The sequence below is a fragment of the Sorex fumeus genome, unplaced genomic scaffold, assembly GCF_029834395.1.
Source record: "Sorex fumeus unplaced genomic scaffold, SorFum_2.1 ptg000199l, whole genome shotgun sequence".
In the NCBI taxonomy this organism is placed as follows: domain Eukaryota; kingdom Metazoa; phylum Chordata; class Mammalia; order Eulipotyphla; family Soricidae; genus Sorex; species Sorex fumeus.
Window position 1 is genome coordinate 1,632,322 of NW_026606256.1, and position 52,013 is coordinate 1,684,334.

The 52,013-nt window shown below is 57.5% G+C and overlaps 1 protein-coding gene across 3 annotated transcripts; it reads right to left on the minus strand.

Moving 5' to 3' along the window:
• Window positions 1-1,455: 1,455 nt before the first annotated feature.
• On the minus strand, window positions 1,456-27,298 carry MLXIPL (MLX interacting protein like). Of its 3 annotated transcripts, none has more exons than XM_056108256.1 (17): window positions 26,974-27,298; window positions 23,962-24,068; window positions 14,131-14,213; window positions 13,902-13,991; window positions 13,598-13,642; window positions 13,023-13,221; window positions 12,852-12,932; window positions 8,172-8,341; window positions 5,820-6,360; window positions 5,654-5,721; window positions 5,426-5,573; window positions 5,163-5,281; window positions 4,580-4,699; window positions 4,370-4,497; window positions 2,606-2,729; window positions 2,004-2,133; window positions 1,456-1,700 (listed from the first exon to the last, which is right to left on the minus strand). In XM_056108256.1, the coding sequence occupies exons 1-17, from the start codon at window positions 27,270-27,272 to the stop codon at window positions 1,582-1,584; spliced, it is 2,571 nt and encodes an 856-aa protein (XP_055964231.1). In that variant the 5' UTR covers window positions 27,273-27,298; the 3' UTR covers window positions 1,456-1,581. The 3 variants fall into 3 exon arrangements, 2 of the variants coding, with proteins under 2 accessions (XP_055964231.1, XP_055964230.1); XM_056108255.1 differs by having other exon boundaries at window positions 5,163-5,287; XR_008791429.1 differs by lacking the exon at window positions 1,456-1,700 and having other exon boundaries at window positions 2,122-2,133; window positions 4,366-4,497; window positions 5,163-5,287.
• Window positions 27,299-52,013: the final 24,715 nt, after the last annotated feature.

A 52,013-nucleotide genomic window follows, 5' to 3' on the forward strand; every position in this document is an offset into this window, starting at 1 on the left:
CTTGGAGAACCATATGGGGTGCTGGGGATTAAACCTGGGTCAGCTGCATAGGAGGTCAGTGCCCCCCCTGCTGTCCTATTGCTCTGACCTTAACATCTTTCTAGATGAGTCCATAAGTAAGACCCTGTCATGCGTACTGGTCCTGGCTCTGCCTTTCTCCAATCAGGTCAGCGCCTCTGAATCTTTCCTGGCCAAAGGGCAAGCAGGATTTCCAGGGTGCTGTCCTTTTCCCAGGGATGGGAGCGAGCACTGGACCCAAGCAGTCTCTCCCTCCTCCCCAGAGGCATGGCTACCCTGATCCTCCCCGCTGAATATTTCCCACCTTTGAGGGTTTTTTTTGTTGTTGTTTTTGGAGGGGTTTGTGTCTACACCCAGGAGTGCTCAGGGCCTACTCCTGGTTCTGTGCTCAAGGATCACTCCTGGTGGGGCTCAGGGGTAAATATGGGGCCGGGGATGAAGCCCAGTTTGTTGATTTTAGTTGAATCTACCATAGATTCCTGCATCACCTGTTCTTGTCTTAACTATAGCAGTATCTCACCTTTTATCTGTTTGGCGGGGGCACACTCAGCTGTGTTGAGGGCTCACTCCTGGTGGGGGCCCTGCAACTGAACCCATGCCAGCGGCATGCAGAGTAAGCAGGATTATCTCTCCAGGACGCCAGCCGTGCTCAGAGAGCCCAGCGGCCATTCCCTGCCATGGCACTGGCACTGCAGATCTGGTGGCTCAATGGTGTGGACCAGGCTGCTGCCAGGGTTCCGACCCAGCTGATCTGCTGCATCTCAGCTCAGAACCTCCCAGCGATTCTGATCAGAGACCGAACTAGGGGTCTCTCGCCTCCCACTGCCAACAGCTTGCTGGGTTTTTGTTTTTATTGGTCAAGAATTCTTTACAAAATACACACGCATGCACGCACGCACGCACACACACGCACACGCATGCACACACACACATCCACGCACAAGAGAAGATGGGGTTCTGACCTTCCACCGTGATGCCAGCCAGCAACCCCGCACCCCTTCAAAGTTAGCACAGAAACACCAAGGGAGGGAATCACCTCTTTGGTTTGTTTTTGTTTTGTTTTGTTTTGGGGCCACACCTGGGGGTGCTCAGGGGCTACTCCCAGCTTGGAGCTTGGGTGTGCTGGGTTCTGGGGATCAAACCTGGGTCTGACATGTGCAAAAAACACACAGTGCATTGCGGTCTCTGCCCCCAGGAAGGAACCTCCTTAGCCCCTTCTCTGTTCAGAAACTGGCTGGCACCCCACCTCTGGGGAGGAGGGGTGACGGGGAAGGAAGGAGGACCGTCTTCTTCTTCCCCCTTCCTTCAAGAAGTTTCCCTGAGTTGCTAGCCAGAGGCTGCCCCCTTCCCCCAGGCCTCAGATCAACATCCGGCAGAAGCTGTTCCTCCCCATTTGGCAGACAGCAAAATGGAGGCCCATGGGGGCAGGAGTATTGAGTTCTGGCAGCTGCGACTGCTGGGGAAGGCTGGTCCAGAGCTCAACCCACAGGAGAGGGCACCGCCAGGGCCTGGGCCAGAGGGTGGTACGCAGAGGCTGTCCCTGAGGCCCGCAGCCGGGTCCGTCTATAGAGGCTTGTTCGGGGAGCCCTGGGTGACAGCACGCTTGGCCTGCTCCGAGATGCAGCCGGGGTCCGTGAGGATGCTCGTGGACGTGCTCAGCTGGCGGAGGGAGTTCAGCACGGCTGGGGGGAGAGAGGCGGGAGTGTCTCTGGGCTCTAGCTCTCTCCTGGGGGGGACCTGGCAAGACTGTCACCCCCTAGTGCCTAATCTGAAAGTGTCCTGGTGCCCAGAGCACCCGGGGGTCACGGGGAGTGGACAGATGACTTGGCTCTGTTGGGAGCGGGCTCTCCCGAGAGGCTACTCCGGTGAGACCCCCACTAGCCAGGCCCAAGGCTTCAGGCTCCATGGGTTTGGGGGTCACCAGGGCAACCTCAGAGGTGTGGTGGGGGAAGCCAGGTGTCTGAGCAGGGGAGACCCATGCATACTTGGCCGGAGGACAGGAAGAGAGCAGTACTGGTCGAGCCAGGCCAGCGCGGTCTGGTGGAGGCTGTGCAGGCTGGCCGTGGACACCATCCCGTTAAAGGACTCGAACAGAGGCCGGATGAGAATACTGAACTGCGGCCCAGTCAAGGAGCAGGATTGGAGGGGGGGGAACCCCAGAGCCCTGAGGCCAGGGGAAGGGCCTGGCCAGGTGGAACCTCGGACCTCCCCACCCTGCTCTGGCCACCCTCCCTTCCAGCCAGGAGTGTCCACCTCACTGGCTGTCCCATCTTGGCCACTCTGATGCCCCACACCTCCTCCTGGACAGCAGCTGTCTCCATACCTTGGCGGCCTGTCCCAGTGAGACAAACATGGCACTATCTAAGGGAACCAGAGACTGTCCCCTCTAAGGGTGCCTGTCCCTCAAACTAGCCACTCCCTGTAATGGGGACTGGGGGAAGGAAGGAAGTTGGGGCCTCAGAACAAGAAGCCCCTTCCTCAGTTTTCCTTCACTCCCAGTCCCCCCACCCCCACCCCCACCCCCGGGGACAGCTCTTCGTCCTGGCTAGCGGGAGCCACTGCGGGACCACCAGAGCCGGGAGGATACGACCCAGAACTTCCAGTTGTGCAGTGTGCGGGTCCGGACGTAGTCGTCAAACATGTCCCGCATCTGGTCGAAGCGCTGGTGTGTGATGGGCACCCCCGTTGCGGGCAGCTGCTGCTGGCATAAACTAGGGCGCAGGGCTCAGGTCAGGTCCTTGGCCCAGAGCTCACAGCACCCCCCACCTGTTTACTTATTTGGGGGGTTGGGAGCCCCATCTGGTAGTGCTCATTGATTATTCCTTGGTCTGTGCTCAGGGATCACCCCTGGTGGTACTTTGAGGGGGGTCTATGAGGGGCCAGGGATTGAAAGGGGGTCGGTCACAAGCAGGACAAATGCCTTACCCCCTGGACTATTTCTCCAGCCCTTTGTCCTTCCTATTTTTTGGGGGGGGTGTCAGAAGCTACTCCTGGGTGCCTGGAAGCACGTTAAGTATTTGAGTGTGAGCCTCTCCAGCTAGTTCCCCAGCACTGCCTTTTATTTTTTAATTTTTTAAATTTATTTAAAAAATTTATTTAAAAATGACAATCTATCGGGGGGCTGGAGCGATAGCACAGTGTGTAGGGCGTTTTCCTTGCACTCGCCCTATTGGGTTTGATTCCCAGCATCCCATATGGTCCCCTGAGCACGGACAGGAGTAGTTCCTCAGTACAGAGCCAGGAGTAACTCCTGTGCATCGTCCGGTGTGACCCAAAAAGCCAAAAAAAAAAAAAAAGTCAATTCATCAAGTTCTAACATTTTGTACTGACAAACCATATGGGATTTCGGGGATCGAACCTGGATCAGCCCCACGCAAGGCAAGCGTCCTCCCTGCTGTTCGACAGCGCAGGACACCTGACTTTTATTTGTCTTTTTTATTGTTTTGTTTTCTTTTGGTGTGTGCGTGTGGAGTGGGAGGTGGTCACACCTAGTGGTGCTCAGAACTTCCTCCTTGACCCAATTCAGGGATCACTCCTGATGGGGCCTGGAGGGTCATGTGGGGTGCTGGGCACTGAACTTAAGTCAGCCACGTGCAAAGTAGGTGCCCTACCCCCCACACTGCTCCTCCAACTCTGCTACCTTACTCATTTATTTGTTTGTGTTTTGTTTGGGGACCACACCTAGCAGTGCTCCCGGGTTACAGGTTACTCCTGGCTGCACTCAGGAACTAATCCTACTGGTGCTCTAGGGATGCCTGTAGTTTAACCTGGGTCGGCAGTGTGCAAGGCAAGTGCCCTCCCCACTGTCCTATGGCTCTGGTCCCCTCATCTTACTTTTATAGGGCACTTTCCAGAGGGATTCTTTTTGGCGGGCAGAGCTCAGAGCTGGGGTACAGATCCCGGGGCTCCTACCCCTACAGGTGAAGCACCCCCCTCCAGGTGCTTTGATCTTCTTTAACATTTAAAAAAATTGGGGGGGGGGGCGCTGGAGCAATAGCACAGCGGGTAGGGCATTTGCCTTGCACTCGGCCAACCCGGTTCGATTCCCAGCATCCCATATGGTGCCCTGAGCACTGCCAGAGGTAATTCCTGAGTAACCCCTGTGCATCGCCGGGGTGACCCACAAAGCAAAAAAAAAAAAAAAAATTTTTTTTTTTTGCTTTTGGGCCATACCCTGGGATGTTCAGGACTTACTCCTGGCTCTGTGCTCAGGGATCTCTCCAGGCGGGCTGTGGGGGGTAGCCCCGGGATGCCGGAGATGGAACCTGGGTCTGGCGTCCTCCCCGCCCGACTACGGCTCCGGTCCCCCGCTCCGTGCTCTGGGGGGCCCGGCCGCCCCCGGCCCACCTACTTAATGGCCGCGTTGAGCTCCTCGATCTGGTCGCGCAGCTGCTGGGCCTCCTCCTGCAGGGCGGCGCGCTCCTGCTGCAGCATGGCGATGTACTCGGCGGTCTTCTGCAGCGTGGTGGCCTTGCTCACCTGCGGGCACGCGGGGCTCAGGGGCCGCCCCCGGCCGGGCGGCCGGGCGTGCCGGCTCCCCGCCGCGGGCTCTGTCGCTCACCTTGAGGCTGGGCTGCGCGCTCAGCGTGCTCACCAGCCCGTGCAGCGTGTCGAAGCCCAGCTTGATGTTGAAGCGGCGCTTCTGCTCGGCCGAGATGTGCGTGATGCGGCGGCTCTCGGTCTGCGGGCGCGGGCGGCGGGCGCGTGAGCGCGGGGCCACGGGGGGCGCGGGCAGCAGGACCCCGGGGGCGCGGGCGGCGCGCGGGGCTCGGGCAGCAGGACCCCGGGGACTCGGGCAACATTACCCCGGGGGGCGCAAGGGGCGCGGGCGGCGCGCGCGGGCAGCAGGACCCCAGGGGTGCGGGCAACAGAAACCCGGGGGCGCGAGGGGCGCGGGCAGCAGGACCCCGGGGCCGCGAGGGGTCGCGGGCAGCAGGACCCCGGGGCCGCGGGCTGCGAGGGGGGGAGCGGGGGTCACGGGCAGCAGGACCCCGGGGGGTGGGCGACGCGCGGGGCGCGCGGGGCGCTGGCAGCAAGACCCCGGGAGCACGAGGGGCTCGGGCAGCAGGACCCCGGCGGCGCGGACGGCGCGGGGGCGGGGCGCGGGCAGAGGGGCCGCTGGGGGGCGAGAGGAGGGCGCCCACCTTGTGGCTGTCGGGCCGGCCCCGGCTCGGGACCGGGTGCGGGGGCGAGAGGCGCGCGCCCAAGGGCGCCGCGGGACCGGGCAGCGCGTTGAGCTCCGCAGACGGCCGCCGCTCGCCTCCTGCGGCTGGAACAGACAGACCCACGGACAGAAGGACACGAGGGAGACGATCCCGTTGCCCGGTTCCTGCCGCCTGGGCCCCCAACGTGGCCCCCGGCCCCCCCACGCCGCACCTCCCGCCCGACTCCCGGGTCCCGTCTTTACCGCTGGGCGCCGGCGGCGACAGCCGTTCAGCTTTGGGGACAACGAGGGGCCGGGGTGGGGCCCGCGGGACCGGGCCCGGAGGGGGTCGGGGCGGCGCGGGCGCCAGGGTGGATGGGAAGAAGGCGCAGGGGGCGTCAGGCACTGCTTTCTGCGGGGCGTGCGGAGGGGCCGTGAGTCGGGAGCAGCCCCGGGGGGCACCCCAGCTCCCTACTGTAGCCACCACCTTACCGGGGACTCTGGGGGCTGGAGAAGGGCGCCGGACGCCGGGGGAGGTTCGAGGGCTTGCTCGGCCTTGGCTGTGCACAGACAGAACAGTGAGGGACCCCCGGGACCCCGCCTCACCTCCCCTTCCAGTCAGGGGCGCCGTGTCCACCCGCCGTCTGTCCAGACTCACCTGCTGTCAGCAGCTGCGTGAGGCACGGGTTGGTGCTGCCCGCGGTGGGGCTGGCCGTGGCAGGGGCCAAGGTGGGGGGACTGGGCTTCCGCCCCCGAGGATTCTGGGCGGGGGGCTTGCCTCTGGGTCTCACGCCCTGGGGCACCGCGAAATGAGGCCCAAATGGAGGTTCGGGATAGCCCGAGGAGAGACGGTCCAGCGGGAAACGGGCTGGGGTGGGGCCAGGGCCCGGTGGCAGCGGCTGGGTGGGGGCGAAGGTTGTGGGGGCCGGCAGTGGGGAGAAGTCCGGGGTGGGGGGCACTGCTGGGTAGGGGAACCTGGGCGAGAAAACCGGCTCTTCAGGCAGCAAAGCAGGGGGTGGGGGCGGGGCTGGGGGCCTGAAGCGGGTGGGGGCGCAGGGCTCCAGGCAGGGCCCCTTGTCGGGGGCCGGGTAGTGGAGGAGTGGGACAGGTGGGTGCTTGGACTTGGGGTCTTCCCGAAGGAGAAACTCGGAGCTGAGGAAAGCGCCGGAGTCCAGGGGGACAGGGCAGCTGCTCTGAGCCTGGGTGGGGGGACAAAATGGGGAGAAAGCTGGCCTTATTGGTCCCTCAGAAAACCTGGTCTTGAGTTGAGGAAGAAGCCCTGTCCCAGGGCAGCTCAGCTGTGAGACTCTAAATGGGGGGACAGCCTGTTCAGGCACGGGCCAGATATGCTTCCTACCCTCCATGCAGTCCTCCAACCAACCATCTTCACCCACCCACCCATCATCTGTTCATCTGTCACCCACCATCCATTTATCTGTTCATCAACCCAGCCTCCCGCCATCTATCCATTGATCCATCCACCCATCCACTCTTCCATCTTCCCACCCATCCATCCAACACTCATCCACCCACCATTGAACCATTCATCCATCCACTCATACACCCATCCATCCATCCACCCATCCACTCATGCACCCATCCATACATCCACCCAACCACTCATGCACCCATTCATCCATCCATCCACTCATCGATCCATCCATCCATCCACTCACTCATGCACCCTATCCATCCATCCACTCATTGATCCATCCATCCATCCACTCACTCATGCACCCCATCCATCCATCGACTCACCCATCCATCCATCCATCCATCCACTCATGCATCCCATCCATCCATCGACTCGCCCATCCATCCATCCACTCATGCACCCCATCCATCCATCCACTCACCCATCCATCCATCCACTCACTCATCCATCCATCCATCCACTCATGCACCCCATCCATCCATCGACTCACCCACCCACCCATCCATCCATCCATCCATCCATCCACTCATGCACCCCATCCATCCATTGACTCACCCATCCATCCATCCACTCATGCACCCCATCCATCCATCCATCCATCCATCCATCCATCCATCCACTCACCCATCCATCCATCCATCCATCCATCCATCCACTCATCCATCCATCTATCCATCCATCCATCCACTCACTGATCCATCCATCCATCTATCCATCCACTCATGCACCCATCCATCCACTCACCTAGTCATCCATCCATCCAGCTACCCATACAGCCATCCATCCCCCACTCATTCACCCATCTACCAACCTATCATCTTTCCATCCACCCATCCACCCACAAATCCAGCTTCTAACTCCTCCATCCATCATTGCCCGTTCACTGACTGCGGTGTTCTCTCCCTTATGACCTAGTTCACATGCCCAGCTCCACCGGCCTTCCAGGTCTTCACCCTCAACCATCCGCACCTTCAACTCCACTTCATTCACCCACTGGCAAATTCATAACCCACCGCCAATCCATCCGTTAGCTACTCACCCACCTCTCACACCAGGCTCTGTCTACAGCCCACCCCTCCAGCCACCAAAAGTCCCCGGCTCTACCTGCCATCAGCCTGTGTCCATGTCTGCCTCCACCTACCACACACATCCCTCCTTGCTCGCACACATGTCCATCCACCCATCCCCTCGTCCCTCCCTTGCTCAGTTTTGGGCCATCACTGCCTGGGCTGTCCAACTAGAGAAACTGCCGTGGCCAGGAGCCAGGGGTGTCAGGAGCCGAAGCCGGCATCGGAGCCTGGGAGCAGACGAGGGCTCGGAGGAGCACTGGACCTGGGAGCTGGTCCTGGAGTCCTATCATCCTATCATCAAATGCAGGCTCCAACTTCCTCAAAACACACCCAGAGCCCATCCACTCAGGACAGCAAGGTCTTCTGGACCACCCCCCTCCCCAGAAACTCTGCACCCAAATGAGCGACCCAGCCCTGGGGGTGCCTTGCTGGCTGCGTCCCATCCAGTTCTGTGCCCTGGGCTCTTTCTCCCTGAGCACTTGAGCAGGGAGGGCAGTGAGCTCACCTGCAGACCGTGGTGCCCTGAGAGGTAGGCCATGGCCGGGGGGGCGGGGGGCACCTCAGCACCCAGGAGTCCGCTGCCATAGTGGGGCTCGGCCATGGGGCTGAAGCTGGGGGGCTCCGGGAAGTTCGACGGCGTGGGCGTGGGTGGGGGGCGATAGTTGGTGAAGAAATCTGTGATTCAGACATGTGGGGGGTGCAATTAGGGTGAGGAAGAGGGGGGTTCCCCAGGAATTGTGAAACCAGCAGAGTCTGTCTCACGTAGGAGACGCCGCCAGACTCCCGGCGTAGGTGGGAGATCTGGGGGTGCCTCTCCCAGGAGCCCACACTGGACACCTCCTTCTGGGTCCCTAGGTCTGCCTGGACACTTACTTTCTGCTCTGCTGGGGTCACAGAAGGGATGACTGAGGAGGTCAGCGGGGAAGGGTGGGGTGAAGGGGAAGGGGAGGGGTGGGAGGCGCCCCGGGTGAGTCAGGGTGTTGGGACACAGTGGGTCTGTGATGGGCTCTGGGGCTGATAGCAGGGACCAGGGGGCAGTGCCGGGGAGGACGCGGGTGCTGGACGCTGGCGAGGGCTGGCGCGGGCAGCCAGATTGGGGTGCGGTTGTGTAAGACCTGGGCTATTCTGGTTTTGGGAAGCGGCTGCCTGTGGCCTGACCACATCCCGGGCTTGGGTGCCACCCGCCACCCGCTCCCTTCCGGGCACCTTTCTCTGACCCTGGTGGCCCTGTGACCTTGGCCTGGACCTCGACGGGCAGCCCCACCCCCCACTCCTTCACAGGCACGCCCTGCCCTGCCCTGAGGGTCAGGCCTCTCTCTAAAAGTGGTCACGTTGGAAGGCACTCGGAGTGGCACGGAGGAGCTGCCTTGAGCCCAGCTGGGGTCAGACCTGGAGCACAGCTGGAAGGTGTGCGTGGAGGACGTGGACCCAACCCCATGCCGTATCACCCGCACCCCAGAACCCCGCGTCTAAGTAAGCACAGCACTGTCGGACGGAGCTCCGGCCCAGCCCCGTGAAAACACCAGAGAGCAAAGCTTCCACCCGGTGCGGGGTGGCACCTGCCTTGTCTGTGGGTGACCCCAGTTGTAGCATCGCGACAACATATAACCCCCCTTCCTGGGGCGTCACCTGCAGCCTCAGTCTCTAAGTCTGTCTGTTGGTCCGTGTCTCTAGTGTCTGGAGCTGTCTACATGGGAGGACCTGGACAGGCACATGCCTGACACAGGCCCACATCTGCGTGTACACGTGTAGGCGTGTGTGTGTGCCTCTATGTCCGCATGTGCCTATGTGTGTCTATAAGTGCGTCTATGTGTGTCTGGAGACCTGTGTATTTGTCTCTGTGTGGAGCTGTGAGTCAGTGTGTGTCTGTGTGTATCTATGTGTGAGTGTGTGGCTCTGTAGGTGCACATCTCTGCCTATATGTCTGTGAGTCTCTGTATCTGTGTGTCTGGGTGTGGTTCTGTGTCTGTGTCTGTACATCCATGTGTGCGTGTGTGTCTGTGTGCGAGTATGTGGTTCTGTGTGTGCATGAGTCTGTCCTGCGCCCCCTTCTAGAGAGGCTGATGGCAGAGAGTGTGGTCAGGCCCTACAGTGCCCCCTCTCTCCTCCTCCCCCACTGCCCACCCCCGGGCTCAGCTGGCTCGGCTGGCCCCTGTTCGCAGGCTGGTCTGTACCCCTGCCCTGCCTGAGTCCAGAGTCCCTTGGAGACTCGGTCCCCGCTGGCCAAGCCCCCATACCCTCCTCCTATCTCTCCACCCAGCACCCCCACCAGCTCCCTCCCTGGGCTTCCTCTCAAGAGAGGGGCTCTGGAGACCTCAAGCCACAACCCTGGGGTCCCCCCAGCCTCCCCAGCACACCAGCCCCTCCTGGGACCCACAGCCCCAGCTAGAGACAGCCATGGCCCCGGCTCCCAGCAGCCCCTGATGAAGAGAAGCAGTTGCCAGCTCCTTGCCAGCTCCTGCTGGAGACAGGTGGAGGCTAGGGATTCCTACCTGTAGCAGGGGCCTTCGTGCCCACCCGGGACTGCTGCTCGCCCAGGCTACTCTGCTCCCAGGGCAGTGCCATCAGCGCTGTGACCCCACAGCCCCCGGGACTCAGCAGGGTGGGGGAGGTTCCTCATTCTCGAGGCCCCGCCCTAGCTCTTGACTGACAGGCTCACCACCCTGTGGGGAAGCGGTGGAGGGAGACCCTCATTGACTCCAGGGCCTGAAGCCCAGGGTCTGCCTGGCTCCCAGCTCGGCTCCTCCGGGGCCCTAAAAGCACGAGGAGCTGTTCTCCTAAATCTGCAGGGTGCAAGTGAGGGAGCGAGCGAGAGGGGCGAGGGAGGAAGTCCAGGGAGAAAACGTCCCTCCGAGTGTCCGGCACGGAGCCTGGCCCTCCAGGGCAGGGCAGACACAGGGACACCACGTGACTTTCTGAGGGGCCAGGGCCTGCAACCCGGGCCTAACACCGGCCAGGAGGAGCTCTGCCGCTGAGCTGCCCCCGAGCCCCAAGCACAACTTTCTAGAATGAAGCCCCGGCCTTCTCAGGGAGCCCAGGGCAGAGGGCCACGGTGAACGGAAGCCAGAGCCCCAGGGATAAGTGGCCAGTCAGGGATTGTGCCCCGAGGTCCACCCTGCCACTCCTTCTGCCAGTGTGTGCTTTTTTTTTTTTTTTTTTTGCTTTGGGGTCACACCCAGCGATGCACAGTGGTTACTCCTGGCTCTGCACTCAGGAATTACTCCTGGCAATGCTTGGGGGACCATTTGGGATGCTGGGAATCGAACCTGAGTCAGTCGCATGCAAGGCAAACACCCTACCTGCTGTGCTATCGCTCCAGTCCCTGGAAACACTCTTCAGACAATTATTTTTTCTTTTTTGGGTTTTGTTTTGTTTTGTTTTGTTTGGGGAGGGCCACACCTGGTGATGCTCAAGGTGGACTTCTGGCTCTGAGCTAAGGGATCACTCCTGGTGGGCTCTGTAGACTTTATGGGGTGTCAGGGATTGAACCCAGGTTGGGCGTGTGCAAGGCCAGCACCCTCCCCACCAGACTATGGCTCCAGGCCCCACTTCATTTTATTCTGTTTGGCTGGAAAGGTCAGGGAATCTCGCTGTGCCGTGATCAGCTCAGGTCTTGTGAGAGCTAGCTCTCTGACCCCTAGCTGACCATTTCAACAATCAACTAAAAGGTTCTGGAAGGAGAACAGAGGGGCTCCAAGAGCCTGCCTTGCAAAACATGTGGTCACAGGTTCAAATCCCTGGGCCCCACATACACACCGCACCTGGCAGACAGCTCAGCTGTCCAGGGTCTTCAGTGCTGAAAGCCACTTCCAATCCCCCAGAGCCACGAGTCGCACAAGGACAACGTGGGGTGGCCCGGGCGTGAGACTCCGAGAAGCATGTGTGTGAGCACTGCAGCGGGGACCCCTGGGAACTGCTGGCCCCTCGCCAGGATTGTCTGAGTACTGTGGCCAGGCGTGGCGCAGCCCTGGTCGCTGCCAACACACCAGTGATGAAGGGAAGTGATGGAGGGAAGGAGAGAGAAGAATTAAACGTGAAAATGTTTACCGTTTGAAAATGAAATATGGGGGCAAGAGCGATCGCACAGCGGGTAGGGCGTTTGCCTTGCATGCGGACGACTTAGGTTCGATCCCCAGCATCCCATATGGTCCCCCGAGCACCACCAGGAGTAATTCCTGAGTACATGAGCCCGGGGCAACCCCTGTGCATCGCCGGGTGGGACCCCAAAAGTAAATAAATAAATAAATAAATAAATAAATCACTGTTACTGTCCTCCCGTTGTTCATCAATTTGCACGTCTCCATTTTGAGACTTTTTGTTACTGTGTTTGGCATATTGAATACGACATGGGTAGCTTGCCAGGCTTTGCCGTGCGGAGAGATACTCTTAGTAGCTTGCCAGGCTCTCCGAGAGGGGCAGAGGAATCGAACCCAGCTCGGCCAGGCTGGCCGCGCACAAGGCAAACGCCCTACCGCTGTGCTATCGCTCCAGCCCAAATAAATAAATAAATAAATAAATAATATGGAGGCAAGAACGATCTCACAGTGGGGAGGGCATTTGCCTTGCACGCGGCGGACCTGGGTTCAATTCCCAGCATCCCACATGGTCCTCCAAGCACCGCCAGGAGTAATTCCTGAGTGTATGAGCCAGGAGTAACCCCTGTGCATGGCTGGGTGTGAGCCAAAAAGTAAAAAAAAATAAATAAAAATAAAAATTAAATATGGGGGCAAGAACTATCGCACAGTGGGGAGGGTGTTTGCCTTGCATGCGGCCAACCTAAGTTCAATCCCTGGCATCCCATAGGCTCCCTCAAGCACTGCCAGGAATGATTCCTGAGTGCAGAGCCAAGAGTAACCCCTGAGTTATCACTGGGTGTGCCCCCCCCAAGAAAAACCCTCAAATAAAATAAAGATGAAGTATGTGTAAAATGAAAGTCACTCAAGTCCCTGTCCCCAAGGGACGTCCACGGCCTCCCCGAGGGTGCCAGCGTCTGCAGCAGTTGTACCCCTAGTTCCTGTCCCTGCCCTGTGCCCCCGGGCCCTGTCCCTGCTCAGCCCTGTGCTCACCCAAAGCCAGACCATGCCAGAGACCAGGTAGGAGCCACCCCTGCCCTCTGAGGGGGCCCCCCGGGGCTCACCCCTGGCCCTGTGCCCCACCCGGTGGGCAGGCGGGGATGCAGCCTCACCTGAGATGTCCATGAAGTCGTCGAGGCTGGGCTGCAGTGGCGTCAGGTCAGGCTGGATCATGTCAGCGTTGCCCACGTAGGCTGGAGGGCAGTGGGGACACCGGGAGCAGTTGAGGGAGGAGGAGTAGTGGGCAGGGGCTGCCCGAAGCCCTCTCTCCCACAGACCCTCACCGTCCTCGGGGGGCAGCTGCAGGGCTGCAGGGCTGGGCTGGGTCATGGTGAAGAGGGTGTCGGAGATGTCGGACAGGAGGCAGTCGAGGTCCAGCAGCTGCCGCCCGCTGGACTCCTCCTCGGGGCCCCCCAGCAGCACGGGCACCACGCTGGAGAAGAGGTGCTCCCATCGCTCCGGCGGGGGCCAGCCCCCCTCCACCTGTGTGTGGAGCCCTCAGCAAACGCCAGCAATGCGCACCCCACCGCGGGACCCAGGCCCCTCCCGGGAACACGGAGAGGCCAGCGCCCCTGCTGCCTCTCAGGTGGACCCCAGTTGCTGCCCGGAGTTTGGACCATCCCCTCCACCCACTCCCCTCACGCCGGCAGAGGGTGGAGGTCTGCAAACCGGGCGTCCACCCTCCCTGCCCCCAGTCTCCCAGGACTGGCCCGGTCTGCCCAACAGTCGGCGTTCTCACCGCTGTGGGTTCCAAGGAGGGGGGCTCGGTCAGGCAGAGGCGGGGGGGGGGTCACACTGCCCCCTCCCAGGCACACCCCGGGAGGGGTTGCCAATTCTCCCACGTCCAGGGTCCACCTACCTGCTTCGGGGACAGGAGATCCCCTTCTCTGCTGGACTTACGGAGCTGCAGGAAGACACAGAGGAGGCCACTGGGCCCCTTACTACGCCCCCCCCCCCATCGCCCCCAGCCCAGGCTCCCCAAGACCCGCGGGATCCTGGCAGGTCGGGGGCCGCGAGGAGCCCCAGTGACCACCAGGTGGCGCTGTCGGCCCGGGTCTCAGTGGGGCGGGGTCTGGAGTGGTCGCCCCCCACCCACAACCCAGGGCGGCCGTCGTGGGGTCGGGGAGGGGGAGCGGAGGGGCCTCCCCGGGGCCCCCACTGACCCGCTTCTTGTAGTAGATGCGCCACTTGTGGTACTCGCGCATCACCACCTCGATGCGCCGCTTCCAGTAATTGCCCTCCAGGACCACGGCCTGCCGGGAGGGGCGGGGGGCGAGAGGGCTCAGGGCCGACCCCAGCCCCCGGGCTCAGGGCCTGGCCTTTCCTGCGCACCCCCCCCCCCCCGCGCCCCTTCCCGCGCCTCCAGCACGGCCCGTGCAGGGACGCCGCTACCTCGGGCTTCCGGTGCTCATCAGCCTCCGGTCCTTGCAGGGGCGTCACGAAGCCACACACGGGGCTCTTCCTCCTCTCCACATCTAGAGGCAGGACAGGGGCAGCTGAGCTGCGCTTTCATTCGGACACAGGACCTCCTCGGGAAATCCTGCCGGCATTCCGTGCCCCCTTCTCCAGGAAGCCTTCCGGTCCACTTTGGTGCTTCCCAATGATCTTTTTCTTTTCTTTTTTTTTTTTGCCCCCCCCCCCCCACACACAGAAGTGCTCAGGACCACTCCTGGTGAGCTTGGGGGACCATATGGGATGTGGAGAATAGAATCCTGGTTGTCGTGTGCAAACCAGGGGAATGGGGCGGGGGGGTTGAACTGCACCCTGCAGTGCTCCAAGGAACATGAACTGGGGTCCAGCACACTCAGGGTGAGCGCCTCAAACCCTGGATCTGGTCAGCCTTAGGTGTCCCTCCTCTGGGTCACCCTGGGAAAGCCCTGTTGGCCCCCGGAACCTTGCAGGTGTGCCCACTGTCTGCTGGGTGGCCCGCCGCAGTTCCTTGGCACTGCCTGGTCTCTCCCAGGGACCCAGCGCTCGCCCTGGTTAGACCACACCCTGGACCCTCAGCTCTCCCTCCCCTGTGCCCTGACAAACCAGTCTCATGCCCTTCACTGCCCTGCTTCCCCTTAAACCCTGGAGGGGTAGGAGGGAGACCTGGGTTCACCCCTACTTCGCATGCCCCTACGCATCAGTTCTCCAGGATGCTCTCGGGACAGCCCCCAGGGACCTGGGGTTGGGGGGCTTATGGGGTGAGCCTGTTCTGGACAGATCCCGGCCAGGGTGCTCCCAGCCAGGCAGGGGAGGAGAAGGCACCCACTGAACCCAAGCTAATGCTGGGACCCTCTGTCCCCTGGGTGCCATGTCTTCAACGGATTCAGACTGCCGGGCCAGGGTAGGATGCGGGTGGGGGGTAGGAGCCTGCGAGGGGTGAGAGGTGAGGGGGCTCACCCCTTCCTGGTCAGCCTTCCCACCTGGGGCTCACGGAAGTGGGGAATATGGTGGGGGGGGGTTCTGCCCCCCGACTGCTTCCCCTGGCGCTGTGGTCACGATACCAGCCCAGCAGCTGCTAGCAAGGTGCCCTCCTTGTGCCCCTCCTTGTGCCCCTGGCTCAGGACTCACACCTGGCGGGGCTCAAGGGACCCTATGGCATGCCATTGGTTGAACCCGGGTCAACCACATGCAAGGCAAACGCCCTCCCTGCTATACTACCTCTCTGCCCCCTAGGCTTCCTCCCGGCTCTGTGCTCAGGGGTCACTCCTGATGGGGCTTGGGGGACCATATGGGGTGCCGGGATTGAACTCAGGTGGGCTTGTCCAAGGCCAGCGTCCTCCCCGCTGTCCTGACGGTCCTGTTCAATTGCTCCCGTGACCAGTGCCAGATTCCCCGACACCTGGGCAGAGGCCCCGGGCTCTGTCCACTGCACAGAAGGGCAGGTCTCAGCCCAGGCGACTGCTGAGGAATTTCCCCAGGCCGCACAGTGGGGCCACCTAGACCTTGCCCCAGACCCCCCTCTGCCCGCCTGAGAACCTGGGGTCCTTCCAGCTGCTTGCTCAAGAGTTTTTTCCTGCCTGGGCAGGAACCTGGGGGGCTCAGAAATGTCCTCTGCAGGGACACGGGGTTGTCTCCCTGTTGGCTTCTGGGGAGAAGGGGCCTGACTGGGCACCGGCAGGCAGCCAGCAGAGCACGTGCGGCGAGCATGGGACACGGGTGGAGAACCACACGCCCCCAGCCCGCCCCGTCACCTTCTCTGCTCCGTGGCCCTGAACAGCTGCCACTCACCAGCTGGACCTCGGCTGCTCGCTCAGCCGTGAAATAGGGGAACCAGGGAAGGCCAGGAAGCCTCAAATAAGCCTCAAATGATGAAAAATGTCAGGCTGGGTGTCGGTGACATCAGCACCCAGAGGCTGCTGCATTCCTGCACGTGACTTGGAAGGGGCCGGAGAGTAGAAGTTTAACGTTTGCCTTGAACATGGCTGGTCCTGTTTGATCCCCAGCATTGCTCCAAGTCCGCCCCCACCCCCCCGGGACACCGCTGGCAGAGATTCCTGAGCACAGAGCCAGGAGTTAGCCCGCAGCATTGCAGGTTGGGTTGCTCAAAATCCAATCAACCAAGCACACGCGGAAACCAAGAAAACATGAGTGAGGAAAAAGAAAGGAGAAAAAACGGCCCCACAGCACAACAAAGAATGAATATCCTCGGGCTGAATTTAACACAGGAAATGAATGAGCCCCACAGTGAGAAGATGCTGAGGCAGAAGGACCGGAAACAGTGGACGGCGGGAGACTCAGTGAGGGAGCACTCGGCAGACGCAAGGCCCTGAGCCCACCCCTGGCTTTGATTTTGTTTGCTTTTGGGTCCCACCCGGCGATGCTCAGGGGTTACTCCTGGCTCTGCACTCAGAAATTACTCCTGGCGGTGCTCGGGGGACCACACGGGATGCCGGGGATCGAAGCCGGTGGACCAGGTACAAGGCTAGCGGCCTCCCTGGACGATTGCTCCGCCTCCCCACCCTTTTCTTTCTTCATCGCTGGTCTCAGTCCATTGTCAGACTCGCTCTGTCGCCTGGTCCCTAAGAACTAATCTCTTCATCCATGAGCAGGAATCTTTCCTTCCATTTATCCAATCAGTGCCATTCCCTCTGGTGTTCTGTGGTACTAGGGGTCCACAGTGGTCTCGTCATCGTCAACCAGCATAGAATCCTGCCCCCCGACACCCTCCCTGGCTGCCCCACTCAGCCAGGCACATTTTCGTAACCTCTCAGGGCCTGATCATATAAAGAAAATACTGGGCTGGAACCATAGAACAGTGAGTAGGGCGTTTGTCTTGCACGCGTCCGACCTGGGTTCAATCCCCGGCATCCCATATGGTCCCCCAAGCGCCGCCAGGAGTAACTCCTGAGTGTAGAGCCAGGAGTAACATCTGAGCATCGCTGGGTGTGACCCCCACAAAAAAAAAAAACAGAAAATGCTGTGGACTCACGTAAGGGCTGCAGAGGGGGGCGAGGGCCTCTACCCGGTCACACACTCTGAATCCTCCCACTTAGATCCCCGACCCCAGTCCATCCCTGGCATCATGTCCCCCACCCCAGAACATTGCCCTGGGAGCACCCAACTCACTGGGCACTGCCAGACCCTCATACCACAGAACACGAGAGGGTACAGCCACTGATTGGGAAATGAAAAAGATACTCCTGCTCATGGGTGGGGAGATGAATACAGGCAAAACGGCCTAGGGGCCCAGATCTAGAGGAAGGAAGGAAGGAAGGAAGGAAGGAAGGAAGGAAGGAAGGAAGGAAGGAAGGGAAGGAAGGTGCTTGCCTTGCACACAGCTGACTTGGGTTCGATCCCCACCCTCCCCCCACCCCCCATGATTCCTCAAGCCCCAGCCGGAGTGATTGTGAGCACAGAGTCAGGAGTAAGCCCTGAGCATGGCTGGGCCTGGCCCCCAAACCAAAATAATAAATACATAGTTGTCAGGACTAAAGCGATAGCACAGCGGGTACAAGGCAAGCATTGGCCTCGCACACAGTCGACCCGGCTTTGATCTCTGGCACCCCATAGGGTCCCCTGAACTTGCCAGGCCTAATTCCTGAGCACAGAGCCAGGAGTAATGCCTGTGTATCTCTGGGTGTGACCCAAACCCCCCCCCCCCCACACACACACCAAAACAAAAAAATAGTTGGAGATATGCTATGTTCACTGCACTATTTACAACAACCACGATTTGGAAACAGCCCAAATGTTCCACAGTGGATAAAGACACGGGGGTGGATATGCTCAAAGGAATGTTAATCAGCTGAGAGAAAAGACAGAACTTGCAGTTTGCTCAGCCCCGCTGGACTGAGGACGTCTTGCTAAGAGGAGCAAGTCAGAAAGTCAAAGAGAAACTCCAGGTGATCCCGCTGACCCAAGGGTTGGAAAGGAGTAGTGAAAGGGACCCTCTAGGAACCTGAGGCGTCATCAATGGCGCCGGGCGTGGGGTGGAAACACTGCGGGAAGCATCACATCTAGTGGCTCAACAACTATAAAATAATGACTTCAGGGCCCAAGTGAGGGTACAGAGCAGAGAGCATTTGCCTTGCAAGTGGCAGACCTGGGTTTGATCCCCGGCACCCCCGCCAGCAGCAATTCCTGAGCACAGCTGGGTGTGGCCCAAGACCCAAAAATAAACAAACAAATGACCCGATACTATTTTGGGTGGAGCTTTGGGCCACAGCCAGCACTTCTCTTGGCTTACTGCTGGCTCTGTGCTCAGGGATTAAACTTGGACCTGGGGCTGGAGCAATAGCACAGTGGGTATTGCTTTGCACACAGCCGACCCGGGTTCGAGTCCCAGCATCCCATATGGTCCCCTGACACTTCCAGAAGTAATTCCTGAGCGCAGAACCAGAAGTAACCCCTGTGCATCGCCAGGTGACCTAAAAAGCAAATAATAATAATAATAATAATAATTAATTAAAAAAAAACTTGGATCTGCCTGGGGCCAGAGAGATAGTACAGGGCACTTGCCTTGTAAGCAAGGGACCAAGATTTGATCCCCAGGACCCCAGAGCACCACAGGAGTGAGCCCTGAGTGCAGAGCTGGGAGTAAGTCCTGAGCACTGTCAGGTATAGATCAAGCAAAAATAAACAAAAACCCCTGGGTCGGCCCGGTGCCTGGGGGCTAGAGACTCTTTCCAAGCCCTGACTTTAACACTATGGTAAACTTTGATACATCAAGAAAAAGAAATAGGGGCCGGAGTGATAGTATTTGGGTATTTATTTGCCTTGCACACAGCCAACCCGGGTTCGATCCCTGGCATCCCATATGGTCCCCTGAGAACCGCCAGGAGTAATTCCTGAGTGCGGAGCCAGGAGTAAACCCTGAGCATCTCCGGGTGTGACCCAAAAAGCACTGTAGTACTGTAGCACTGTCCTCCCGCTGTTCATCGATTTGCTCGAGCGGGCCCAGTAATGTCTCCATTGTGATACTTGTTGTTACTGTGTTTGGCATATCGAATACGTCACGGGGAGCTTGCCAGGCTTTGCCGTGCGGGCAAGATACTCTCGGTAGCTTGCCGGACTTTCCGAGAGGGGCAAAGGAATCGAACTCAGGTCGGCTAAGTCAGCCACGTGCAAGGCAAAACCCTACCCAAAAAGCAAAAAAGGAGAAAAAAGAAATAAATCATAAATATATCAATAATTTGGACGTCGTCAAAATGTTTGTTGGTGTGAGAGAAAATATTAGCAGGATGGAAAACTCAACAGGAACAGGAGAAGGTATTTGCAGCTCACTGTGTGACAAGGCTTTCATATCCAAAGGAGAGAAGGAAGTCGATCAACTCACCAGTGACACAAAACCCAAGCACCTCACTGTAGCATTGTCCTCCCGTTGTTCATCAATTTGCTCGAGCGGGCCCAGTAATGTCTCCATCATGAGACTTGTTGTTACTGGTTCTAGCATATGGAATACATCATGGGGAGCTTGCCAGGCTTTGCCGTGAGGGTGAGATACTCTTGGTAGCTTGCCAGGCTCTCCCAGAGGAGCGGAGGAATCAAACCCGGCTCTGCCGGCCGGCTGCACACAAGGCAAACGCCCTACCGCTGTGCTATTGCTCCAGCCCCAAGCAACTCAATGTAAAAAAAATATATATAGGAGGGGGACAGGACAGGACAGGACAGGACAGGAGCCAGCGCAGGCGGCTGGAGCCCAGTTTTGCACTCTGCAGCCTCAAGTTCGATCTTTGGCCTCACAGGGTCCCAGCAGCGCTGGGGATACGCCTGAGCAGCCTCAGGGAGGGTCCCCAATCTGATAAACAAACAATGGGCAGAATATGTGACTGGACACCTCCGCAGAGAGGACACACAGAATGCCAATGGCACAGAAAAAAGTGCTGGCCCCTCTTTTGTAGGGAAATGCAGTCATGGCCACAGCCAGGTCGCAGCTCACAGGTTTGCTGTGTCACGTCACGAGCAGGCACAGGAGTGGGGGGAAGAAAAGTCAACAGCTTCGAGACCCTCCCAAAAGCTGAAACCGGAGCCAGAGCGAAAATACAGCAGGGAGGTCACTTACCTGGCAAGTGGCTGACCTGGGTTCGATCCCCAGCACCCCAGAGGGTCCCCTGAGCCCCACCAGGAGAGATCCCTGAGCACAGAGCCAGGAGTCAGCTCTGAGCACCCCCTTACTCCTGCCCCAAAAGCTGAAATTGGAAATACCATATGACCCAGACATGCCCCATCTAAGGTGCCTCGTAAGAAGAGGGAAGCAGGCCTGGAGAGATAGCACAGCGGGTAGGGCATTTGCCTTGCAAGTGGCCGATCCGGGTTCGATTCCCAGTATCCCATATGGTCCCCTGAGTACCACCAGAAGTAACTCCCGAGTGCAGAGCCAGGAGATCGCCGGGTGTGACCCAAAAAAGCAAAAAAAAAAAAAAAGAGGAAAGTTTTTTTTTTTTTTTCTTTGCTTTTTGGGTCACACCCAGGAAGGCTCAGGGGTTACTCCTGGCTCTGTAATCAGGAATAACTCATGGCAGTGCTCGGGGAACCATATGGAATGCCGGGAATCGAAACTGGGTCTGCCGCATGCAAGGCAAACGCTCTACCCACTGCACTGTACTATCACTTTGGCCCCAGGAAGAGTGAAGCTTGATCCTACAGTTTTCTACATCACAGCGTCACTAAAGCACTACTGAGCACAGGCAGGGTGGGGCAGAGAGATGGTGCCTGCCTTGCACCTAGTCAACCTGGGTTTGATCCCTGGCACCCGACATGGCCCCTGAGCCCCACCAGGAGTGATCGCTGAGCACAGAGCCAGGAGCAAGCCCTGAGCATAGCTGAAAATCAAAACAAAACAAAAACTTAGATAAGAGGCTTGAGAGATAGCACAGCATGTAGGCAATTACCTTGCACAGGACTCTTACGGGTTAAATCCCTGACACCCCATACAGTTTCTTGACACAAACTAGGAGTGGATTAATCCCTGAGCACAGAGCCAGAAGTAAGCCCTGAGCACTGCCAGGTATGCCCCCTGACCGCCCCCCAAGAAGATAAACTATGGAAACAGTCTACGTGTAAATCAGTCAATGATTGGATAATGAAGACATGATACATACATACATATATATATATATATACACACACACAGTGGAATATTAACTATAAAAAGTAAAATTTGAGGCAGGAGAGACGGTACAGTGGGTAACACTTTTGCCTTGCACCAGTTGACCAGGGGTTGATCCCCAGTGCTGCACGGGATTCCTGAGCACTACCAGGAGTGATCCCTGAGCACAGAGTCAGGAGTAATCCCTGAGTGATGCCTGAGCACAGCTGGCCCTATAACACAAAAAAAAAGAAGAAAGAAGAAGGGGAAGACAAGGGGCTGGAGCGACAGCACAGCGGGTAGGGTGTTTGCCTTGCATACAGCTGATCCGGGTTCGATTCCCAGCATCCCATATGGTCCCCTGAGCACCGCCAGGAGTAATTCCTAAGTGCAGAGCCAGAAGTGGAAAATGAGAAAAGAGAGTAGGTGAATGGACAAAATAGATTAAAAATAAACCGCTGGACACTGACAACAAAACTGTGGTTCACCAGAGGGAAAGCGGTGGCCGACAGCAGCAAGGACAGAGAGGCAAAGATCTAAGGGACACTGGACCCGCGAGGCAGTCCAGAGGGCAGGTCTTTTGCTCCGGATGCGGCAACCCTCATTGCCCAGCTCACATCCTCCCCCAAGCATCGCCAGAGATCACCACGGAGTATGGAGCTAGGAGTCATCCCGGAGGCCCACTAGGTGGACCACCCCCAAATGACAAATTCAAATATTTTTTGTTTGTTTTGGTTTGGGGCGACACTTGGCAGAGCTCAGGGCTTACTCCTGGCTCTGTGCTCAGGGATCAGTCCTGGTGGGGTTCGGGGGACCACCTGCAGTGCCAAGGATTGGACCTGGGTCAGCTGCATACAAGGCAAGCGCCCTCCCTGCTGTACTATCTTCTCCAACCCCCAAATAAAATCTTTAAAATTGAAAAAAATATTGGGGGGCCCACACCCAGCTTGTACTCAGGGATCACTCCTGGCAGGGCTCGGAGAACCCAGCTCAGCTGTGTGCCAAGCAAATGCCCTCCATGCTATGACTCTACCTAAAATCCGTTTTATAAAAAAAATGAAACAGGGGACAGAGTGATAGTACAGCCCCGGGGTTAATTCCCAGCATCCCATATGGTCCCCGAGTCCCGCCAAGAGGAATTCCTGAGCTCAGAAGCAGCCCCTGAGCACCACCAAGTGTGGCTCCAAACAGAAATAAATGAACAAAACAGTTACAGATGCAGCTGGAGAGAGACAGAAAGCTGTGTTTACCGGGGTCTGCTCACTAGTGCCCCCCTAACTGGCAAGAAGCCCCCCCGGAGAGAATACAGGCCATTCTGTCGTGTGCATCTATGGGTCTGGTTTGGGTCACACCCCGTGGGGCTGGGGGGTGGGGGGCGTCTGGAGGCGGGAACTGAACCAGGGCCTCCAGCCTGCAGAGTTTGCTCTGGCCCTCTGGGGGTCCTACTACTTGGGGGCGTTGGGGCCCACACGGGGCTGTTCAGGAATGACCCCACCTCCTTGGAGGACCTTGGTGGTGCCGGGATACAAGGTGGGCGCCTCCCGCTGGGGTTTCTGAGCCGGACAGAGGGACACATGGACTTTGGCTGGGCTCCAGCGGCCAGGCCGGGAACACCGCGTCTGTGCTCTCCGGCTGCATGTCCCCAGCCAGCCCCACCTTTGATCCCTCAGCAGGACCTGACTGAGCTGGGCAAGGTCCCAGCCCAGGGCCCCCGGGCCGGGCGCGGTGGCTCCCCTCTGCGATCCCATCAAAAGGCTGGGGAGAAGAGGAGGGGCCAAAAGGTCTGCCCCCACCAATAAACAACTGTGATCTGGTCGCAGGGACAGCAGCACTGACCAGGCCAGTCCTGCTCACGCCGGTCATGTGGAGCCCCTATCCCAGGCAGGACGCCTGGCCTGCCTGTGTGTATGGAGACGCTCAGAGAGGTTAGCCAACTTGCCTGCAGCACACAGCTGACAAAGGACAGAAAGGGATTAAAAATAATAATAATAAAGAGTTGTTTCGGTTCGGGAGCTACACCTGGCGTTGAGGTGCAGGGATCGAACCCGGGCCAGCCATGTGCAAGGCCAGCGCCCTCCTCTCTGGCTCCCTTACAGCCCCAGGATCAGTTCTAGGCGACTTGTGCAAAGTCTCTTCCACAGATGGCTTGGGGCCTTCCAGTGGGCTTAAGGGGTCAGTGCATTGTCAGTGGGGGGCGGGTGGGCCAGGCCAGCCAGGACCCGACCTGTTTCCCGGTTATAAAGGGTGGGATTGGGGCTGGAGCGATAGCACAGCGGGTAGGGCGTTTGTCTTGCATGCGGCCGACCCGGGTTCGATCCCCAGCACCCCATATGGTCCCCTGAGCACCGCCAGGAGTGATTCCTGAGTGCAGAGCTAGGAGTAACCCCTGTGCATCGCTGGGTGTGACCCAAAAAGCCAAAAAACAAAAAAAGGGTGGGATTGGCTAAGCAGCATGACACGGCCAAGCCGTCCACTGGCCTCAGAGACCCCAAATGGCACCGACAGGGTCGAATGACTTGGATCTGCCCCCTCATCCTGCCAGGGGCGCCTGGGGCCCCTTCCCAGCCTCAGGGACCTTCTGGGACACATTCCCCAAGATCCTCTATGGGTGGAGCCACTGTGGGGGCCGGGGGGGGGGTCTCTAGTGGCCCTTTGCTGGCTGCAGTCGCCCCGACCCCGCGGGGTGTGTGTGGGGGGCCACTCACACTGAATGTACCAGGCCCTCCAGATGGCGTTGTTGAGGCGAATCTTGTCTCTGCAGAGGAGCTTGAGGCCCTTGAAATTCTTCCACTTGGGGGAGACCAGCTTCCCGCTGCCAGAGAGACGGGGCTGGTCAGTGACCGGCAGGGGGGGCCCTTCTCAGTCCCCTGCGCACCCCCGACCCTCTCATCTCTGGGGAGACTGCAGGTTCCACCTTCCCCAGAGCCCAGGTCAGGGGGTGAAAGATGGGTCATCCAGAAGGTTCCTGGGCCACCTCTTTCTGAGGCCCAGGCCAGATGGCAGAGGCACGAACCCCCCCTCTCTGATCTGTGACCCTTCCCTTCCACTGGCCCAGGGAAGGGTGGGGGGCAGGAAGGTTTTGGGGCACCCTTCCCCAGCCTTTGCCCACTCCCTTGGGACCACCCAAGGGCGAGGGGGCCCGGCCCTCTCTGACAGTCATCCAGGTCCCAGAAAGGCAGGTGAGATGCAGGGGTGGGGTGGTGGCCAGCACCCTATCTCAGCGGTGCAGGGACCCCCAGCTGGTGGTCTGTCCCAGGCAATGGTGGCCCAAGGAAGCCACACCCAGAGCATGGCCCCTCACAGAAGTCCAGACAGCACCCCCCCCCGGCCCCCGCTTCAGCCTCTGGGGGTCCCTTCCTCCCTCCTCAGGATCCTCAAACAGGGCAGTGGACAGAGTCCCCCACCCGCTCCTGCCTTGCTCATGTGGGCAGCGGGGTCTGCTCCGTAGGGACTGCTGCCTGCCTGTTCTGCCAGGGGCTGGTCCTCGGCCGCCCCTCCCGGGTCTCTGGGCTCCCGTGTTTTGCCTTGGGTGCCAGGGCTGGCCACCCCCAGGGCAGGGCAGGCCTCATTACCCAAACGTACTCCATCACCAGAGATAAGCGCCATCTGTCCAGTGGGGAGACCCGAGCAGCCAAGGGCCACCAGGGCTTCTTTCCCAGCCCTTGGGGGGGTTCCTGAATCGGCTCCTGCCAACTTCCCCCTGAAGGCCCCCCGGGCAGAGAGGAAGGCAAGTGCCCAGGCACCCACTGAGAAATGCACGGACGCAGGAGCACACGCGTGAGCCCCTCCTCCTCATAAACACACCTGCAGTGTGGGCACGCCCCACCTCCTCCTCTACACCCCAGACATTTCCTGAGAGGGAGATGAAGGGTTTTCTGGAAGCTTCCAGAAGCATCTCCCTGAGCCGGGATCAGGGTTCTTTGTCTGGGAGGGGAGCTGCCACGCCTCACGGCTTTGGGGACCCGGTTTCCCCAGCACCTCTGGATGCCTGGCCAGCCCCTGCCACCACTCTTTTGGGGAGCCCTGGCCTTCCCTCCCTAATTATAAGAAATGCCTATAATTAGGGTCTTGAGGAGCAAAACTGATCATCTAGTTGAGCCTAGAGATTCTGGGAAACCTTCAGGGACTCTCAGCCAGTCTTTTTTTTGGGGGGGGAGGGGTGTATGCCATCCCCCACCTTGTCATCTCCTAACCCTGTCCCCAAGTCCTCTGGTCACTCTTGTTCTGGGGTAGTGGGTGGACAGGGTCCAGTTAGGAGGAGGGGTCTGAAGAATAAAGAGCCGAAATTTGATTTTCTTCGGGGGGTGGTCACACCCAGCAGTCGGTGCTCAGGGCTGACTCCTGGCTCAAGGGACCCTATTGGTGCTGAGGCACTAACCCAGGTCAGTCATATTATCGCTCAGGCCTCAAGAGCAGGAATTGGAGGTTGGGGGTGAGTGGGAGTTGGGGAGGAACCTGGGTAACGTGGGCGGAGGGGTGCGGGCCCGGCCTCCAGCGAAGGGGGACCTTAGATGCCCTGCCCCAGGCTGGCGGGCCGGTGGAGTCCGAGGGAGGGAGCAAGGCCCCGGGAATTTGAACTTTCCACAGCGGGCCGGCCGGAGCCCTGGGTGATCGGGTTGCAACAGGACCTGGGCTCCGGGCCAGAGCAAGTGGGCCAAGGTTACATCGCCTGCAGCCAATGGGGTCGCGGCTCCGCGGCCGCGCCGGGGGGTGGACAGCGCTCCCCGCCGTCCCCACCCGGGCCGGGCCGCGGCTCCACTTTCCCAGCGCCGCGAGGGCCGCCGGGCAGCCGGCGGCTTCAGAAGAGCCGGAGACGCCGCGGAGGAAGAGGAATATTTGCACAGAGGAAAGATCAAGGCCGGCCGATCCCCCTCGCTCCCCTCCAGTTTTCGGTTGATAATTTATCCTGGCCCCTACGCTCCGGGGAACTTTGCTCCAGGGCACCCGGCCAAGACCCCGGTTCGCGCGCTCCCCTGAGACGCGGGCGCCGAGCGCGGAGCGGGCGCGGCGGGTGCTCGGTGCGGCGGGCCCTGCCGGGGTCCCGGGGCGCGCGGGCGGCGGGTCCGACAGGCGAGTCCCGGCCTCACGGGCACCCTCGCGCGCGGCCCGAGTCCCCACCCGTGCCCGGGCACCCTAGCACGCGGCTCGCGTCCCCACTCCCGCCCGGGCACCCTCGCGTGCGGCCCGAGTCCGCCCGGTCCCGGCACCCTTGCGCGCGAGTTCCCACCTGTGTCCGGGCACCCTCGCGCGCTGCCCGCGTCCCCACTCCTGCCCGGGCACCCTCGCGCGCTGCCCGCGTCCCCAGTCCGGCCCAGGCACCCTCGCGCGCGGCCCGAGTCCCCACCCATGCTGGGGCACCCTCGCGCGCGGCGCCCCCCCGCCGGCCAAGGACAGCCGGCCTCGGCAGTTGAGGTTGGGTGTCTGCGGGGGTCTGGGGGGCAAAGCCGTGTCCATCGCTCCGTCAACCTCGGGCGCAAGGAGCGCGGTGGAGGTTGCTTCTAGATCCGGCTGCCCAGCTGGGCAGGTGGCCGGCGCGGGGCGGGCCGGGCGGGACGGCCAGAGGTGTCCTGACATCTCCGCGGGGTCCCGAGGAGTCGGGCGGGGGCCGAGGAAGGTCCCCGGTGCGCTGCCGTCGGGGGCCGCTGGGCTGGGCGGCGGGGGAGGGCGCGGCGCGGGGGCAGCGAGGGGCGCCAGGCTGGTGGCCGGCGGCCGCTCACCTGTAGGCCAGGCTCATGCACTCGAAGAGGCGCGTGAGTGTGGGGTCGATGCTGCGCGGCCCGAAGTCAGCGAGCGCCACGGGCCCTTCTTGGTCGCGCCGCCGGGTCAGCGAGTCGCTGTGTGGCGACGACACCATGAAGTGACCGCTGTGGATGACCTGCGAGCGGAGCAGCCCGCCCGCGCCGCGCCGGGCACTCGGGTCCTCCGAGTCCGTGTCCGAGTCCGAGTCCGGCCCGGCCACGACGCGCGGGCCCTGCAAGCCCGCCGCCAGCCCCGCCAGCGCCCCGGCCATGGCCATCGCCGCCGCCGCCACCGCGTCCCGGCTCGGGGCCCCGGCGGACGCCACTCGTGGGGCCAGACCGGGCTCATTAGCATAGCCCCGCCCCGCGGGCCGTCCGAGGGGCGTGGCTCCCGCGGGCCGCGGCTCATTAACATAATACCGGAGCCCGGGGAGCGCGCAGGGCGCCAATCCCACGAGCCCGCGGACTGGAAGAAGGGGGTCGCCGGGTCTCCGTCAGTCCACCCCAGCCGCCAACTCCCTCCTCCTGTCCTTCCTGTCCCCGGGCCTGGCTGGAGCCGCTCCCACTCCGAAGATGTCAGCGATCAGTCCTTCACGCGTGACTCTGAAAACACCTCGGTGCCCGGATTCCGTGCTTCTAGGCTTCCCGGACCCGAGGGAGCTGCAGACTCACTTGGGCCCCTCTCAGCGACCTCACAACACACCTCCCCGGGTTCTCACACCGGCCTCAGACCCCCTAGTGACCCCTCGGAGTTCGCTGCCCCTTGCACAGGGGTACCCAGGTGGTGTAACAGGATACAACAAGGTGTGGGTCCTTGGCATCCCCTGCGCATGCCCCAAGGCTGTTGGCTGCTCTGGGATCCTCCTGGTCCAGCGCTGTGGTCGCTGTCCCCTAGCCCTGAGCATAGCTGTTTCGTGGGGGCTTCCGGGCCTCTTTCCTGTAATGACCATTTCCAAAGCTGGGGGCTCATCGCCACTTCAGCGGGGGCACCGGAGGCCACTGGAGATAGTGACAAGGCCCTGTGTCTACAGAGGCAGGTGCCAAGCCTGGAGGGGGTCAGGGGGCCAAGGCTTGCTGTCCTGGCTTTTCAGGGCTGTGGGAGCACCAGAGGGATATAGGAGAGTCGGGAAAGTGCCACACAGCACTTCCTTCCGTGGTGGGGTCACATGGCTCCCCATCACCAAAAGGGCAGCGTCCTCAGCACCCCAGGAGGTGCCCAGGGGATCCCCTAAGGCGTCTCCTCCCACCCCTGCCCCTGGCCAGGTGCCCTGTTCCTGCAGTCACCTTGCATTCCAAAGGGCCAGCTGTTTCCCTCCCACTGCTCCTGGTCATTCTCCTGGGGGTGCATTCTTCCTGCCCATGCGCAACAATCTGGCGGGGGGTCTCTGGATTCCCTCTGCAACCTGCCTCCTTGGGGGGACCTGTCTACCTCCCCAGAGGGGGCCGGAGAGATGGTATAGCAGGCAGGGCCCTTGCCTTGCACACAGTTGACTTGGGTTTGATCCCCAACACTCCATAACCAACATAAAGAAATAAATAAAGGGCCTTTGGGGGGTCCCCATACCCTCTGGCTCTGTGCAGGAACTGTTCTTGCCCTGAGTGCCCACAGAGGGCAACCAGGGACTTGGGGGAGCGCTGGGAGTCGGGGGTGTGATGTTAAGAAGACCTAAGGTCAGTGTGGGGGTGGAGAGCATGTCCCCCCCCCCCCCAGCAGAGCCTTCTAGCTTCAGAGGCACTGGTGTTGGCTGAACCCCCAACCCCCTGGGCTAATCCACCCTCAACTGCTAATTCCAAGCTACCCTGAGGAACTGCATCACTGGGCAGCTCATCCCGTCACCAAATCGCCGAACTGTGAAGTTGGGTTTCCGCAGCTGTCATCACTCTAGGTTCTAAGTCTCAGCTCTCCGTGCTTCCAGCCCCGCAGTGCTCAGTCTCCCAGGAGAAATGCTCAGAGGAATCTTGAGGTTCAGCGTGCTTGCATATGGGAGGTGGGGTCTCTCTGTAGGGTAACCTTTACTCCGTGCATGTATCCACCTTCCCTGGCCATCATCTGGACCAGCTAGGGCGACGCATCATTTCTGTCTCTACAGGGCCTGAGAGCACTTTTGGAGGTTAAAGCCCCACTAAGACCATTCTTCCCCTGGCATTCAGAGCTGCACCATGTTGTACAAGTGTCAGGAAGCCACAAAACATAGCTTTCTCCTGGGACTAAATTTTCCCAGCATCTATTATTATTACCAGTTATTATTATTGTTGTTGTTGTTATTATTGGTCTGGAGCCCAGCGGGTAGGGCATTTGCTTTGCACGCAGCTGAGCCGGCAGACCCAGGTTCGATTCCTCCACCCCTCTCAGAGAGCCTGGCAAGCTACTGAGAGGATCTCGCCTGCACGGCAAAGCCTGGCAAGCTCCCCGTGACGTATTTGATATGCCAAACGCAGTAACAACAAGTCTCACAATGGAGACGTTACTGGGCCTGCTCGAGCAAATCGATGAACAATGGGAGGACAGTGCTTGTTATTATTATTATGTTTGGGGCCACATCCAGGGCTACTCAGGGCTGATTCCTGGTTCTGCACTCAGGAATCTCCTGGTGGTGCTCGGGGACCATAAGTGGTGTCGGGACCGAACCCGGGTCAGCTACGTGCAAGGCCAGCACCCTGCCTGCTGTACTATCTCTTCTTTTCATTTTTAATTTAATTTATTTATTTATTCATTTGCTTTTTGAGTCACACCCAGCGATGCTCAGAGGTTACTCCTGGCTCTGCACTCAGGAATTACTCCTGGCGGTGCTTGGGGGACCACATGGAATGCCGGGGATTGAACTCTGGTAGGCCGAGTGCAAGGCAAACGCCCTACCCACTGTACTATTGCTCCAGCCCCTGTACTATCTCTTCTCGGGCTCTGACCAATTACACTTTTTCCTAGAAAGGTCTTTATGCCCACTCTTGCTGGGGCCTTGAGCGCAGGCTTCAAGCTCCTGATCTAGCTCTGCTTTTTGTCTAAGCGAATGTGTTCCCAGCTGAGAAGAGCCCCATCACCCACAACACTACCAACACCTCGGATGCCAAGTTCCAGAAGTCCAACCAGCTGGCAATTTGGGGTGCCTGGCACGTGCCCGGAGCAAGCCAGTCAGGGTGCCTGTGTCCCTGCATCTCTGGGGAGCCGGCCCGCTCAGCCTCTGGCCCCCCTCTACCTAGCCCCTCTCACTTTGTGGAGATCTGCTCTTGCCCAAGGTCCCGACTGGAGTGGGAGCACCTGGCTGTCCCCGCCAGCCTGCCCCTGACGCCAACACCCTTCCTTTCACTCAGCCCTCATGCTCAGATTCTGCACCCCAAGCTCACACAAGAAGCGCCACCTGCAGGTGGCTGGAGCGATAGCATAGCCGGTAGGGTGTTTGCCTAGCACGCGGCTGGCCGGGAGTTCGATTCCCAGCATCCCATATGGTTCCCCGAGCACCACCAGGGGTAATTCCTGAGTGCATGAGCCAGGAGTCACCCCTGCGCAACGCCCGGTGTGACCCAAAAAGAAAGAAAGAAAAAAAAGGAGCGCCCCCTGCAGACCAATGTCTTCCAGGAATTTTCCCAGCCCAGGTGCTTTCTGTGAGGCTCCGGAGGCAGGTGCGCAGCAGTAGCGCTTGCTACTCTCTCCCACTAGGTGGCGCACTGGCTGCAAGCCGAATTACATGCTGCGGACTTTTTTCCTCCAAAGGGCATCTTCGAATGAAAGTTTTTGCTCTATTATGTTCATTCTCTGGGTCAGTCTGTCTATCTTGTATCAGTTAGCTCTTTCTCAATCATCTGTCTATATTATATGGACATATCACCCATACACATACACAACGATGACAATTTATTATAGATCTGTCCAGTAAAAGGTATTCCATTTTCGCAAAAGCTAAAAATATGGAGACCTTTGCATGCGGCAAACCCTGATTCAATCCCCAGACCCTAACCCAGAGCTGAGAGTAGTTCTTGGAGCATTGCGAAGCGTGGCCCAGAGCCCCTTCCCTGGAACCATTAGGAAAACTGTTTCAAAAAACCCGATTCAGGGGTCAGAGTGACAGCACAGTGGGGAAGGCACTTGCCTTATATACAGCTAACCCAGGTTCGATCCCCGGCACCCCATATAGTCCCACAAGCACCGCCAGGAGTAATTCCTGAGTGGAGAGCCAGGAGCAAGCCCTGTGCATCACCGGGTGTAACCCAAAAAAGAAAAAAAAACAAAACAAAAACCAAGATTCAGAACTTTTTGTGAGATGAAGCAATAATACAGTGGGTAGGGTGTTTGCCTTGCACGTGGCTGACCTGGGTTCGATCCTTGGCATCCCATAAGGTGCCCTGAGCACTGCCAGGAGTCATTCCTGAGTGCAGAGCCAGGAGTAACTACTGAGCATCACTGGTGTGACCCAAAAAGGGAAAAAAAAATTTTTTTTGTTTTGCTTTGGCGTGACACCTGAAGTTACTCCTGGCTCAGGAATCACTCCTGGTGTGTTCGGGGGACCATACGGGATATCAGGGATCAAACCATGTCAGCCGTGTTCTCCAGCTCCAAGATTCAGAACTTCTCATACCTGGGAGCAGCTGGCAGCTTGGTGAGGGTCAATAAGAAATGCAAATGGATACCAAGTTTCTTCTGTAGTGGTGCTTGGGATCGAACCAGGGTGTCACACACACAAGGCAAGTGCTCTACTGCTGAACTACATTCCTGGCACTTTTTTTTTCTTTTGGGGTCACACCAGGGATGCTCAGGGATTACTCCCTGGTTTGCACTCAGGAATTACTCCTGGCAGTGCTTGGGATGCCAGGGATCAAACCCGGGTGGGTCGCGTGCAAGGCAAACACCCTACCTGCTGTACTATTGCTCCGGCCCCTTATTCCTGGCACTTTTTGAAGCGATGGAAATGTCCAATATAATTGTCAGAGCCATGAAGAGATTGTACAGCCAGTGCCCTACCCATGGCCGACCCAGGTTCAATTCCCAGCACCACAGATGGTCGCCAGCTACCACCAGGACTGCTTCCTGGGCTCAGAGTAAGCCTCAAGCACTGCAGGATGTGACCACAAAACAGAACATTGTTTTTTTTTAGTGGCTATAGATGCACAACTTTGTATGTTGAACTCTTTACTGAGAAAGGGTGAGTTTTATAATTATGCATAATAAAGCTCAATGGGGGGAAAGAGGCACTGTGTCTATTATTCTACTTATTGGCCCTCTTCTTGCCTGTGGGAATTGAGTGCTTTTATCACCATTTGTAGGAGGGCAAACAGATTCTGGGGAGTGGCTCGGATGGCAGCTGAACCCAGAAAACACATCCAAACACAACCTCCCCAGCTCCACAGAACCTTCACTAAGGGGCCTGGGCTTTTTTTTTTTTTTTTTTTTTTTTTTTTTTGGCTTGCTGGGTCACACCCAGCAATGTTCAGGGGTTACTCCTGGCTCTGCACTCAGGAATGACTCCTGGCGGTGCTCAGGGCACCATATGGGGATCGAACCCAGGTTGGCTGTGTGCAAGGCAAATGCCCTACCCGCTGTGCTATTCGCTCTGGCCCCCAGGCCTGGGCTTTTAGTTTGTTTGACTTTTGTTTGGAGGCCACACCTGGCCATCGCAGGAGGCTCCCCTCAGCTCACTCCGAGCCTGGGAGTTGCTCCCGGTGCTCTTGTGGGCAGTGAGATGCCAGGGATGGGACCTGGGCCTCCCACGTGCAAAGCCTGCGCTCGGCCCATGGAGCGTCTGTCCAGCCTTGAGCCAGGGATTTTCAACCTCATTTTTTAGACCAGGAAAGAGGCTTTGCCCAAGGCCAAAGAGCCAGGAGGGGTTTGGCTTTCAAACACGGCCAACCCGCTGCAGCCTCGCCCCACAGGGGAAAGGACTCAGGCCGCTCCTGCCCGGGAACGCTTACCTGTCAGGCTTGCCCAGCGGGCATCCACATAACATCCCCTGGATGTCCCACATACGTCCAAGGGCTGGGACACAGCGGCTCCACAGATACTGCGCCACTCGGGGACGGGGCTCTGCCGTGTTCCTGTGACAAGCTTCTTACCAGCAGGAAGTGAGAAACCACCCAGACGTTGACCAAGAGACATGAGAAACCCGGGAAGAGCCACACTGGAGAGAACCAACATCCAGGAGCAGCTGTGGTCACCTTGGTGACAGATGGTGACGAGTGAAGGAATCCCCCAGGGAAACTAAGATGCACCAAGATATCATTTTGAGAACATTCCCAAATGGACTTTTCTAGACTTTTCTAGAAAGCATTAGACCAGGGTCCAGAGCAGGGGGATAAAAAATCACAAACTGTAGCTTAACCTTGTTGGAAACAATATGAACATTTCTCTCAAAACTAGAAATGGAGGAAATGGTGTGACAGAACAGTGGGGAGGGTTCTTGCCTTGCACTGGCTGACCCAGGTTTGATCCTCGGCATCCCATAGCCTCCCCCCCGAACACTGCCAGGAGTGATCCCTGAACACAGAGCTAGGAGTAACCCCTGAGTATCACCGGATGTGGCCCCAAAACCAAACCAACCAACCAACCAACAAAAACCCGAGTGATTCTCACTGCCTCTCTTGCAAAACACAGTACCCAAAAGAAGAGAGAGAGAACAAGGGGGAATCCCCTGCCACAGAGGCAGGGTGGGACAGGGAGGATGAGGATGGGAGGGATGCTGGGACCCACGGTGGTGGAGGATGGGCACTGGTGGAGGGATGGGTACTTGATCATTGTATAACTGAAACCCAAGCACAAAAATTTATAAGTCTATAACTGTACCTCATGGTGTTTCACTAATTAAAAAAAAAACCCAAGTGATTGAGGTTCCATAGCACCACCTCTGGGCACCAACCCCCAGGGGTCCAAAACCTCTTCCGGAAAGACATTTGTGCTCCGATATTCATTGCAACACTATGGGTTGCAATGGCCATGGGCCCTTTAGCATGGTGACATGTTCAGAACTTGAGAGTTGGGAGTTGGGAGATGGGTTTTATCCACTGCAGAGTAGAGAAAATGGGAAAATAAACGTATTGGGTTGGACAGATAGCACAGCGGGGAGGGTGCCTGCCTGCATGTGACCAACCCGTATTTGGTCCCCAGCACCCTGGTGCTTTGGGGAGTGACCCCTGAGCACAGAGCTGGGAGTAGCTCCTGAGAACTGGTGGGTGTAGCCCAACACCCCCCCCCAAAAAAAAACAAAAAAAATATTGTTCATTAGAATAATAAAAGCCTAAATCCATTTTTTTTCCGTGTAAATGGTGGGGATTTTTTTTGGCTTTTTTTTGGGGGGGGTGACACTCAGCAATGCACAGGGGTTACACCTGGCTCTGCACTCAGGAATTACTCCTGGTGGTGCTCGGGGAACCATATGGGATGCTGGGGACCGAACCTGGGTCAGTCGCATGCAAGGCAAACGCCCTAACCGCTGTGCTATCACTCCAGCCCTTCCGTGTAAATGTTTAGGTTTGCACCCCTCATTTCTACTGCATTTAGTGATGTGTTTGTCCTGGCGAAGCTAAACACCAAAAGGGGCCAGAGACAGTCCAGCAGGGTGGGCACTGCCTCGCACATGGCCTGGGCTCAATCCTCAGAACTCCATCGGGTCCCCAAGCCCACTAGAAGAGATTCCTGAGTTCAGAGCCAGGAGTGAGCCCTGAGCACTGCCGGGTGTAGCCCCCACCCAACAAAATAGACTGAAGATAAGAAAAGGGGTCCTTAGCCTGTCGGGCGGCCGGCACATTGCAAAGCCCATGCAGACAAGAGCACTGCCTGGTGAGCGAGGGGCCACACGTGCTCAGGCTCGTGTGAGAGCAGTGAAGGGCAGATGGCATCCTGTGTACAGTCCAGGGTTGCCACCAACTGGGCTAAGGTTTGCACCCGGGCTGACCCCACCTGGGGCACCGGCCCAAGCTGGAGAGCTAGAGGCTGGAGGCAGAGGTAGGGAGGGGAAAAATGGACTGGGGGAGGGGAGGGGTGCTGCTGCAGGGGTGTTGGTGTATCCGTGGGGTTGAGTTGGGCCTCATCCATCCCTGGGAACCCCCTCAGCCCACCCCTACCCCTTTCCATCTGCTTCCTTCCTCCCACACCCCCCAACCAACAAATCTGAGTCAGCCAGCTCTACAGAAAGGGCTTGCGTTGCACATAGCCAATGCAGGATTGATCCGCCGCACCCCATAGCATCCCCTAAGCCCTGCCAGCAAGGATGTCTGAACACAGAGCCAGGAGTAAGTCCTGAGCACCGCTGAGAGTGTACTCCCCCCCCCCCCAATAAAACCTCACTGCGATGCTAGAGAGGGAAGTCCAGAGGTTGGCACACTGGCCTTGCACGGGGAGGCCCGGGGGTCCATCCCCAGCACTTCAGAGTCCCTCTGAGTACCAAGCCAAGGGGCTGGAGCGATAGCACAGCGGGTAGGGCGTTTGCCTTGCACTCGGCCGACCCGGGTTCAATTCCCAGCATCCCATATGATCCCCTGAGCACCGCCAGGAGTAATTCCTGTGTGCATGAGCCAGGAGTAACCCTTGTGCATCGCTGGGTGTGACCCAAAAAGCAAAAAACAAAACAAAACAAAACAAAAAAAAGAGTGACCACTGATCACTGCCAGGTGTGGGCCAAAAATAAGAAGAAACAAATCCATCTGGGACCGAGAGATAGTACAGAGGTTAAGGCAACTTGTCACACCTCCCATACCCAGGTTCAAATCCCCGGGACCACCAGGGTTCACCTAAGCATAGGGCCAGGGACAGCTCCCGAGCACTGCCAGGTGTGGTCCAAACACCAAAAATTAAAACAACAAAAATCCAGGGGCTGGAGCGATAGCACGGCAGGGTTGCACATGGCTGACCGGGGTTCGATTCCCGGCACCCCATGTAGTCCCCCGAGTCTACCAGGAGTAATTCCTAAGCACAGAGCTAGAAGTAAGTCCTGAGCAACATTGTGTGTGGCCCCCGAACAAACAAACAAAAAATTCAAGGGCCAGATAGATAGTATAGTTGATCCCCGGCCCCACATATGGCCCCCTAAGACCGCCAGGCATGATCTCTGAGCTCTGCCGCGTGTGGCCCCCAAACAAACAAAATCCGTTTTTTTTCTTTTTGGGTCATACCCAGCAATGCTCAGGGGTTATTCCTGGCTCTGCACTCAGGAATTACTTCTGGCGGTGCTTGGGGGACCATATGGGATGCCGGGGATTGAACCCAGGTCAGCCGCGTGCAAGGCAAATGCCCTACCCGCTGTGCTATCACTCCGGCCCCCCAAAAAACATTTTTTAAGTTGTATACTACTTGCATATTGATCTTCAAAGCAGGGTAAAAGTGACCCTTTCAAGCCTCTCCAACAAGTGGTGCTGGGAAAACTGGATAGCTACCTGCAAAAAAATGAACTCTGACCTCTGTCTAATGCCAGGCACAAAAGTCAGATCAAAGTAGATTAAAGACCTCAATACCATCATGGTGTTTCACTAATAAAAATTTTTAAAAAAGACCTCAACATTAGACATGAATCCATAAGGTACAAGGAGGAAAAGGTAGGCAGAACCCTCCATGACATTGAAGCTAAAAGCATCTTTAAGGATGAAACAGCACTGACCAAGCAAGTGGAAACAACATAAACAAATGGAACTACATCAAACTAAGAAGCTTCTGCACCTCAAAAGAAACAGTGACTTAAAGACAGAGAGAGCCCACAGAATGGGAGAGAATATTTACCCAATACCCATCTGATTAATATTAATATCCAGGATATACAGGACACTAGTAGAATTATACAAGAAAAACCCTCCAACCCCATCAAAAATGGGGATAAGAAATGAACAGAAGTTCCTCAAAAAAGAATTACAAATGGCCAAAAGGCACATGAAAAAATGCTCCACATCACTGATCATCAGGGAGATGCGAATCAAAACAACAATGGGATATCATCTCACACCACAGAGACTGGCACACATTCAAAAGAACAAAAGCAACCAGTGCTGACACGGATGTGGGGAAAAAGGGACGCTCTTTCACTGTTGGTGGGAATGCTGACTGGTCCAGCCTTTCTGGAAAACAATATGGACATTCCTTCAAAAACTAGAAATTGAGCTTCCATATGACCCTGCAATACCACTTCTGCGAATATATCCTGAGGGTACAAAAAACACAGTAGAAATGACATCTGTACCTATATGTTCATTGCAGCACTGTTCACAATAGCCAGAATCTGGAAAGAAACAACCCAAATGCCCTAGAACAGATGACTGGTTAAAGAAACTCTGGTACATCTACACAGTGGAATACTATGCAGCTGTTAGGAGAGAGGAAGTCATGAAATTTTCTTATAAGTGGATGGACATGGAGAGTATCATGCTAAATGAAATGAGTCAGAAAGAGAGGGACCTAGAAGGACTGCACTCATTTTTGGAATATGAAATAAATAATGTGAGATTGACACCCAAGGACAGTAGATACAGGGCCAGGAATATTGCTCCATAGTTGGGAGCCCGTCTCATGAACTTGGGGAGAAGGCAGCTGGGATAGAGAAGGGACCACTAAGTCAATGATGGTTGGAGGAATCGTTCGGGATGGGCGATGTGTGCTGAACGTAGATAAGGGACCAAACATGATAACCTACCAGTATCTGTATTGCAAACCATAATTTTCAAAAACAGAGAGAGAGTTTGGGAAATTGTCTGCCATGGGGGGAGGGGGAGGGTGGAAAAGGGCAGGTATACTGGGGACATTGGTGGTGGGGAATGTGCACTGGTGGAGGGATGGGGGTTGGATCATTGCATGGTTGTAACTCAAACATGGAAGCTTGTAACTGTAACAGTAGGCAACAAATCACTGATGGTAATATATACATATGCGTATATACATATTTTCAGACATAAATGCCAAAGCTCACGTCACCCAAACTTTAACAACATGTTAGTGATATCCTATAGGATGTCTTAATGGCTCCTGCCAAAACACTGTTTTCTATGTGAACACTTTTTTGTAAGCATTTCAGCAGTTTTTCATAACAGACAATACAAAATATATTCTTTTGTTTGAGTTTACACATATAGTATTACTATACTATATAGTATAGTAATACTATTAGTATACTGTCACTGTCCTCCCCTTATTCATCGATTTTCTCGAGCGGGCCCAGTAACGTCTCCATTGGAGTCTTTGTTGTTACTGTGTTTGGCATATCGAATACATCACGGGTAGCTTGCCAGGCTCTGCCGGGCGGGCGAGATACTCTCGGTAGCTTGCCAGGCTCTCTGAGAGGGGCGGAGGAATCGAACTCGGGTCGGCCATGTTGGCTGCATGCAAGGCAAACGCCCTACCGCTGTGCTATCGCTCCAGCCCATTAGTATACTATACTATACTATACTATACTATACTATACTATACTATACTATACTATTCTTTACTAAGTCATCTGCCCCCGCGCCTGGCCGTCCTCACCGAGGCCCCTTGGAGGGGGGAGGGTTGAGTTTCTCTTCCCCCCCACCCCCCGAGCAGAGACCCAGAAGCTGAGGACCTCCAGAGCCAGCCACGGCCATGCTGGGACCACTCTCCACACGTCCGTACGGGCCTCATGCATGAAAGAACTGGCAGAGGAACCCAGGCATGCGGGTCCCGGGGCTGAGGTCTCCAAGTTTACTCAGATTGGGATTGGGCCTTCTCCACCCAGACCCCCCATCTTCCAGTAGGTAGGCGTCACACCCACCAGCTGCTACCAGCGCCAGGTTGGTCCCATCAACGGCCAAGACGCAGAGACTATAAAACCCAACTCCTGGAAGTGCGCGGCCGCGACATCTTATTATCTTATTTTTCCTTTGGAGAACCTGGCAGGCCACCAAAAGTATCCTACCCACACGGCAGAGTCTGGCAATCTTTCCGTGTTGTACTCAATATGCCAAATACCAATAACAATGATGGGTCTCATTCTCCTAATCCTGAAAGAGCACTGAAATGGCTCTTTTAAAATCTCAGGGCTAGGAAGAAGGAGACGGTACTGGTGCCTGCTCGAGGAAATCGACAAACAACAGGATGATCGTAATCGTGATCGTGTGTTTTGGGACAGGGGTTGGGGCTTGGGACGGAAACATCCTGAATTTGGTGGTGGGAAGGTATAATGGTGGTGAGATTGCTGTTTGAGTATTAAATGTAATCAAATATTGTGAAGTAACTTATAAAATAAAAAAATTTTAAAAAAAGAAAGCTTGTAACTATCTCATGGTGATTCAATAAAAAAAATCCTTTCAAAAGCACGGAAAGAAAAAGGGGAGAGTATCTGAACCCCTGTTCAACCCCCGAGGAGCCCCAGAGTGGGGGGAGGAAAGGTCTCAGGAGAGCAGAAAAAACATGGGGGGTGCAGAGGTGCAGCCTAAACCCCTTTCCCCTCCCCGCCACCTCCTAGAATCCCAAGGGGCTGCTGCATCCACAGTCTCATCTCGGCAAGCACCAACCCTTTCTGGGCCTCAACTCTTGGGGTGCTGTGAACAGCCGGGGAGAAGGGCAAGCCAGAGTTCCAGCATGCAGGGACAGAGGTCATCCTGGAGGAGGCCAACCTTCCTCCCTCCTTCCTTCTTCCTCCTTCTTTCCTTCTTCCTTCCTTCTTCCCTTCCTTCCTGCCTTCCCTCCTTCTTTCCTTCCTTCCGACTTTCCTTCCTTCCTTCTCTTCCTTTCTCCTCCCTCCCTCCCTCCCTTCAACTTTCCTCTCTCCGTTCCTCCTTTCCTCTCTTCCTCTCTCCCTCCTTCATTCCCTTTCTTCCTCCATCCATCCTTCCTTTTTTTAAATCTACACAAGGCAGTGCTCAGGGGCAATTCCTGCCTCTGTGCTCAGGAGTGGCCCTTGGCCACGCTTGGGGGACCATATGAGATGCTGGGGATTCAAACCCGGGTCAGCCACAGGCGAGAGACACACCTGCCGCCCTCTCTTAGCCTGGAGGCAGTGTCCACTCGAGCGAGCGAGCCGTGAGCTGGGTCTGCCTCCCCATGGGTGCCAAGGCCGCCCTGCATACAGGGGCAGCTCACACGCTCCCGCACTGCCTCTCACGGCTGTGATCATGCGGCTTAGGAGTGTGGGCCCACGAGTCTGGCCCCCTGGGAGCCCAATGACAAGGCTGTCACCAGCCCCACCCCACCCCCCGCCACCCAGCAGGGACAGCATGAGTCCCAGCTCAGTCTCCAGAACTTGCTAGAAGGGCTCAGAATCCATTTATCAAAACGGACTCAAGCGCTCAGGAAAGGCAGACGAAAGGGAGGCACAGGGCAGGGTTGGGGTTCACAGTCTGTGCAGGGGCCCGCCGTCACCCCCTCCCCGAGTTCAGCTGGTCACACGGGCACCACTGATGCCATCTTTGCCCTTTGGCAGACGAACACACTTTCTGGCGGCTCCAATCCTAGCTCCAGACATGGACGTTGGGGGTGAAAGTTCCAGCCCCCAATGACACTCTCGGGACTCACACCCCCAAACCACACAGTCCCCGCAGGAGTCATCAGCTCGCCAAAGGCGTGCTCGGAACCCAAGGTGTGGAGGACCGCGGACTGCAGCAGGCCTGAGTGCATGTGGGGGTCCCATCAGGATACCCCGCCGCAGGTCACAAAGGGTGGGCGCCCAATCAGAGGTGCGGAAAGGCGCAGACGGGCCCATTGCTTCTCCCCCTTTGCAAGCCGGCGGCCACCTGCGGGCAGCGGTTAATCAGCAGCACTGCCCACATCTGAGCCTCAGCATCTGCTGGCCACGGCCACGCAGGACCTTCCGGAGGGCCCAGAGGCTGCCGGCCCAGAGGCTGTCCCCTCCAAGTCACCTACCAGATGACAGGGAGTGCGGGAGGAAGCTGGCGGACACCAGGAGAGACACGGGGACACAGCTGCTCTGGGCTCTCTGTCCAGCCACAGTCCCCAGCCCCACTGCTCGAGAGAAGCAACAGGGGTCCAGGGGCTCCCAGTTCCCACCAGCTGCCCCCCGACTTGGGGGAGAGCCTAGGAGGCAGTTACCGCGCAGATACCGACCCATTCTACAGATGAGGAAGTGGAGTCTCAGTTCCCCATTTAGGAGCCGGAGCTCTAGTCCAGTGGGGAGGGCGTTTGCCTTGCACGCGGCCAACACGGGTTGGATTCCTGGCACCCCATATAGTTCCCTGGACCTGCCAGGAGTAATTCCTAAGTGCAGAGCCAGGAGTAAACCCTGAGCATTGCTGGGTGTGATCTCAAAAGCAAAACAAAACAAATCAGCTCTCCATCTAGGAAGAAGAAAACAGGGCCCAGTCCCCCATTCTACAGGTGAGCAAACGGGGGTCCAGATCCCATCACACAGGTGAAAAAACGGAGCCACCCCTTGCTACGGACAAGGAAACGGGGGCCCAGCTCCCCAGATGAGGGATGCGGAATTGGGGAACGGGGTCCTTCTCTGGGAATGACTGGGGGGTGTTCCCTTCTCTCCATCCCGAGGAAACGGGGTTCCCACTGTCATTCAGAGAGGAAACAGGCAGATGACTGGGGAGGAATTGAGGGGCCAAGTGCACCCCTTTCTCTGCGCCCGAGCTGCATGTCCACCACCAGCCTACTGGGGGCGCTGGAGAGTTGATCAGCAGGTGCCTTGGTGGCTGGAATGACTGTCCAGGCTGGGGGTGCCAGGGCCCTCGGAGGCTGAGACCCCGCAGGCAGGGCTGCCTGCAGCCTCCTTTGGAGTTTTGGTTTTCTTGCCCCTGAAACGCGTGTGGGAGTGAGATGATCCCGCGGGGAGACTGATCCTGGGTGGGCCCCCCGACACCCCAGGGGGGTCACAGGCACATCTCCCGGCAGGGCTCCGGGGACCCTTCGAGGTCACCCTCCTTGTTGTCTGGGCCACCAGGAGTCAGCCTTGAGCACTGACGAGTGTTTCCCCAATGCCCAGCAGGGCAAGACAGGCTGAGGCAGGTTTGGGCAGGGCGCCCAGGTCTGCTCCCAGCACCACATGGGACCCCCCACCTCCCACCCCGTGCACACCCAGCAGGGCCCCAAGGAACCCTTGGCGTGGGCAGAGCGTGGCAGGTGGTGCACCTGCCTTGCAAGGATGCATCCCAGGGCTGGTTCCGCCCCCACCCCCGTGCCCAGCTCTGAGCAAGCCCCACCCCACGGTGACAGTGACCCCCACAACACAGGGGTCCAGACAAGGGGTGCAAGGAGCACAAGTGACATTCCCCATGGCCCGTGGGAGGTTGAGGACGTGCACACATGCCAGCCCACCTCCGGGGTGCCCCACGGCTACCCTCCCTCAAGCCTGGTCCTCTCTTCCTCCCTCCCTCCCTTCCTTTCTGCCTTCCCAGCCTCCGTGTGTCTGCAAGTCACCTCACTGGGCAATCAGGGCTGGAAAATGCCCCCCAAAACTCAATGTGATCTCTGTCCGGACCCCCCAAGCCCCCACATTGGGGAGCTCTGAGGGTCTTACCAGCTCTTTTTATAATATTTTGGGTTTTGGGCAAAACCTGCAGGGCTCAGGACTGAGTGCTGGTGAGTCCCTGGGATACTCGGATGGGCCCTCAGTTGGCAGTGTGCAGGGTCGGTGCCCGCACCATTGTCCTGTCGCGGCTCTTCACACCAGCTCCTGCCCACCATGAACCCCACTGGGCTGACACTTAAAGGGGGCCCCGGGGAAGCCAAATCCTCACCAGATCACAAAACTGGGTGGGTGGGGGCGTGATGGGGCCCCAGAGCTGCCCGGCACCAGAGGGAGTGTTGGGCTGGAGTGGGGCCAGTTGAACCCCTCCCCAGTCCCCGTGCCAGGTGTGCCACCTCTCAGGACAGGCAGGAGGCGCACCCTTGTTCTGGGCTGAGTCTGGAGAAAGCTCTGTGCCCCCTGATTTTTGGGGGATCTCCTGCACCGGGTTAGCTCAGCATGTGTCTGAGAAGAGGGGTTCACGTGGATGGGCTGGAGCTGTGCCCCTCCTGTGCCTGCTGAGGCTACCCCGGAGGGGCACAAGGGCCTGGGGCGAGACCGGCCACCACAGGAGTGGTTTGTTCCCAGGCTGCTGGGTCTGAATCTTGGTCCCAGGATTTCCAGGCTGTGTGACCTTGAGTCAGTGCCCTCACCTCTCTGGGCTCATCTCCTCACCAACCTTTCCTCAGGGCTGATCAGGAAGTAAAACTGCAGCGGAGACCCCCATCTCAGCTCCTCCCCTCTTCCCAGCCCCCCTGAGTCCAGGGACCCCTGCTCCCCCAGTCTCTGTTGAAGCCCCTGGCACCTGCCAGGGCATCCCGGAGCATCTTCTTAAAGGGGCCAAGTCTGCGTAGCTGAGACCATAGGACCCCCAAGTTGCCTCCCCTACCTGTGTCCACGTCCCTCAGATGACAAATGTCACCCCCAGAGGGGCCACCAGCAGCAGAGGACCTTGTACCCAGTTATCTTGTACCCGGGAGGAGCCCCGGACCCCCGCTCTGCCCTCTTTCAGGGACTGAGGGCAGTCCAGAGCCCCAGGGCACCCCCAGACTCTGTGCCCACTTCCCTCCAAGGGGTCCCTGGGCCCCAGGCTGAGCAGGGGGTTCCCCCAGCTCTTCACTTCCTCATTGATGTTCCCAAGTCTAACACCTCCCCAGAACCCTCTTCTGGACCCTCTCCTGGATCTGGGGGTGCGGGAGGTGGCTGAGGCCTAGAGGGAGGCCAGGGCTGGCCCCAGCTGAGCTGCCCCTCTGCAGGCCACTGTCTCCCCCGGTTCTTCGCTGCCTCTGGCGTGGGATCTGGGAAGGAGGCCCCGGGGAGAGGCCCAGAAGGGAGGCAGCAGCCAGAGGACACACAGCCACAGCAGCCGCACTCAAGTCCCGGGACCCCTCCACCCAGCCCAAACCTGAGCCCAGAGTGGGGGGCTGAAGTCCTGGGCCCCCAGACCAGGCTTCCAGAAGCCCTCTCCCCACTTCCTCACCCCGTTCTGCTGGTCCCACCTTCACTCCTAGGGATGAGTTCTGGGTTCTCAGAGCCCCTCCCCCAGGTCCACCTGAACCATTTGCTCCTGGGCCCCTCCCCCCCCCGTCCTCCCTCATCCCGGAGCCCACGCTCAACTCCACGGGAGCCCTCAGTTCCTCCTGTTGCCCCAGCTCAGAGCCCGGGGACACCTCTCTTCTCCCCACATCTGCTCCTGGAACCAGGCAGGATGTGCCCCGGTGCGGCTCTGGGGGTGTTCACGGAGCGCACCCCGCCCTCTCCACTGGACAGGTGGCGAGCTGAGACCCCGGGCGCTCCCCGGACCCCGTCCCCTCCGGCGACCTGGACTCCGCGCGACTTGCGGGTGGGGATCCCGCGCCCCCGCCCCGGGATGCTCCGCTCCCCCCGCCCCCGTCCCCTGCGGCCCACCTGGACTCCGCGCGGCGCGACGTGCGGGTGGGGATCCCGCGCCCCCGGGATGCTCCGCGCACCTGCGCTCCGGCGGCGGCAGAGGGCTCCGTGCGCCGCTCCGTGTGCGCTGCCCGGCCTTTTAGCGGCGGGCGTGGACGCGGGCGCTGCCGGCCCCGCCCGCTGCCCCCGGGGGCCCTTTGCCCCTTGACCGGTGCCTCCTTCTATGCCTTGCACGTGGGCGGCAGCCGACCGGCAGCTCGGCGGGCTGTGGCGCAGCCGTGGCCCGTGCCCGCCGCGCCCGCGCCTGCCAATCGCGGCCCGAGCCCCGCTCGTGCCCGCTAACCTTTAACCCGCTCCCAAACCGCCGGGCTGGGTCCGAGAGGGAGGAGCCAGGTGTGGGCCGGTCCCGGCGGGGGCAGGGGCTGCCCGGAACCTCTCCTGGTGTCCGCAGCCCTCCTGGGCGCCCGCCCCTCGCGCCCACGTCGCCCCGGACCATCCTCCCCTCGCCACTCCGGAGCCAGCGCTTTGGGCTGCTTTCTTTTTATGTCGTGTGGTTTCAGAGTTAGGTTCACGCAGGTGATGCTCAGGGGTCACTCCCGATGGGCCCAGAGACCGCTTGGGCTGCGGGATGGGATTCAGGTAAGTGCGAGGCAAGTGCCCTCCCCGCTGTGCCCTCCTCGCTCTGCCCGCATCCCCCTTCCCCCGCTTATTTTATTTTATTTTATTTTTAATTTTCCATCACACCCGGTGGTGCTCCAGGCTTACTCCTGGCTCTGCGCTCTGGGATCGCTCCTGGCGGGTTCTGGGGACTGTACAGGATGCTGGGGATCCCGTCAAACTCTTTCAGCCCGGTGCAAGGCAGTCACCCGACCGGCTCTCCCCCTCTGTAAGAACCCCCATTTCCCAAGGATCGCACCAACCTCCCTCCCTGTCCCTGAGCAGCCCCACCCGACACCCACTCCACCAGGACCACCTCACCCAAGCCAGCAGCCCTCGCCTCGGCAACACCCCTCCTCCCTGAGCCCCTCTTTTTTTTTTCTTTTTGGGTCACACCTGGCAATGCACAGGGGTTACTCCTGGCTCTGCGCTCAAGAATTACTCCTGGCGGTGCTCAGGGGACCATATGGGATGCTGGGAATCGAACCCGGATTGGCCAGGTGCAAGGCAACCACCCTAGCAGCTGTGCTATCGCTCCAACCCCTGAGCCCCTCTTTTTGATCTTGCTCTCCCCCATTCCTGTTCCCTCTCCCTGACCTCCTTGAGTCTGTGAACCCCTCCCAGAACCCCACACTTTCCTGAATACTTCTCTGTTTCTCTCTTTTATTTTATGTTTTTGGGCTTACTCCTGACTGTACTCTGGGAGTCCGGGTGCCCGGGTGCCCGGGATTAAACCCGGGTTTGCCAAGTGCAAGGCAAGTACCGACTGTACTATCAATCTAGCCCCACGAACACTCCATGAACAAACACCCCATGAACAAATATGCCATGAATATCCCTCTCTCGCTGGTGCCCACATTCCCGAGGTTCATCCCACCAACACCCCCATGGAAAAGTCAAGGTGCCCAGTGGCAGACTGAGCCATGCAGTGCCACACCCAAGACTCAGGGGCCTTACCCTGGCAGGAGGTTGGGGTGCTGCTTCCCAGGCTGCCTCTGTGGCCCTTGGTGGGGTGGAGGGAGGAGGAACCAGGGAGAGCCTGGTGGAGTTCGGGCAGCTGGACAGAGCAGCAAGAAGGGGGGTGACAGTGATGTCCCAGGAGACTGGCTGGTTCCTGTTGGTTTGTCTGTTCTGCAGCCATCCAGGTCTGCCAGGGGTGCAGCATGGTGGGTGGAGGGCTGGGCCTGCCCCGCAGAGGCCCAGAGTTGTTCAGGGTGCTGCTCTACGCCCCGATACTCTGGTGGGCATCCTAAGAAGGGAGCAAAGGAGGACACCGCATCGTCTTCCACCAGCACCCCAAGCCTGTGTGTGCGTTTCTGGGTTGGCGCTGTGAACTCTGAGCTTCTGTCTCGCTATCTTGGATCCAAACCGACTCCAGCGAGGACATCAGGGACTCGATGCCTGTGCGCGCTTGTGTGCATGTGGGTGAGTTTGTACACCGCGTGTTCATTTGTGTGCACGCGCACGCGTGTGTGCACGTGTTTGTCTGCGCGTGCACTCCTCTGCATGTGTGCGTGCGCGTGCTCATCTGCGTTTGTATGTGTGTGCAGCGCGTGCCCGCATGAAAGTGCATGCATGTGTGTGTGAGCACGTGCATGTGTGTGTGTGCTTGTGTGTGTGTCCGGGTGCGTGAGCACATGCATGTGTGTGTGTGCGTTTGTGCGTGTGGGTGAGCATGTATGTGCATGCGTGTGTGTGCGTGTGTGTGCATGTGTGCGTGTTTGTGTGTGTGTGCTTGCATGTGAGCGCATGCATTCGTGTGTGTCCATGTGTGTGCGTGTATGTGTGTGTGTATGTGTGTGTGTGGTGTGCCTAATTTTTGCGGTGCTTGAACTGGGCGGGAGCCGCCTTGGGGAACAGCTTTGGAGCTGCGTGATCTGGTGCTTTTTGCTGCCGGACAATGTACATAACTCCACGACCCACGGCCTCAGTTTCTTGAACATTCATTTCTCTCTCATGCTGTCTGGGTTCATGGAAACTGCGATCTTATTGATCATTAGCTAATATATTTCTCGTTTGAGAGCCACACTCTGCTGTGCTGGGGGCTCCTGGCTGGGTGCTTTCAGGGGTAGCTCCTGGCCGTGCTTGAGGGACCAGACAGCATCTGGGATGCAACTGGGGCCCCTGCGTATAGGGCATGAGCTTTGAAACTTGTGCTTTCTCCCCTCATTATTATTATTATTATTATTACTATTATTAATTTTTTGAGGGGTCACAGCCAGCGGTCTCAGGGTCGGACTCTGCACCTCTGGGATCAAACCTGGGGCTCTCACATGTCCCCCATCCCTTTCAGTCATCTCTCCTGCTCTGGAAATGGGAACTCTATTTATTTATTTTAATTTTTTTGTTTTGTTTTTCAGTCACACCCAGTGATGCTCATGGGTTACTCCTGGCTCTAAACTCAGGAGTTACGCCAGGGGGGCTTGGGGGACCCTTAGGGGGATGCTGGGGATTGAACTTGGGTCGACCATATGCAAAGTAAATGCTGTAAGATTCCGCCACAATGGTCCCGGAAATGGAGGACTTTAAAGTGATTTGACATATAAGCAAAACAGGCCTGGAGTAGCATCATTTTGTTCAACATTGGCTGGGATTGGGTTTTTGTTGGTCTGTTTTTTGTGTCATACCCAGTGGTGCTCAGGGCTTATTCTTGGCTCTACACTCAGGAATCATTCCTGGAGTACGGGGATTGAATCTGAATCCCCCACGTGCTAGGCAAGTGCCCTCCCTGCTGTCCTATCTCCCTGGCCCAAGATGAAGCTTTTGGTTTGTTTTGTTTTTGCTTTGGGACACACCCATATCCTGGGGTACTCCTAGCACAGTGCTCAGGGAACTAAGCAGTGCTGGGATCCAAGCTGCATCTCCTCGTCCAGACCATGTGCTCCGGCCTGTTAAGCATGTGCCCTGTCCTGAGTCATTTTCTTCTTCCTGCTTGTTTGCTTCTGGGTCACACCCAGCAGTGCTCAGGGCTTCCTCCTGACTCTGTGCTCAGGGATCACCTCTGGTGCTGCTCAGGGTACCACGTGCAGGGCCACGGAGCAAACCCGAGTCCAGCCAAGTGCCAGGCTAGTGCCTTCCCCACTGTACTGTCTCTCTGGCCTCGCTTTTTCTTTTTGAAACTATATTTAAAAAAACAGCTGTGGGGCTGGAGCACAGTGGGTAGGGCATTTGCCTTGCACGCAGCCGACCTGGGTTGATTCCCAGCATCCCATATGGTCCCCTGAGCACCGCCAGGAGTAATTCCTGAGTGCATGAGCCAGGAATAACCCCTGAGCATCACCGGGTGTGACCCAAAAAAGCAAAAAACAAAAACAAAATAAAAAATACAGCTGTGAGGGGCTGGAGCACATTGGGATGTACAATGAGGAGGGCGTTTGCCTTGCATGTGGCCAGTCGAAGTTCAATCCCTGGCACCCCATATTGGTTCCTGTAGCACTGCCAGGAATAATTCCTGAGTTCAGAGCCAGGAGTAACCTCTGAGGATTGCTGGGAAGTGGCCAAAAAAAAAAGAGCCCAAGAAATTAAAAAAGAGGGGCTGGAGAGATAGCACAGCGGGTAGGGCGTTTGCCTTGCACGCAGCCGACCCAGGTTCGATTCCCAGCATCCCTATGGTCCCCTGAGCACCGCCAGGAGTGATTCCTGAGTGCAGAGCCAGGAGTAACCCCTGTGCATCGCCAGGTGTGACCCAAAAAAGCAAAAAAGAAAAAGAAATTAAAAAAGAAAGAAAATGAAAAGAGTCCGCTCGATACAGACTTAAAGATGAAACTCACCAACCACTAAGATAATAATAGCTGGGAATGATCACACTGGACAAGATCTGAGGGTTAAAAGTGGGTAAGGGGTATTCTTGATAACTTTTCAGTATCAATATTGCAAACCACAATGCCCAAAAGGGGAGAGAGAGAGAGAGAGAGAGAGAGAGAGAGAGGAAAAGCGCCTGCCATAGAGGCAGGGAGGGGTGGGGGCAGGGGTGATGGCAGAGGGCCCTGGGAAATGTACACTGGTGGAGGGATGGGTGTTGGAATACTGAAATCCAATCATGAACAGCTTTGTAATGGTCTGTCTCACAGTGACTCAATAAAAAAGTTTTTTTAAAAAAAAGATGAAACACCCCACGGGGTTCCTGACCTTTGGTGTATGCAGTTACATGTAGGTGAATTAAAAACAACAAGCAAATAATAACCTACAAACAAAACCATGAAGAACCAGATACAGCCGTTAGTTGCCTTGGATGGGGGTGCAGTACCCTGCTCTGCTGGGTCTGATTCACCAACGTGCTGTCATTTCACTTGCCCATCCAGTTCACTAACTAATCGATACCCGTTTCCTTCCCTCCTTGCCTTCCCTCTGTGGCTTTCTGGTGTGATGTCCCGCAGAGCTTGGCTCCAGTGTTGGATGGGACACATCCTTTCCGTGGTGACCCTGGCACATACCCAGCTACAGTGTGGTGGGAACCGTTTGTGCCGCTGGGATGGCACACAGCAGATGTGCTCGGCTCGAACTCAGCACTCAGCACCAGGGATGGAACTTAAGGTCCCGCCCTCCTGCCAGGAAGACACTTACATCACTCCATCAAACCAGCCCCTGGCTCCAGTAATACGAGGTTTCTTTTTCTTTTTTCTTGGGTTTGAACCACACCCGACTGCACCAGGGTCATTCCTGACCGGGCTCAAGGAGATACAGTGACAGGGATCAGATCAGGTCCGCTGGGTGCAAGGTAGATACTTACCACTGTACTATCTCTCCAGACCCAACTTTTTTTTTTTTTGCTTTTTGGGTCACACCCAGCAATGCTCAGGGCTGACTCCTGGCTCTGCACTCAGGAATCACTCCTGGCAATGCTCATGGGATGCTGGGAATCGAACTGGGTCAGCCACATGCAAGGCAAACGTCCTACCCACTGTGCTGTTGCTCCAGCCCCCAGAACCAACTTTTCAATTTTGATTTTTTAATTTTTTTTATTGAGTCACAAAATTTATTTTTATTGAGTCACAAAATTAATAAAAAATATTTTTTTTATTGAGTCACAAAAAGGGGCTGGAGCGACAGCACAGCGGTAGGGCATTTGCCTTGTACACGGCCAACTCGACCTACCTGGGTTCAATTCCTCCGCCCCTCTCAGAGAGCCCAGCAAGCTACAGAGAGTATCTCGCCTGCATGGCAAAAGCCTGGCAAGCTACCCGTGACGTATTTGATATGCCAAACACAGTAACAACAAGTCTTGCAATGGAGACGTTACTGGACCCGCTCAAGCAAATCGATAAACAATGGGAGGACAGTGATAGTGACAGTGATCCCTTTTTTTATTAAATCATTAAAACGACAGTTACAAAGTTGTTCGTGATTGGGTCATGCGATGTTCCTTCACCAGGGTACATTTCCCACCACCAAGGTCCCCAGTTTATGTTTTTGTTTTAAACAAATTAAAAAGGAAAAAAGGCTGCCTGCAGAAATGTGTTGGCAAGGAACTCAGACGCTGCTGGGAGGATAGTTAGTTTGGAGGGGCAAAGGTAGCAGGTAGCCTTGCACGTAGCTGACCTGGGTTCGACCCCCGGCTCCCCATATGGTCACCTGAGCACCACCAGGAGTAATTCCTGAGCATCATGCCAGGAAATCAGACTTGAGCATCACCGGGTGTAGCCCCAAAACAAAAACAATTAAAATTTAAAAAAAAATTTGGCGAGCCTTTTTTTTTTCCCTAATGGGTGGAACAGTTTTCCATGACTGTCTCTCGTCACCATTTCTGTCCTGGTGTTTCATCGGAGGAAACGGAAGGAGCCACCCAGACAAAGACCACAAACACTCACTCAGCTTCATTTGCAAAGCTCTAACCTAGGTGCAATCAGACGCAAGGCTCTGTGTGCGGAGGGAAGCTGGTCGCAGGGCCTGGCTTCAGTCCCCGGTAATATGCAGGTGCCGAGGACAGCACAGACATTCTTCTATTTGTCTTTTGTTTTGGGGCCACACCCGGCAGTGCTCAGGGATTACTCCTGGCTCTGTGCTCAGGGATCACTCCTGGTGGGGCTGGGGCGGGGGGGGGGGGGGGGGCTGTGGGATGCCTGGGATCGAACCTACGTCAACTGCGTACAAGACAAACACCCTCCCCACTGTCCTATCAACCCGGCCCCCCAGTCATTACCAGTCACTATTCTTTTTTTTTTTTTTTCTTTTTGGGTCACACCCGGCGATGCGCAGGGGTTACTCTTGGCTCTGCACTCAGAAATTATTCGGCGCTTAGGGAACCATATGGAATACTGGAAATCAAACCAATCAAATCGGACTATGTGCAAGGCAAATGCCCTACCCGCTGTGCTATCGTTTTCGCTCCAGCCCCCTCGTCATTTTCTGAGTGAAAGAAACGCTTCCCTTCACTGCCCCCCAAAATTGTCCATTTATGTCTGCTTTTAGAAAATCTGAGCTGGAGAGATTTGTTTGTTTGTTTTTTGGGTCACATCCGGCGATGCTCAGGGGTTACTCCTGGCTCATGCACTCAGGAATCACTCCTGGCGGTGCTCGGGGGACCATATGGGATGCTGGGAATCGAACCTGTGTTGGCCATGTTGGCTGCGTGCAAGGCAAACGCCCTACCCGCTGTGCTATCGCTCCAGCCCCTGAGCTGGAGAGATTAAGGACTGGGATAAGGCACTTGCCTTGCTGGGTTCAATCTCAGGCACCATGTATGGGTTCCCAAGGGTCACTCCTGAGTGCAGAAATAGGAATAGCTCCTGAGCACTGCTGGGCATGGCCCAGCCCACACCTCACTGGAAGCTTCTAGAAAAATCTCATTAAACTATTATGACAGCAGATCAGACTTGCTCTCCTGGCCCACGTTCTCCCTTGAACACAAGTCTTGGCTTTCTGACATTCTCCACGCTGCAGAGGCCCCTGTTGACTCTTGAACATGTAGTCTTCTCTTTCTCTTCCCTCACGTCTTTCTACACTTTTTGTTTGTTCCTTGGTTGGTTTGGGCCACACCTGCTGTACTCAGGGGTTACTCCTGGCTCTGTACTCAGGAATTACTCCTGGTGGGGCTCTGGGGATCGTGTGGGGTGCCGGGGATTGAGCTCTGGTTGAGCGCATGCAAGGTAA

Bases quoted from the DNA above. Each gene is read 5' to 3' on its own strand.
- MLXIPL (XM_056108255.1), bottom strand. From the start codon at position 27,272: ATGGCCATGGCCGGGGCGCTGGCGGGGCTGGCGGCGGGCTTGCAGGGC. The intron at 24,069-26,973 runs GTGAGCGGCCGC...TCTCTCTGGCAG, and splicing joins TGCATGAGCCTGGCCTACAG to CGGGAAGCTGGTCTCCCCCA. The intron at 6,361-8,171 runs GTGAGCTCACTG...CCCCCCACCCAG, and splicing joins CAGGGCACCACGGTCTGCAG to GCTCAGAGCAGCTGCCCTGT.